Below are 71,516 nucleotides of genomic sequence, written 5' to 3'. Positions count from 1 at the left end.
CTGAATAGACCCTTCCAGCACCTTGAATCTGCTCTTCCTGGGCTCTTCAGCTGCATTGGTGGGATCAAGCCTCCAGGCAGCCCTCACTAAGGCCAGGTCTGTGCATTTGAAGGCTCAGAGGCAGTAACTACTGAGATTTGACAGAGGCTCTGATGACATCATGTATGACCTTCTCCTCCCTGGGATGGAGGATCCCCAGCACAGGGGAACCAGCGCAGTTCGGCAACCTGAGTAATACAGGGGTCTGTCTCTGCAGCGCTCAGTGGCAGGTCCTGCCCCTCCTTGTGCCCTTCAGGGTCCCCCCCTGCTTACCTACCCCAGCCCAGCACTGACCCCCATGGCCCCACACCCCTTCCTTGTCCCCATCTACGCCCGGCTGGGAGGTCGAGGGATGGGACCCAGCCTTTCTCTGCAGAAAATCTCTCCTATTTATTTACGTTTCCCTCCTGCCCACGGAGATCCCACCGATCTCTGAAAACTGTATGAAGTTATTTGCGCAAGAAAACTGACAGTAGCCTCAGGGCTAAACTTTTGATCCGCCAGTTTTCTGCCATCTTCAAAAATTGCACGTCGCAGGCGTGTGCTCTGCTGGGTGCAGGCAGCGGCGATACTGCGGCAGAAGGGACGGCACAGCTTGTTGGGAGCAAGAGGAGTCAGTGGAGGTGGACCTCTATCCTCCTGCATGTTCCGTCTGGCTTGGCAGCAAGGGGATGGCTGGTGTTACCCAGTTCCTGGTGTGCAGATGTCTCTATCGTGGCACAGAGTGGTTCTGCTGTTGAAGCAAGCTGGAGCCTCAGGGGCTTCAGCTGCTTTAATGTTTCTCTCTTGGTCTTGGTCTTGGGTCACAAGAGACGTCCTCTTTCTTCTGTCCCTCAGACAGGGAAGCAGTAGGAACCCGTCATCCAGCCAAGCCCAGGGTGAAGTTTTTCCAGCACTTGCTGGTAATTCTCCAGCTGACTCTCTTCTCTCCAGCGATGGGTATTTTTTAGTGTGCATCATCATCTCATATCCTGAGGCTTTTCTATGCACTTACAGAAATTCAACATGATCACAATGATGCCAACACTGTTGTTTCAACATTTACACCTCTGGGATGAATACTGTAAAAACAATATGACATAATAGACAAAACTGCAGGGATGGATTCAAGCACAGAAGGAAGGAGATGGAGTCAGGACACTGGGTAGCCAAAACTTCCCACCCCAGCTTCTTTAAGATGCACATAGATTATCATGTTGTGAAACTTTGTTCCCTAATTGAATAGGATGAACCGATGTAGATGAAAGCACAGGCACTGCGAGTACGCAGGACTAATGAAGAACATATCCCAGCTGATACTGAGAGATTACATGCTGTATCAGGGGGAAAAAAAGGATATGTGTATATTCTGCTCTGAACCAAACTTTAATGTCTGCTGGCTTCAGTGTATGGCTCCTTGCCGACTGCTGGACCTCAGCCTTCAGCAGGAAGAACAAGCTGCCAAAGGGAAATTCTGCTTCTGGTTAGCAGACATGCAAACTCAGAAACGTGCAGGGAAAAGTTATGCTGGTAGGAATCGAGCATGAGATCAAAAAAGACATGGCAGTGAAGAACACCATCTATCATGTTATATGGACAGGCTGTGGATGGAAGTCTGTGCAGGGGATCCTCTCACCGGTACTGTCCCTCTTGGCGAGCTCCACAGCAGAGCTGGAAAGTCCTGCTGGAATGGCTGTGCGGGATGCTGCTCAAAGACAAGGGAGGAAACGCTGCCTGTCCCGGGGAAATGTCATCCCTGGTTCCTAAAATGGGCAGAACCTGGTTTGGCATCTTGTAGTGGTCCTTGCTCGCCATTCTCAGTTGACACCTTTGAGATGACCGAATTCTGAAGCCATTTCTCAGTCTTTGCTTCTACAAACTTTGGGGGCAGATGGGTCTGGCTGAGAAGTAAATGAGAACAGCAGCTCTTCAGACATGGTGGTGTCCACAGCTGGACATCTGTTTCCACACTTCAGGATACAGTGAGTGACCTGATTATCAGAGACGTTGAGCATCCAAATTCTTCTCAGAGTCATAAAAGGAGATCGACATATTAGACAAAAATGAGTGTTCTCACAGTCTCACTGGAGAATTTTAAAACCGATTCAGCTCTCCACAGCTGTGCAGGAAAATCTGTAAATCAAGAAGTTACTCCAGGCAAGATTTAAAAAGCTCTAATTGCCTGTTGGATTTATGACAAAAGTACCACAAGAGGCAAACTGGTTTCAGTACTTCATTGGCATATTTAGGGAAAAATATATCTTTCTTTCTGTAATAAGTCATTATTACATTAGATTTAGTGTTCAGACTCTCCCCATTAATATTGCAGCATTTTAAATAAAAAAAAGTGTGTATAATTGATAATCAAAAGCCCTTGAAGATCAGAAAAATACAATATTTTGATGCACTGTGTTTAAAAAATCAACTGCAAAATGAGATTACCATTTGGGATTTTTCTGTGAAACACGATGGATGGTAGATAAACAGCCCAGGCCACATCCTGCTCTCACTATCCTGATGTAATTTGGACTGATCCTGTTGAAACACAGTGAGTTTCAAGGGTTGGCCCAATATATCTTTTAAATGTAGGTTTAATATTTTATACAAATCCTACTAGTGCCCATCAGCCTCCATTACCAGTTGTGTCCACATCCACAGGGTATGCTGATTAATCACATAACACTCTTGTTCACTTTTATAGCTCATTTTCAAGTTACCACAACTGTAGGTAAACATAGAGGTGTGGTTATGCAGTCATTGGCAGGCATGATCTCCATGACCTCAGATGTTGACGACGTAAAGATAGCAGGATTTGGCCATCGCCACCGGAGTAACACAGTGCCTGGGGTGGCATAGGGACACCCAGAGGACCTGCCAATGGGAGAATGCAGTGACTGCGCAACAGGTCTTGCACTGCCTCCTCCAAATTTGAGGAAGGTGTGGTACTCTCCGAAACTGTAGGTAGATGAACATCATGACTGGAGATGGGACAGGGAGGGCAGACTGTGTTATCTCCCCAGGTTTCCCAGAAGACACCACAGGGTTGCAAAGGACACCACGTGGGGACGGAGCCTGAGAGAAGGAGTGCTGTGTGCTGTGGGGCTGGGGCTGTGGGGCTGAGATGGTGTGAAGGACGTGGAGATGGACCCATGCCCTGCCAGGTGTCCTCTCCTCCCAGCCTCAGACAAGGAGGGTGAGGCATGGAAGAGGAAAGTGAAGGGAGGGTAAAGCATGGACAAGAAGAGCAGAGTGTGGAAGAGGAGGGTGAAGGGTGGAAAAGGAAGGTGATACATTGAAGAGGAAGGTGAAACATGGAAGAGGAGGCTGCAAGGTGGAAGAGGAAGGTGAAACATGGAAGAGGAGGCTGCAAGGTGGAAGAGGAAGGTGAAATATGGAAGAGGAAGGTGAAAGGGTAGAAGAGGAGGGTGAAAGGTGGCAGGGGCTGCTGAAGCAGCTTTGCTGTCCCATCTACTCCTGAGCATATTATTCTAGCAGCAGGAAACCAGTCTTTATACCACATTGTTGTACAACAAGATTTTTTAAAGGATGTAAGCCCAAACCTGCAGAAAGTTTCGCTCGAAAGGCCGGATTCTCACAGGGCTCAGTAGTGAAGCTTCACCGATGAAAGTATCTAGTGTTGGTTCACAGCTGCTGTAAGATATCAGAGTAATGTAAGAGTAACCAGGGGAATATTGACTTTAAATAGACTGACTTGTTTTGGTTTTAACTGGTATTTGGGATCAAGAATCTTAAAAGGAGGTTTGACTCCAGCTTTTATGATAATACTTTTCCCTGATGATACCACACCTTTCCCCCAGTCACCACTAGAAGTAAAACTAAGAATAAAAGCATTTTTCTAATATTTACACTTTATATTAAAAAATAACTCTCAATAAACACCTTCCAGGATCACTTTTGACATTAAACATTGATTTCTATGTCTGTTATAAACCTTGAAGAATTGCCTTAGGCACTTGTAATAATCTAAGCATTAGATAGGAGCATTTTCACTCTCTAATTATTACCCAGTTTAATACAAGCTGCACTTCAAAAATGTTTGAAAGAAGAAATGATCTTAAAAAAGACTCATCCTCCAACAATTGCGCTGTTGCTCTCGGAGCCAAATGTGGTACATGCCGATACAGGGAATAAAAGTCAGACCACCCAGTAACATGACTTCTTTGAAAAGACATTGCAATATATACAGAAATGTCAGGGTTGTTTTCCTTCTAAACAGGTAAAATCCTTTCCCTATCTCCCTTATTTCCAAAAGGAATAACATCTGGCTTCATTCTTTCCTATTTCCAAAACACACCTCATTGCTGAGCCTGTTTTGGACACAAGGTTAATGTAGCAAAGGGGTTTGTGCAAAACTCCTGTGTCCAAGATTGGTTCCTGCTCGTTTACATTTGAAAGCCATCATTTATTTTTGCATTTTTCTCCCCAGTACATGGCTTTTAGGAAATGAAAGCTGGGAACATTCTCCCATAATTCAACTCAAAGGAAGCCAGCAGGGTATATCAAGGCATAGAACTGAAAATTTCCAGAATAGGCTGAATTTAGGGTCTCCTCTACTTTGTCCAACTGTTTCTATGTTTAAGGTCACTTGCATAACTTGGCCTTGTAATTCTCACTCCAAAAACTATAGACAAAGAGAAAAAAACAACACAGGAAGTTAAATTCTTGAGTTAAGATTAATCTCCTCACATGGAATCATATACACCGGAACCGGTCACCCTGTCTTCTCGGTGGCGTGAAGTTTGCAGTGCTGCTCATTTCCCTGTAAGTATCTGATTTGACTCCAAAAGGGCTTATTCCTCTCCATTGGCCCCGTGGAGGACCAAGGTGACAAGCCCATGTGGAGACACATATTCTGGAGACAGCTACAGCTAAGTGGGGTGAATCTTGCTTTTTGATGTCCACGCAGTTTAATAGAGATGAAACCCAAGAGACGTTACTGAAATGAAATAAATCTGGGCAGAAATGATTGCAACGGCATTTGGGGAATGGAAAAACAACTTATACCCTGAGAGATGCAGGGTCAACAGAAAGCTTGCCGTTCTCTGGGGAAGCCTTTATGACTTTTTTTGCGTAGGAAAAAGTGAATGACGTCTCCATGAGCTGTCACTGCTTGCTCAGGCCCCATCATGAAATGTCTGGAGCTGTACCTGGCCTGTAAGGGCAGCTTCAGGTGCAGGTGGCTTCCTTGTGAGCTGTAGGGGCAGCCACAGAATGGACACATTGGGTCCTGGGTGCCTTCTCAACCCCTTCACTAGGATGAGGGGTGACTGGAGATGGAACTCATCCCTTCACCCAGGACATTTGCAGGGGAGCCTCTCACCCAAGGCATTCCCAGTTGCTGGACCGAAAACAGCATTTCTGAGGAGTCACCTGCTCGAGGTGCTTTTGAGGATGGACTTCACCTCCTACAAGTACCTGCCTCTGCAGATCCCAAAGACCACCTGCTGTATGCAATTACCCCGATTAATCTAATGAAATGCACTATCTCTCCCCACAAATGCTGCCTCATTTGAATGCTTCAATAAGGAATACCAATAACCACTACTGTTACAGTGATGTCTTTGCTACAGTGGGAAGAGTTCAAGCTCTCCTTATGGCAGGGCAGCCCAAGATGTGTGAGACCACAACAATATTACCTACGTTCTCCCAGTACATTGCCATGCACTATGCAAAGGACCTAAATGTGATTTGGGCTCCAGATATCAGCAAAAGGACACAATGGAGCGATGAGAAGACATCTCCCCATGGAAGGCATCAGGTTGAAAAGGGATAAAAGACTTGAGGAATGCTGGAGTTTAAGATGGATATTATAGAAAAATCAGAAATTCATGATGGAGGTGTAAATCTCCAGGTGTAAATCCACGTAGCTTTATGGATGTTCGTGTTTGCATGAGCCAAGGATCTAGTCCCAGGCGTTTGATCAAACGTGGTTTGGTACAGTAGAATAAAGGAATGTTGCAGAAGTGGGAGAAAGCAGCTTCCTTCTCTGAGGGAGAACAGGAATGCAAAATATGTCTAAAATAATACGCTACCTAAATAGTTTTTCAGCCTTTCCCGAAGGAAAAATACACTTCTCTACAAGGAAAATGCCACGTATCTCTACAACCCCAGGAAAAGAATGAGGTCACATCTTTCACTAAAGCTGAGAGAGGGTTATTTTTTCGGTGCAGTGTTTCATCTCCTTCCAGTAACTAGACGTGCCTTGCTGCGGTGGGGTCCTTGGTATTCATCTTCAGCTGGGCTCCCTCCCCCCAAAAAGTTCAATTCTTTCTCAATCTAAAGGGCTAAATTCTGCACCACCAAAGCAACTCCGCTATTAGGGAGTTGCTAATGGGTTTGCCCCTTGCTTCCATCGGTGTGAATTGGGAGGAGTTCTGAAGTTGAGAGGTGAAAGCTGGCCCACTGACTCTGACTGCAGAAGGGTTTCTTGCATGGGAACGAGGGAAAAGAAGCTAACTTTATAAACCAGATTTTGGTCTCTTTACACAAGGACAATTTGTAATAAACCCTGTGGCTAACGTGAAGTTATTGCAGATTTGCACTGGCATGAATGAGGTCAGAAACCAGCCCGGGGTGGCTGGGAGAAGGCGGCACAGAGGTGTTGGAGCAGAGAAATTTGGAGTTTGACTTCCTTCAGCCCCTAAATGATCTCAATGCCGTGACACCTCACCTTTGATGAGTTTTGGGTCAAATTGATAAGTGTCATGGCTCAGGACCGAGGACATCTGACACGGAGAAAGCCACGCAAAGCTTGTCGGAGCGAGCCGGCACTGTGTGCTAATTAGAGCTGTCTGCTCAATGAATTTAGCTTTAGCTGCTCACAGAGTGTCTGCAGCTAGATTGGGATTTCCTCAAATTGATTTGTAATTTGAGGTTACTCAATTAATTTTTCTTTCTTTCTTTTTTTTTTAAATTTTATTTTTGTTCTCTGGCTTAATCGCACAAGTGTTCGACTCCCTGTACCCACACCCTCCTCGCCTCGATGGATGCCAGTGCTCCCTGGCCAGGTGCCCTCTCCAGCATCACAGCCCCGATTTGGCCACCAGTGGGCCAAATCTCCTAAGATTCACCAGCCATTGAGAAGGAAGTTTCAAATAGAGCAGGATAGAGGAAATTCAAACTTTTTTTATTTTCTGGGCCACACAAGCCTTGCCCAAGGCATTATTCATAGAAAAATTAGGCTGCTGCAAGATTCGCTAGCGGGGTGCAGAATTTAAATAGAATTTTCTCTTGTCCCAGTTACACAAAGTCAGCCTGATTCCCCATCCTTTATACTGGTGTAAAGCAGGAGTAATTCCAGCCATGTGCCTGGGATTTACCACCCATCGGAGGGTCCAGGCCCAGCCCTGTGGGCCAGTGAAGAGCCAGGGTATATGCCCCAGGAGACCTGGTGGGTCCGGTCCTCGTTCCATGAGCAACATCTTCCTTCTTCTGTGAAAACCTGCACGACGTAATTGAAATTTATTTTTTTCCAAGTGTTTTTTGTGGTCAAGCTTTGAGCACTGGTGTGTTTGGAGGTGGGGAACGCAGAGGGTATATGCAGACTCGTGATCCTACACGGGCAACGTTTTACAGTGTTCATCTCCCACTGCTGCTGGCATGGAGCAACCAAAGGACCTGCTTGCCTTTCCAGTCTTTCAAGTCTCATGCTGCTTTAAGCTTCACAGGTCGGAGCCATCACTCTGCTGCGCAGTTTTACACTGGACAAATCCTGCTGACCCCAGGGGAGTGGTCCTGTCCCAAAACAAGTGATGTGCTTTCAGGAACTGTTTGGTTTTGGGAATGAAACTGCGGCTCCCATTCAGAGAGATCCACTTTTCCAACGGCTGAGCCCAGCAACACAAAGCACAGCACCTTGCAAGGTGGTGCCAACCCTTTGCTGCTGCTGCTCAGCCTTGGCCACTTGTTCCAGCACTCAGAACCAAGCACCTGCCGATGGGAATATCTGGTGCATCCTGACTTCAATGAACTTCCTTTTCCCTGTAGGATTATTCTCCAAACTATCTAAAATAGCCTGGAAAAGGTAGCAGGCGCTACCTGCCTACAAAGGTAAATCGGTTCGTCATTTATGCGCTTGAAAAATGCCAGCACAAACGCTTCTGTGATATTACGGGATTTTCACAACAAAGGTGTTTGCTCTGGTTCCTGTTCAGTGCCCAAAGCTGCTGCTCGGTGCCTGCAGCTCTTCCTAGCGGGAGCTCAGACCTGGAGCCGGGTTCTCCTCCTCTTGACTTGAGATTTTCAATCAGAGCAATTCCGCTGACTTCAGAGAGCTGCTTCTCATTTCCAAACATATGCTTAGGAATATAATCAGGCTTACAAATCTCTGCTGACGGCAAAGCCGAGTGCCAGCTTCCCTTAACGAGTAATGCAAAATGCTGCTGGCAGGGGGTGAGCCGCCTGCACCCGCCACCCAAAGCTCAGCAAGCCCGAAGCCGAACATGCTCATGGCTTCCTCCTGGGAAATGGACATTTTAGGAGCCGGACTGGAAAATAATGGGGGCTTTGGCACCGTGAGGACACGATGTGCCTGCAGAAAGGTGGTCTTTGCCATTGCATCGGCGCTGTTGTTGCTCTACTGCCCGTGGGATACGGATGGGCATAGGGCAGGAGGGTCTCCGCAAATAACCAAACCCAAGGGAGAAACAGTGTGGGCTTCACCAGCAAACCCTGGAGCACAATTCATGGGAGGTAAGAGTTTCTCCCACTCATCTCCGAGCAGTCCGTTTCAGCCACAGGTGCCAGCAAGGGGCATCCCTGCGCTTGTCCTGGTGCAGAAGGAGGTGGCACAACGAATCCGAGACAGTGGACACGGTAATGAGCTGCTCACACCGCTCAGCATCGCGGCGCTCCAGACACATGTCGCTGCTGATGGTGGTCACCACTCTTGTCAATAAAGAGATTCATCTGCTACCTGACTGCTGCTGGAGCTGGAGAAAACACTGCTCAGTCTTTTGTCAAAGCTGCAGACACGCTGGGCAGAATTTAGCCCGGTGTCTGCATGTCGGGGTCTACACACGAGCAAAATGCACAAGCCACAGTGGTGGTTGGCAGAGACTGGTGTCACTGGAAGGGTGTGTGAGACACCCATGTGGTGATGGTAGATGTCACCAAGGACCTACAACAGACCAAAGCTCTTCTGGACCAGCAGCTGGAGGTCGGGTGGGGCTCCATACAGGTAGTCCAGAGCCAAAGCTCATGTAGATGCCCATATTCAGACATCAGCAATTACAGATCCCTTCACATGTCAATTGTCCCCCTGCCCATGATGATTCCCAGGAGATCACTCTGAACTTTTCTCCCATCAATGCCTGACCAATGTTCCCAGCCACCATGATGGTGCGCAGCTCCGGAAGAACAAGATGGTCCCACCTTGTTCAAAATTCGTTTATAAAACCCCCCATGGAAACCGTAAATCATCAGGGTGGACCTTAGGAGTGATGGACTCGTTCTGCTCTCAAGGAGAAACTCAAACCAGGACCACTCATGAAGGGGATATTCATTCAGTGGAGGCTCGCTGCTGTCTCTGGCTGGACATCAGAGCAGGCTCTGGCTCCAGAGGGAAGTGTGGCCCTGTGACAGACGTCTGCTCCATGCTGGGTGGTGATTTTTGGGGCAGGACACACGCATGTGCAGCTGGGGTGTACGTGGCAGGACATGGCAGGCACCAGGCTGGCACCGGGGTACTCAGGCTCCAGTGGGACATGGCATGGGGTGGCTGAGGAGGGCTGGCTTGTGTCCTGGAAGGGTGGCACTGGGGTGCGCCTGGCACTGGGCTTGCCTGGACCTGTCTGGGTGCAGCACTGCCCAGGGTGAGTGCAGCACTATTTGGGGTGGGTGCAGCACTGCTCAGAGCAGAACAGCACTATCCAAAATCTGTGGCCAGGCCACTAACAGGTGCCAGGGCACAAGGCTGCTGCTCCCCTGGCTGCATTGGCACCATGTCCCCCACCTGCATGAGGCTGGGAACACCAGCAGCACCTCCAAAATGACCAACACCAGCAGCATCAGAGTCTTGGCCAGGCAGCAGGACATCCCACTGCTGTCCAGGGCACCCCAGGCCCACTCTGCCCTACTGTACATCCCCTCTGTCCCCCTCTGCTCCTCTCCTCCAAGGAGGAAAATGGAAGTTGCCTTTTGTCTGGCAGGGGTCAGACAGCGCCAGTTTGTTCGATAAAGCTTTAACGCTTTGTGAACACGCAGAAAAGCTCAACCCGGGGCCCTTTGACAATCTCCATTGTTTTGCAGCTAAAAAAAAAAAAAAAAGAAAACGAAAAAGGAAGAAAGGAAAAAAAAAAGCCTGGTTCAATTTAAAACACCAAGTTCATGGCATTTCAAAGAGAAATGATACACAGCGTATGGATTTGTGTGATACAGAGAGATAAAGCAGAGAATAAAATGCCAGGCAGGAGCATTACAAACGTTGCTCTCGGGGGTGAGCCTGGTATTTTGCCATCTGATTATTTTAAGAGGTTTCTGGCTCTGCAGCAAAATCTCTGGCATTAGCTTCACATACCAACTCTCAGCGTTTGGGGCGAAGTCTGGGAAAGGAGAAGGTGTGAAAAAGATGAAAGAATAAGCGAGACTTTGCCCTAATGCCTAACATGCCTGGGAAATGGCATGTACGTGTGCGTACGGTCCGCTTCATCCACACTGGGGTTCATTGTCTGCAAAATTCATAAGCCACATAATGCACCAGTTGCCAAGCAAAGCCGGGATAGGGGAACCCTCCCAGTAGTTTATTTAAGCAATAAAATAATAATAATAATAATATTAAAAGACTCCTGAAAGAATCATACGAGCTGATGAGGAGGTCAGTTGATTGAATATTTCATTTATTGAATGTGCGATTGCCAAAATAAATAACTCGGGGAGGAAAGCAGTAGTCAGGAAATTGAATGTGGGTTTTTTTTTTTTTGTCTCTGGTGAAGTTTCCCTTGAGTGATTTCCTTTGGAAGCTGCCACTGCCCGTGGAGCGCATCCCGCTCCTCCGGCTCCGGCAGCAGCCCAGGCACTGGCGATGTGCTCCTGCTGGCCAGCCTCCACCAGGAGAACAAAAATGTGTCGTTTCACTGTCCTTATAATGCACGGAGGAAATAGGATTAGGGCCGAAGAGCAACAAGGTAAGTAGGATTAATGGCTGGTTTAAATAAACTGTGCCATTCTTTACAAGGCTTCTCGATATCATTTCCGCCTGGTTGTTGCTGCGTACAAGGCAGCACGTTGCCGTGCCCAAGAGGTGCACGGGCAGATAAGGTTGGGAGGATTGGAAATGTATTCCGCTTTGCGTATTTTTTCCTTTTTTTTTTTTTTTTTTTTTTTAAAGAAGAAACCCGATTTTTGCTGTTGTGAGGTCTTGAAACCCCTGAACCCCTGCAGGAGGAGTGGAAGGATGGAGGGATGGAGGAGCGGGGAGATGGAGGGGTGAAGGGATGGAAAGAGAGGGATGAAGGGATGGAGGGATGGAAGGACGGAGGGATGGAGGGATGGAAGAATGAAGCGATGGAGGGATAGAGGATGGAGGGATGAGGGATGGGGGATCGAGAGGTGGAGAGATGGAGGGGTGGGGGGATGAAGAGATGGAGGGATGGAAAGACAGAGGGATGGAGGGTGGAGAGACAGAGGGATGGAGGAATGGAAGGACGAAGGGATGGAGCTACAGAGGGATGGAGGGACAGAGGGATGGAGGGACAGAGGGTTGGAGGGTGGAGAGACGGAGGGATGGAGGGATGGAGAGACGGAGGGATGGAGGGATGGAGAGACGGAGGGATGGAGGGATGGAGGTTGGCAGCCTTTGTGAACGCTTCTTGCCCCCTGGCGTCCCCTCGCTGCAAGGACAACCGGGGCCGGGGGGTTCGGAGAGACCGGAGAGAGGACTGGGGAGGGGACGGGGGGGGACGGGGGAGGACGACACCGGCCACCTCCATCTCTCATCACCTCTTTCCCCAAAGACCGAACCAACAAAAACCAGACAAACCGTCCCAAGCGATACCCCCGGCAAAACTTGTTTGTCCCCTCTCGAAACACCTTGTAAAATCCTGTCCAGCTCCTGAAAGGGAGGTTCGGTGTGTGTGTGTGTGTGTGTGTGTGTGTAAGCAATAAATTTAAGGAGTTGGTTGCTAGGAAGGGAACGCGGTGGCTTATTTGGCATTTCTATCCCCTTTTGCAGTCTCAGTTTCAGCTGGCAGAGCAGGAGGTATGTGGTCACCTCCATTAAATCTGTTCCTCATTGCAGGCTGACAAGATTTTAAGAAAGGTTCCTGATGACCGATGCAGGCTGGCACCGCAGCTGACTTCTGTAATTAAACGTTACTGAGCAGTGGCAGTAGCTGGGGATAAATGTCAAGGCTCTTTTTTTTTAAAAAAAAAATTATTATTATTATTTCTTCCCCCCTCTCCCCCCTTGATTTTAGGAGGAGAGGCTGGATATGTCACACGGAAATTGCAACTGCCAAAACCATCTACCAGGAGTACGTCACTAAAAATAACTTCCATAAACTTCTCCAGCCAGCCAAGGAAATGACACTTAGCGGCTCAGGATGCTGAGCACCCCCATAAATGCCCCCAAAAGCTGCAATTGCCAACGGCCCCGGCAAATGCCCCGTCCGGCCGCAGCAAGACCTGGGCGCCGGGTGCGTCCTGCGGCCGTTCCGCGGGCTTGCACCGGGAAACGGTGCTCGGGAGGCAAACTGGCGGGGGGGAGAAAGAAAGGGAAAAGCAGGAGCAATGCGAGTGATTTCGTGTGCGGGGGGAGAAGCGGCAGGTGGGAGCTGTGGCGACACGGGGGTCTGTGAACACGGGCGGGGACGGTGGGTGTCCCGGGGTGGGACGGTCCCGCCGGCCCCGCGTCCCGGGCCGCGTCCGGGGCTGCCGCCTCCTGCTTTCCGCCCCAGATCCCTCCGTGCCCTGTCCAGGGAGTGTAAATCCTACCCACCTAACTTGGCTGCTGCTTCTCTGTCTCTCTTTCGTCTTGCTTGATTCCTTTTTCTTTCGGAATTTTCTTTCCCTGTTTCTCGTCCTTCCTTCCTTCCTTCCTTCCTTCCTTCCTTCCTTCCTTCCTTCCTTCCTTCCTTCCTTCCTTCCTTCCTTCCTTCCTTCCTTCCTTCCTTCCTTCCTTCCTTCCTTCCTTCCTTCCTTCCTTCCTTCCTTCCTTCCTTCCTTCCTTCCTTCCTTCCTTCCGTTTCTTTCTCTCTCTTTCTCGATTTTCTCCAGCTCCCTTCCCTTCCCCTTCCCCTTCCCCTTCCCCTTTCCCTTCTCCCGAGCCCCATCCCCATTCCCCCATTCCCCCATTCCCCCTTGCTCAGCCCCGCTTAAGTTCAGCGCCGCCTCCGCAGCGCTCCGCGGGCCTACGCGGGGGCCCGAGTCTCATCCACCCGCGCCTCTCCGCCGGCTCCCAGCCGCAGTCGGGCGCCGGGGCTGGCGGAGCACCGCGGCCCTCTGCGCGGGCGCGGAGCCCCGAGCCGCGGGGCCGCGGGCGGCGGCCGGCCGGGAGCGGCACCGCCCCCCCGGGCCCGCTCCACCGCTCCTCCCGGCCCTCAAACCGTGGGAAAGGCAGGATTTTCCGCCCCCTCCGCGCCGGCGGGCGCAGCGGCGGTCGCCGCGGTGATGCCGGGGACTCGCCACCCTCCTCCAAAAGTTACCCCCGGGCCGGCTGCGCGCACCGCGTCCCCTCCGCGCCTGGGCGAGGAATCGACCCAAACTCTTCTTAATTTATTGTAAAGCGCATTAAACCCATTTCCCTCGGCTGGGCGAGAGCGCGGGTTTAATTCATTGAATATGCATGGACAAAGTTGAACGGCGGTAGCAGCCGGGGGTTCCAAATTGCGAAGTTAAATATTTGTTTTTAATTTTCTGCCTCAAAAATTTGCAGGAAGAGGCCGGATTCCCCGCCGCTCCGGTGTGCTTGCACAAATGGCTCCGTTATTACTGCTTTCCTGCTAAAACAACATTTGCTTCTCGGCCTGACACGTCGTGTTTGGAATCCGGGCGGGCGGGGGAAACCTGCCAGCGAATATGGAAAAGCTGAAATGAGCCCGCCCGGCCGCGGAGCCACCGCGGAGCCACCGCGGAGCCGCCGCGGAGCCGCGCGTCACCCGCGCCCTGCGCTAAATGAACGCGCCGTGGCACTCCGATTAGCTTTTAATTAGATTTTCTGATTAGAGGCATGTTTAAAGGACAAGATTGCGTGTTTATGGAGGGAGATTTCCTCAAGAGTCTGTTTGATTAAACGTATTTACAATAACTCCCGTGTTTAAACATCGACATGTTTTCGGGAAAGGTTTAATGAAAGTATAATTTTAAGACGGGAAAAAGTTGCAGACAACCGGGTGCTCCAGCCTACTCTGGCCTGATTTTATTTTATACATAATTTTATTTTATGTATAGTTTTATATTTTATGTATAGTTTTATATTTTATTTTATTTTATTTTATTTTATTTTATTTTATTTTATTTTATTTTATTTTATTTATTTCACCTTTTAATTTTATTTCACCTTTTTATTTTATTCACCTTTTTATTTTACCTTATTTTATCTCACTTTATTTTACCTTGTTTTTATCTTACTTCCTTTCACCTCATTTTATCTCACTTTATTTCAATCAGACATTCCAACCGATAAACCATAGAACCCGGGGCCCTACAGTCAGACAAAAGGGTCTTTGTCACCCCATCCCCGCGGACTGGAGCGCTCAGGCCCCGCGGAGCGACAACGCGGAGCAGAGGCTGAGGATGCGCACCCGCTCCCCGTCTCCTCGGCCACACCGCGGCCGCCTGCGCGGGGAAGCAGCAAGTGGCGCGGAGCATCGCTCAGCCGCTGCCGCCTCCGCGGGGCGCGGCTCCTCCGCGGGCGGGCGGGGACCGCTGTCTGTCCCCAGGCTGGGGATGCTGCTCTCCCGGGGGGCACAAAGCACTTTGCTCTGCAGCCGTCAGCACGGCTGTTTTATTTTTATTTTTATTTTTATTTTTATTTTTATTTTTATTTTTATTTTTATTTTTATTTTTATTTTTATTTTTATTTTTATTTTTTTATTCGCGTTTTTATTTCTATATCTCTTTCTTTCTATTATTTCTATTTCTATTTCTATTTCTATTTCTATTTCTATTTCTATTTCTACCATTCTTTCCTGGCGCCGCTTTTCGTCAGGGTTTCTTTCGCTCTCCCCCTTGCAGCGCTCCGCCCGCCACCGCGGAAAGACCGCGCCGGGCCGCGCAGCGCTCTCCCCCCCCTCCCCCGCGAAGGGCCAGCGGTGCGGTGCGGGGGGAGCGGGACTCACCGCCCGCCCCGTCGGTGCGGAGCCGGGCAGCGGGGCCTGGGGGGCAGCACTGCCCTGGGGTGCGAACGCTCTTCCTCCTCCTCCTCCTCCTCCTCCTCCTCCTGCCCTCGGGGCAGCAGCCGGGCGGGGGGGGAGGTTCCCAGCCCCCGGGGCCGTCTGCGTCCCACCCTCCCCACAGCCCCCGGCGGTGCCCGGCTGGGGCGGGTGCTGCCAGGGGTGGGAGAGCCAAATCATCCTGATTCCCGCTCCCTGGCACCCCAGCTGTCACATCCCCACCACTTGAATTTTTCCATTTCCCCCTAGATGTACAATTTCAACACAGAGAAGACTTTTTTTTTAAATTTTTTCAAACCAGGATGGCTCCATCCGAAAACACGTTTCCCTTCTTGTCTTGCCCATTAGATATAATTTAACACAAACCACCTGCTATAATTACTGATTATACAAGGGGTCCCCTGTTTTCACAAACTACTAACAGGATTATCTAACAAGTGCTAGATTTCAAATTAACCACAAACATGACGTCGGGATTCATTTCGCCACACTAGAAAGGAGGGAAGGGGTGGATTTGGGGACAGGGTGGTCCTGGGTGCTCTGTGCCCAGCATCACTTCGCCCTTACCGGAGCTGGGCACATCCAGGAAGACACATCATCCCTGCAGCACCTATGAAGGCACTATTATAATTATAAAAATTGAAGAACATATATGGAACCATTCTAAACTGCTGTCTCGGGGGAGTTCAGAGAGGCCTGATCCATCCTGGGGCAGAGCAGCAGCTCAGCCTCCTGCCCGCTGCCTTTGCCTGGCCATGGGAAATGGAGGGCTCTAAAAAAACTCTATTAGAGATGAGTTAATTAATGGTAATTGGAAAAGGGACCTCCCCTACGTAAAATCGCCTTTCTCTACAAAAGAGCGGTTGAAAATAATCTGAGGAAAAAAAACCACAACGAAACCCCACAACATCATAATGAAGTTTTTGAGGTGTTTTTTTTTCGCTGAAGGGAGCGGGGAGGAGGAAAAACCTCCCAGCCCCAGCCCTGGCCTCGCTGCTGCCAAATCCCAGCAGCAGGAGCAGCTCTCCTCGCATGCCGCCTGGGCGAAGCCTCGTGGTCTGCCATGAAACCCGGTTCTCCTGCTGCGTGGAAAATGGCTTTACCTGGGGAAGGGGGACCTGGAGGGGCTCAGCCTCCAGCCCTGGCACCCAGGGATGCTGCTGCGGGGCTGGGGTCCCTGCCCTGCCTGCCAGCACCACCACTCCTCCTTCCCGTCCTTCAGCCACAGCTTCAACTCTTTAGGCCTGGCGGAAAGTAAATCCTTTTAATGAGTCAAATAATTTTGGCCACGAGAAATTTCCCCCCTCTCCTTTGTAATTAGAGCTGGCCGCGTGTCTAAAATGATCTGCTTTCCAGAGGGAAACAATAATTGAATTGTTGGGTGTCTCCCGAGCTTTGCAGGGCTCCGGGAAGGCTGCGAGGGAAGCTGAGCCGTTCTCTTGTTAGCGCCTGCGACGAGAGCGAGACACCCTAGAATTCAATTACCCGGCTCCTCCAGGAACCGTTATAATTATAACGTCAAGTTGTTTTTTAAAATTTCATAATTACGTTTTAGGATCCTTGCGTGGATGTTTGGGAACGCGCCTGCCCGGCCCCGACCCCTGCGTGCGCCCTCCTTTGCTGAAGCCTTTTCCTCGCCTGTGCTTCGGTGGCACCCCCTCTCCCTGCACCCAAGGGTGCCTGGGGTGCCCTCCCTCTCCATCCCTGGAACCCATCCCACGGCTCCTCCCAGCCTTTCTCTGCTCCACGTCACCGGACATCTCTCCCAAGCACTGTGTCACAGCGTCACGGCACAAGAGGGGAGATTTAGATTAGATCTAAGGAAGAAATTTTGTACAATGAGGGTGGTGAGGCACTGGAACAGGTTGCCCAGAGAAGTTGTGGCTGCCTGGTCCCTGGAAGTGTTCAAGGCTGGGTTGGATGAGGCTTTGAGCAACCTGATCTAGTGGAAGGTGTTCCTGTCCATGGCAGGGGGGGTTGGAACTAGATGATCTTTAAGGTCCCTTCCAACCCAAACCATCCTATGATGCTGTGAACAGGCTGGTGACACGTCCCCATGTCAGGTCTCCTGTTCAACCCCCTCGATTTCCCTGCCTGCAAAATCAATTCCCATGCACGCCTATTCTAGAAGAGAATCGAGAAGGAGCAAATCGAAGTCACCAGTTACTGACAATTTTGTCTTCAGCTAGTTAGAAACAGGTCCCTGATGTTGTCCTGCCCTCAGTGGCACCAGAGGGGGAAGATTTGGGGCATGCCGGGCGGTGGCCGTAGGAGTGGAATGCTCAATCTCAGTGCTGCTTGTGCTCAGGTTGGTACCTTCACCTTCAAAAATGCAAACATAAACCAGAAAAACTCTCCCATTCCTTTTGCAGGTGGAAATTAGAAGCTCAGAAGTGCTTGATGAGCTGCTGGTGATGCCTTGCAAGCTGGGGTTGGGAGTGGCACCGTGTTTGGATGGTGGTTGAGCTGCTGTTAGGCTCTCCTTAGAAAAGTGGATCAGACTGTTTGTATCTTACATTCCTGCTGAAATGAGAGAGCTGTGACTCCTTGCTTGCTGCAGAGCCCTTGTTCAGTGCTTCTTCTCTCCCCTGCCCTCACCATGTACCTGTTGCAGACTTCCCCTGGACACATGCCCTGGGAAGTGCCTGCCCAGGAATCACCTGGCCAGGTATTCGTCTGTGCAGAGACCAACGCCGGGCTGATAAGTACCAGGACTGGATGGAGATCTCTCGGCTGTACAGCCCTATTTGACGGTGTTTACTGAAGGAGCTTCTTCTGCAAGATAGGAAAGAGGAGACTGAGAGAAAGAGCAAAATGATAGAAGAGTGAGAAGACCAAATTGAGGGAAGGTAAAAGAATCGTTAGCTCCTTCTCCGAAGAAACGGTGAGCAGAAAAGCTAAGCCTGGTCAGGCACAGCTAGGGCACAGGCATTGCAGCACAACCCGTTTTCCAGGTATGTGCTAAAATTCTGCATTCCACTGTCAGAGGGATCTGCTGCATCCTGATTTGGGTCTCCTTGCTGAAGCTGAATGGAACCTGAGAACATTCCCAAGTTTGATTCAGCCCAGCGTCATGTGCCAAAGCGGGGAGAGAGTCTAACTCAGACTGTGGCACCAACACTTCCTGCAGAGCTCCCTGCCAAGGTGGATGGACCAGGTTTCCCGAGGTGTGCACGCAGGAATTTGCTTTACATGGGCTGTGCCATTTTTTTGTAGAGGGAGAAACTTGACCATGTCTTTAGCTCCCTGTAGCCAGCAAAGAGCCACAATGCACAAGGCTATGCACAACAGGACCAGGCAGTGGAATGCCTGATGTTCTCCTCTCCTACCCTGTGGCTGCTGCCAAGAAGGTTGGACAGCCCCAGGCAGAAGGAGAGTGTATCAAAATTAATCCTGGTAACCACCCATCAGCACCGAGACACAGGTGCCACCAGAATAACCTTGTTTTGATAGTGCATCTTGCCCTCAGCTGCTCAGACCAGCTCCTGCTGAGCTTGGACATAGGTCCTGGGGAGGGTGGTGCACACCATTGGCTTTATGGACCCACATCGCTGTCTGGTTGAGGTGCAGAAGATGAAGAGCGTGTTTCAGTCTTTGCAGGTGAGGGCCCCTAGTAACAGTTGTGGCACTGGGGTGGGAGAGCGGAGAGGAATACGCAATGACTGTGCTGATTTCAGACTGGGAATAGACTCACTCTTCATTCCCTCAGACAAGCAATTAGAGCCGTCTCCCCAAGCAGTTCCCACCCAGCAAGGAGTTCCAAAATATGAAAATTCTTCCTTTTCATATTATTTTCCAGATGTTCAGTCTTCGCTTCCCTTTATTAATGCTTCTTTTGCCAGGGTGACTCATTTAACAATTAGCTTAGGCATAGGGTGTAGCAGCTGTTACAGATATTACCTGTGCCTCTAAGGCAAAGCTTCTTACCTTGGTTTTTTATCCCTCTCTCCTTTCCTTCTAGGCCTTTAATAACACGCAAAAACATCTTTAAATTAATGGGAAGCTCTGATTCCTCAACCAGGTCAACAGATGGCTCATTTGGACCTGCCTTCAATTAAGCAGGTGGAACATGCCCAAGGAGCAGGCAGGCAAATGCAGCTGTTCTTTCCCCAAGTCCCACTGCAGATCTGATGGGACAGACTCCTTCGCAGGCTACTTGTTCCATCAACCTCATAACTTTGCGTTCAAACTTCCCTTACCTGGCTGCATCTTCCAAGAGATTGCTCCTTCTCATGACCATGAGCTGTGGGTGTGACGATGCTGAGATATCTGTGCATTGTTGGCTTCAGGGTCTACTTCCAGTGTTTGACTGTTGGGCAAAATTCTCAGGCCCTGGTGTTTCTCAGCTTAAACATTGATCAGCATCTTTCGTTCACATATTAGTGGATGTTGAGTATGGAGTTTAAAACTTGACCCTAGTGCCATCTCATTTTAGGACGAGAGAAAATAGCCTCAAGCTGCGCCAGGGGAGGTTTAAAGTGGATATTAGGAAATATTTCCTCACTGAAAGGGTTATCAAACATTGGAACAGGCTGGCCAGGGAAGTGGTTGAGTCACCATGCCTGGAGTACTTAAAAGGTCTAGATGTGGTGCTCAGGGACATGGTTTAGTGGTGGACTTGGCAGTGCTAAGTTGACAGTTGGACTCAATGATCTTCAAGGTCTTTTCCAACCTGAATGATTCTGTGATTACAACTGAGATGTCCTACATCCTCTGTGTGGCCTTCAGCTGCTGCTCTTGGAGGCTATACATCTCCTCCGCCAAATTTATCAGCCCCATAGGGATGTCTTGAATACCCTGGGGTGTCTAAAATTATGGCAATGTCTGTGTTTTGCAACTGAGTTCTACCAAGAGAATCACTAGTCCCAAGGCGATATCTTCATATCTGTATTCAGTACAGACTCATTCATACCATGGTAGAACTCTCATCCCAGCAGCGCTGCAAGCTGATTGAGTAAAGATGAAGTAAAAACTTAGCAATGACATCAGGATTTGCCTTGGTGATAACAAGTGCTTTGTTTGTATTAAAAGCAAAAAATTGATAAAGATCTGAGTGAAATCATCAGGACTGGTTGTCCTGTTAGATACCATTACCATCTTCCACTTCCAGCTGATAATTCAGCTGCTTACTACTGTGTAGCTCTTTACCTGATGTTTTTATTCACTCTTACTCAACTTGTTCCAAAATAGCCTTAAGCAAGGTGCTCGTGAAGTGACCTATGGGAGGTTTGGTAGGAGGATCACTCAAGGGCTGACCTCCAGCAATGAACCAGTCACTGCGGCTCCACTATGGCTGTTGCTTCCTTCCGTGAGCAGAACTCCGAACCTGGAGCTGCTTGTGATGCTCAGCACCTCTCCAGTCCCACTGACTTCACCTACGATACACCTCATGTCTCCTGTGTTTGAATCCTTCTGGGATCAGGACTTCACTGATGGCACTGTCTGGGTGTAAAGCAAGGATAAAGCAAGTAAAGTAAGGATAAACGTTTCAAACCAGAGCTTTCAGAGCTCTGCATGGAAACAAATGAGCTCTGCTTGGGTGGACAAGGTCTCTGTTGCACAGAGAGCCCTGGAAGTTTTGATTTTTTGCCCTGTTTACTTTGCTAATGCTGGGTAAGTCAGCAGGGTGTGTATTCCTGGTGGTTCTTCCTCAGCCGAAGCTCTGCATCTCCATTAGCTTCACAGAGATTTCCGGACTATGCTGTTTGATCCTTGCAGAGCAAAATTTGGAGTGGGCTTGGGTGATGCCAGCTGGGATGTGTTGCACATCTTTCCTACACCAGCTTGCTTCACCTCTTCCACCGGCTCAGAAGCAGCAAATTTCCTGGAGAAATCAGAGCATGTTGCTTAGCCCACAGCACAGCTCCGTGCAGTGCCCAGGCTCCTACGCTACGGGGTCCTGGTGCAAGATCTCAGAGCAGAGTCCCACCAGAAGGACCCTCTACCCTTGGTCTCCCAGCTGCACATCAAGAGAGATCTGAGATCACTGATAAGTTTTCTTGTTTTTGGATGACATCAGGTCCACGTTATACCTGGCATTAAATTCAACAGGAGCTTGTTTTATAAAGCAGCGAGAGCATAATAGGTACCGGTATTAAAAACTGAATGATAGCTTGTAGGTTTCAGAGTTAACACTCAGCCCGAGGTAACCCCATCTCCAAAAGCTCCTGTTTGCAATCGTGGCAGGCTCCAATACAACGTGACAGCTAGGCAGCTGCCTCTGCAAAGCTGCTCTTCTGAGCCAGGGCAGAACAGGTGTGAAGACTTTGTGTTTGGTGGGTTTTTTTTGTTTGTTTGTTTTTTTGTTTGTTTTTAAAAACACCCTTTGGTTTGTCTTCTGAAATGCAGTTGTCAGAACAAGGCAGAGGTTCTGCAGAACAACCCAGCTCCCTGCTTGCTTCCCCAAACACTGAGGTTGGGGATGTGGGTCCTTCCAGCCAGCTGACTCAGGAAGTTCAGCTTTTTTCCTTGCATCACATTGTGAAAAGAGGTTCGGAGATAGCCAGGGAAAAAGGGAAAAAAAAAAAATCCTTGGACAAGCTGAGAGTAAGTTCTGAGAATAAAAAGGCCCAGACAGAGCAGCTTGCAGACTACAGATCTGGCACAGGTATCTGCTACCTTTCAAGCCACCTCAACTTTCTTGTGAATCCAGGTTATCTTATTTTAATTTTTGGGCACCTACTCTAGGATACCTTAAAATCGATGAACTTCCTGTGCATTCATCCGCAGGTAAGAGACACAGACAGCCTTCGGCAGGACTTATATAGATGTATGTATTTTAAATTCAAGCTAATTCAGCTTGACACTACCAGAATATGGCCTTCAAAGCTTTCTGAACAGGGCTAAGAGTACTCAGGGTGACCTCTGAGACTTCAGTCAGCTTTTGCTGATACCGTAAGGGTAGCTGCTGTGATGGCACTAACCCAGATCCAACCCTGACTTCAAGAGTCAGCCCATGCGATCTGTGACCAGATTCTGCAATGCAGAGTGGGTGATTTTCTATCTGGTGGGAACCCGGAGAGAACGGGTGGAACAACCTTCACTCTCCTCTGTCCTCGCCAGCAAACTGTGGGCCAGCTGCAAATCGTTCTATGACTGTTACAGTTCTTGCTGTTTGACCTACTCAGCTGCTTTTGACCAGTTAGAAAATAATCAACATCAGCACCAACAATACTCAACATCTATTGCTTTTGGGAAGAGGGAGCTTGGAGCATCCCTGGAGCGGCTACAGGAGTTGATCTCCCCTTCCCAGCCCCAAGCCACGGCAGGCTGGCCCCAGAGATACTCACCCGGCTGCTGCAGGGCCGTGCTGGAGCCATGGACCAGCTACTGAACTGGGAGAAAACAATGTGGCTGTGTTTGATTTCCGTGCGAAAATGCTGATTTGTAACTGGTATTTTAATTCCTAGGAAAGGTAGCAAGTTGAGGTAATCTCTGTAGCACTTGTTTGATATTTAATACAACAGAACCCAAACTACTTAATACACAGACATGACTTACTGTAATAGAGAAAACATCATGTGCAGCTGAAGAAAAACTTTACCGAGTAAAACTCAATAATTAAGCTCTGACCCTTTATGACTTTTGGGGCAGTAATGCATAATTTATAGAAATTATCCCATATGCTTTGAATTTTGCCTTTGAAAGTTAGCCAGAGCAGGCCAGAAGCACCATCATGACCTACAGACTTTCTTACCCCACAGGCAGGCATGAGGACTGTGGTTTTATTGCACGTGTAATTCATCTGTCCCCCTTTGTAGCCCATGAAGGCAGAACCTTATCACTGCCTGACAGGATTTAAATGCAAGGAGAGAAATCCAAACTAGGTATGGGGCAACTCACATGGTAGTTCCTGACCCAGAGAAACCATCATCACCTATAGGTACCTTTCTTGACCTTTTAGCTGAAAGAACCTGTGATCACCCACACCTCTCACAGCTTTCCAAGACAGGGCCCTCAATGACCTCTTTACAGAAGTATGCTTTGTTCAATTAGTCCAGCATGTAATGCTTTGTTCTCATGAATTTTGGAGCTGCTCTGACGTGCAGTAAGGCAACTGAGACTTAATTTCATTATTCATCTCAATATGTTCCTGTTGTATTCAGACAACAGACTATGGGCCCTCCTGTGGCTAATTTAGCACCTGCAAATCCCCATGCTTAAAGCCAAAGGCTGAAAAACCTACTGAGTGAATATGAAGGGCCTATCCACAGGTCAAATATCACACTTGCTGGGAAGACTTTTTTTATTCCTCTAGAAACTTTGTACACACTTTCCTGTCTGTTAACAGCTACCACGGAACATGCACTGAAATTAAGCAAATAGAGGCTATTTAAGCTAAAAGAGATAAGTAGTTCCTAACGAAGCCTTCTTCAGCTAAGCCAACAGGCTCTGCACTGGTATGGATGAAGACTGATCAAAAAGCCGTTCCACTGTTTCCACCACAATCGTAGCAGCTTCTTGAAGTCTGAAATAAATATTTAAGTGCAGTAAAATGGGAGACTTTGTCTAAATTTGCAAGATGCTGTCTTCCCTAAATCAGATGATGCAACACTTTTAGAACTGCTTAGCCTCATCAGCTGTGCTTACTCATTCCTCTTGTTTGCACTCTAAGATGCTTCAGACTTTGGTAGTCATTACTGCAGATAACCTAGCCACAGCAGGAATCTGCATTTTCACTCTGCTCCCTCCATGTTTTGTTTCAAATTGTGAATTCCAGCACCTTGGAAACAATGGGAACAGCATTCTGTACCTGAAATCCCATAACCTAACGTTCATTGATGCTGTTTTCTTGACACAACAGCACGACTGTTTTTCTTCAACTGTGTAACACAGGCTGAAAGCCTCTCTAAAAGCTAATCTCTCCAAGTTCAGTTTAGGGCTTTTTTTTTTTTTTAATTACTGAGTATGCATGACTAGATATTTGTTACGCAACTGTAGCAATTGTCCTTTACAAGAAAAATTCCTGCATAATGTGAATACAGAGAATCCAAGGCAAACATGACTCGATCTTCAAACTTTAATAGTAAAAAAAGTGTAAAACCAAACACACTGCTGAAAACTTATCAGTAAGAATGAGAATTTAAGTGTTCAAATTCAGAATAGTGCAAATTTTCTTCACTCTCCTCCTGCCTCTTCCAAGCTTAAATCACTTTGGTTAAGATACTCAGAAGTATTGGCAAAAAATGAACTTTTGACTTACATTTTTGGCTGCGTTACTTTTAACACATACAGATTTAGTTTCAGTCATCTCAAACAGATCTTAAAATACTTCCCTATCAAATATTTGTAGACAGATCACTGTCACCTTTACTTACAGCTGGTTTTATAACTTTTTGAAATTGGTCTCAAGATGGTTACAAGACTGTCTCTCCAGCAGGTAGCATACTTCTTAAAACAGCTGACCTGAATTGAGAACCTAATTTCTTCAAGCAGTCCTATAAACGTCACTATTTAGGTTTTAAACATATGAGGAAGGATCTTATACCAAGGAAATGACTCTTGATTTACACCAAAGCAAGATTAGAATTGGGGTTCACTCTGTAATATAGAATTTGTGCTAAACTTTTCCTGCTACAAAAAAGCACAAGCAGCAGTTACAGCATTCCCTTAGAAGAGTGAAAACAGTCATAACACTGCTGCCTTGCCTCAACATCTTTTTTTAATGGGTCAGTCTTTAACTGATGCCTCTAACGCTATCTGAAGCTGTGTAAGATTGGAAATGAACACAAAAAAATTTGCATAATACAAAAAGGCAAATCCATAAAAGTTTACAAGTACACCGTAACCACAAAATTGGAGTATTTCTAGAAATTTGGGTTCAATGAAAGATACAACAAAACTAGCTTTACTAGTTAAATAAATTATTGCTCCATTTGACTCCATGCAGCATTGAAATGAACTCAGAACCCTTTTCTCTTTAATCTCTCATTAGAAATGATTGATACTGAAGAGAACATGAGGCTCAGATTTACTGTACATTGCACTTCAACTTTAAGACCTAATACTTGCTATTTAGGTCTCCTGTGGTCTAAGCTATCAAATGAATACGTTGTGCTCACCAGAACTAAGTATTAAGGAACACCAAATGTTTAATGTAGTGACATAAGCACTTTTTTTTTTAAGAAGGCAATCACAGATTGCAAGTTCTATAGGGTTGTGAAAACACAAGTAGTGATCTCTTTCAGACACTGAACTGAGAAAACAAGCTGTTGACTATTCTTCACATACAGTTGAAATCACATTTTAGGCCTGCTTCTGTTGCCAGTTGTTACAGCCAAAACTCTGACTCAAACAGAAGCAAGATCAAGGACACCTCTAGGAGGAAACTGCAGATCTAAGGAGTTGGGGCACATACTCAATGGCCAAGCAATGGCCTGCAATGCACGTGACACCAGGCATTTCAGATACCTATGACTTCCTTCAGTGAGATACTGAAGTGCACATCTCATTAAGCAGGAGTACTCACATACACTTAAATTCCTTACTGAATTGGAGCCAGAACTTGATTCTTACAAATCTGACTGTAGGCTTTAGAAGTAACAAAATTTCCAGTCAGAATTGTCTGATAAAGTTCATGATAGAACAAGATTGTCTCCAGTGTTCGCCTATCGTACTGAAGTAACCTAGAAATTCCAAACTGACTTCCAATCTTTTGTCCCTCCAACCCTCTCCACTGTCAAAGACAAACTTAACGCAGCATTACAAGTAAGGGCACAATTCCTTCATAAGACTCCTAAAAGCATTAGTGCAATGCCTTTAATCTGTTTCGATCACTCTTATTTTTAAATAACCCTATTTTTTAAAGATTTGGATAAATACTATTCCTATTAAACCATACTTCATCATTGTTAAGCACCATCGATCTACTTCCTTTGGGCACTGATACAAGAGCTCGTAATTAAATTTCAGTTTCAAGGCTTTAAAATGCGGCAGCTGCTTCAGTAACTTACATTGGAATCTAATACTTGGAAAACTGCCACTTAGCCTGAACAGTTGTACGCGACTTGGTGTTAAACTCTTCCAGAGAACAGCCGTACGCAAATGCTTATGCGGTAAATCAGGGTGAGATTTCAAGATAAGCAGTTAATTTCACTTGGCTATTCTAAGAGTGGATTAATATTTTTTTTTCCACAAGTCATTTGTGCAGTGAGCCCACAGAGAGATTATTTTTTCTAAATAATCTTCAATTTAAAACAGGAACATATCTTCACAAGGTTGCTTTCACACTGGCACTGTGCTCTCTTCTTCAAAGACTTAGTCATTGTGTGGTTTCTCTGGAATACCCTATGGATAAAAAACAAACACGTGCTATATTTTAATGCCATCTGATAAGTGACTACATCATGCAATATTTTCAATGATTAAACAGTCAACTAACTTCAGTAAGGCTGACAATGACCTGGCAGACATGGCTTCTTATAAAAGCCCAAGGATGTGCTCCATAACTGTGGACAAAACAATCACTATGGATCTGTGCTGCCCCAATTAGTGCATCTGCTAAATTCATCTACCAATCACACTGCTTTCATAAGACTTTGTTAGCTTTCCTCCCCCTTTCTCAGTTTATTTCTCAGCTGAAGGTACACAGTGATTCACTTAATGGGCATTAATCCAGTTTTCTTTTTTTTAAACAGCCACCTTTCAAACTGTCCTCAAGCATAAGTTACTTTATTTTCCAGTCAAAGCCTGGTATCAGACTTACTAACTTCCTTCTAAGTCCCTTTTCTAGTATGAAACCCTACACAGTACGTCAGTGTAAGTCATTTAATCAACTTTTCTTTAAAACAAAGCTTGTCATATGTTCTTCTCATTCTAGAGCCAGATGCAAACGTATTTTTCAGTATTTACTGAATGCGTTCACGGTTCTGCAGCCTCAAGCAGTAGCAAGCAATAGATATTTGTGAGGTCTAAGTTCTGAATACCACCCTAGTTTGCCAGATGTTGAGAATGATGGTTACAACTCAAAATGAAGTATTGCCATCAATTTAACCCAGCTGATGAGCACTGACTGAGCAACTGTAGGTGTCATAATGAGCAGCGAGAGCTGATGGCACCAGCAACACCTCCACCTTTTCAAGCTATTAAAGAAAATGCTGGATTTCATCCTCAAGCTGATAGCAAAAAAGTCAAAACCCAAACAAAACCCAAACCCCTTTGCTAGCAGCAGGTTTGCTGAAACGTAACACTGCACTTGGTTACTGCATATAAGCTCACTTGAAATCCAGTGACTGAAAAGCAGCAAGCATTTCCCAGCTAACGTTTTTCAGGATGGGAAGGAATGTCTCAGGGACACTTCTCATTCTACTTCTTCTAATTTATTTTCTAACTGCAAAAAACTAGACAGGGGTTGAGGAAGAAGCAAAACAACTTTACTGTACTAGATTACTTTCCACAGGTGCTGCCTTCCACTCTACACATGCCCAGAAAACATCTACTGTTTGATCTGCAACTGTCACATGCAGCCGAACAGCTCAGGGACTACAAGAGAATATAGCTTAAAAACTATTTTATTTACAACTGGTTTATTCAAGCTTGGTGTAAAAAATGCTGTATTCCATCTTCTTGCCACATTCCCAATGGCTGACAAAACGGATGCTTTTGGGTAGTCTCTAAAGAGGAAGCACTTAGTAGAGTGAATGCTATCATTCTGTTTTAGAAGTGGAATTCTTTGGATTTCCAGAACTGAATACTTCACAGACTCACAGAAATGTTCCTATAAAACTGTTAGGCTTCTCAAAGTTTTCCTAGACTAAGTAATGGTAATGTAAAACACAAAATACTTCTAGATAACCTGAATAGAATGCTTTGCCTTGCCAACTTCTCTCTTTTTTTTTGGAAGGAAGATGACAAGATTTACAGGAAAGTTGTAGGCAGGAGCCAGTCTGATTTTAACTACATTCAGGTGAGATGCCAGGTGAAAAGAAGTCAAAGGGAAAAAAGTCCTATGTGCCTAAATTTATTTTAGCTCTTTTTTCTTTAAGGCTCCCTTTCTTTGCTTTCTAACAACTAGCAACTGGAAGTGCTGTGTATGCCAATATGAAATACAGAACTGGAGCACATAACTAACTATAATTTTATTCTGAGACTCTGCTTGCAATAGCAAAGCCTAAATAAAACTATATATTAATATATGTTTTTCACTTGATGTGAGCGGCAAATTTAAAAAGAGACATTATAGCCTTTCTTCTCCCCATACATGTAGCCCTAAGAAAAAACATGCAGATAGTGTGCACCACTGGGATTTGAAAGGGGAGCAGTGAGTTTGTATTTTTAAGAACCTCAGAGCAAACCAAAATTGCATGTGAAGTTAACACTGTGACCAGAGTCCCAGGAAATCTGTAACTTGGTGTCAAGTCAGCACGAGGTCAAGCACAGGAGTAGACTTGCCTCATGCACTTTTGGGGTTTTTTTCAAACAGCTGTTTCTACAAGAGGTGACTGTTAATTTAGTGTAACTGAGAATCAATACTAAAGAAATCGATCTTCAATGTTAGCCAGTGGTGCTCAAGCAACATGGCTCTCTTTCGCCAGCTTGTCTGCAAGCCTGTCCATCTGCAGCATCAGATCCAGACTATCCACATCACAAGTACATTAGCACGGCCAGGCAGAAGAGACAGAAAGCCTGTTCCAGGCCAGACGGCTACCTTTAGACTCACCTTTTTACTCATTTGTGGTTCAGTCCCAGAAAGCATCTTTTCCCCTTTCTAAACAGTTCAGAGACTAATATTTCAGAAAGTCCCAAGTCTACAAATGCCCTTCCTTCAGTAAAAATTAAAGACACCTAAATGACAGCAGCCTTAGAGAAGTGAAATACTTGAAGGATGTTTTCTAGGATAAAGGGCTTACATAGCAAAGAAGACAGAAGTTAAATCAATACAGTATTAATTATTACTATCCATCAGTGTCAGAACACTTTTCACAACCAAGCCTTAGGCTGATGTGCACGTATAGAGCCAGGTTTACTCTTAAGTATGCTAAAAGGAAATAATCACTTAAGAACCTACAATATGAAATAGTCATTTATACTATATTATCCCATATACAGTGTGACAATAGAACTACACCTTAAGTGACCAGAAAGAGCATATTTGATTCTAAAGTGGTGGAATTTAATGCTATACAGGGACACTTCCTTTCATTTACATAACAAAAATGCTTTGCAGCATAAATAATTAGAGACAGCCCATCTGTGTGTAAGTTTTCCAGCTACCCTAGATGTTAATTCAAAGTACTGATGGAGCAAGAGCGATTAAGATTCTCACCAGAAGCAGTGTTCTGATTCCAGTCTTTATTTAGGCTGTTGCTGGCAAAAGTTAAATCCAGAGGACACTCAAACACTTAGTAAGACAACTTCCACTCTACTGGCAACACAGGTCGTACGCTTACCTTTCAGCTCTTGGGAAGATATCTATTTATCTCTGCCAATGTGAGTCATACCCTTAAAGGCATAGTTTGTTCCTGGACTAACAACAATGGAAGGTATTTGGATTGTTAAAGGAAATGCTAATTATACAGTAATTACCATAGCCAGTTGGCGTCCTATGTTTCCTACGGTCACACCTCCTGAGAAAAATATACACGGAAGCCAAGAACGGATGTAAAGAAAATCTGGGGATGTATACCTAGTAAACAAAACAAAATAAGTTAGAGACCAGTTATTATCATCACCTGACATACTGTTAACAAGATGCTATAGAATTCTCTCCCTGAGCCCAAACAAAAAACCAGTAACGCAGGAGAAAAAAACAAGGAGACGAAGTTAAGTCTCTTAACTCAATAAGCTTCTAAAACCCAATGTCCTAGCCAGCAAAGTTTAGAAATTCTCTCTCTCCTGTGAGGCAGTAAATGATATACTAAGACAGCAGAAGTTCAGTTTGCTGAGCAGTTACCTTTTCAACATGCATCCCAATTTGTCTGCTCCCCACTCTCCACCCCCAGTTCTCAATCTGAACATTTGGAACAACTGGACAATTAGCTGCCTTAGACAAACAAAGTGTCATATTATTATAAAAACATATAAAATATGTTAATAACTAGCTTCCAGTGCATGTGCACCCCTGTTTTTAGTTAAGACAAGAGAGCTGAAATAGTATTTCGAAAGCGTAACTTACTGATAAACACCATTATATACAAGAAACTGAGTTATCAGAGTTGCTACAAATGCTATCGTAATTCCAAGTCCGAGACCACTTCTTGAACGATCAAATGTCCACCAAAGACCCAGTGATAAGGCTGCTAGAGTCAGTGACAGCTGGACGTTGTTTGCAAAGTCTAGTTTCTGAAAAACGATGTTAAGGACAATCTTTTTAAGTCTGCAGACATCCTGCTGCTGAAATCAAACTAGGAAGAACACAAACTGAAAGTGAGCGTGATTCTGTGTCTCTAAATACAACACAAAGGATTTGGTTTTCAGACCTGCCGAGCAATCAGCTCTTGCTGACTTTGACTGGAGCATGAGTGCAAAGGCAACATCAATTTTTGTCACACTGAACATCTAGAGAATAAACTATATTGCAATATATTTAACTTCAATGAATTTTTGTCTAAGTAACCTAGTTATCCTTGCTGATTTAGGTTTTCTGCTCAAACTATCATTACTCAACACAAAGAATACTCTCACTGAACAGTTCAGTGTAGCTCACTACTTAACTGTGTTAACTATTAGGTGTAGACAACATACAGATGAAAATAACACAACTTACACTGCTACGCTTGCAGTTAAACCAGATATACTACGATGTCTGCCCCTCTCCCCTCCCAGATCCTTCCTAACTACTTTTAAGTGAACAGTTATCTATCCTAAAGTAACTACTGCAGTGTACTGCAGGCCTTACAGAGGTTCATGTCTCTGCCAGTAGCACCATCCTTACCTGGGTAATTCTCCCAGACCTGAACAGAAGAGACCGTTTCATGACAACAGACTATGCACATTGAGCAACAACATGAACTGGTTCAAGGATACAGCACTTGCATGGTTAATGCCAACGAAAACTGCTATACATCGCATTACGCTGGCCCACTCTCTCTTGAATTTGTGTGGCTCCCCAAGGTGGCTGTCAATGCAGGGATACAGCAGGCCAACGACAGCTGCAAGAGAAGGAAGTTGTACTTGTACCAACTGTTACACTACGATTACTTCAGTATTACTAAATGTTAGTTCAGCAAATCAGTGCTTGACAAAGTGAAGTGCTTATCACGCTACTGTAAACCTGATGAAGAGAAGACAGTTATAACCCTCCCTTTAGAAAAGAAAAAAACCCACTCCAACAGGCAATATTACTTGAACCTTTAAAGCAGAGATATATATGGCAATGTTAAAGTATCTGATTTCAAGCTCCTTTTCTCCCACAAGCATATATCATTTGACATGCTGAGCAGATGCTTGTTTTGTACCAATAAATAACAAAGCATAACAAAAAGCTTAGTCACAGTGAGAAATGGAATATGGGTTTATTGCTCACATGCAGGGCAGTTTTATGAGCTTGACTCATTAGCTGTGAATCAGGCCATGAATTAAACATTTGCCTGGACTCAAAAGTTTCTTGGCAGAGCTACTTTCTCTCCTTCTGCTGGGCTGTAAATCAGCCTATGCTGCCATAAAAATCAGATTAATTTTGATATGAAATAGAAGCAGAGCTGAACTTAGAGAAGTACCTGCCATCAGTCATATTCATGTCAGGGAAAAATAACTACTTATACTGTTAACCAGACAAGGTTTTTATCTTCAATAGCGTTTTTCTGAGCTTTCTAAGTCTGCAAATCGGTTGCAGAAGAAAACATAAGCTACTGTTAGCTCAGCTGCCAGCACAAACACTAGATGAGTTTCATTCTTCTAAGCCTTACAACTCCACCTGTTGTCACCAACTCCAGGGTGGACATACCACTCTAACTGTAACATGTATGTTTGTTTCCTTTCCTACCCCTTTTTTTTTTTTTTCCTCATTAAACTCCTAAGAGGAACGATTTCTACATTAAGAAGGCTACAAGACATGCCATCCTAAGATAGACATACCATCTGATGCTGAAACAGCTTCGTTATTGTGACGCCAGTTACCAGGACTTTTATTTTACAGTAACAGCTAAACGCCAAAGTTGAATCCAACTGTGACAGGACTACGAGAACTCTCAGTGGACCACATCCTGTAGCCATCTCTTTTGACTACGCAGTTTATCATTCTCACTCCCTTACCGTGAGGTGCAAACAGCACGACGGTATCACCGCATTAAAAAAAAAAGATGGAAGAGTAGTTTTAAGGCACTTCCAATGCGAACTAGAAAAGCTCACGGTGGGTTTATTTCGGAAGGCGTGACACGGGAAAGAGCTGGTCATTAACACTAACGCGCCCGGTACGCGCCCGCGGTCTCACGGGCTGCTCGCGCTGCCCCGCCGCACGTGACTTCCTTGTTTCCGGCCCAGCCCGTGGCCAGTTCGCGCCGGCAGCCAATGGCGAGCGCCGCCCGCCACTCACCAGTTCACCGGCAGCCAATGGCCGGCGAGGGGCGGGGACGCGCGGCCCCACCGCGCCCGCTCGTGCCCCGCCGGTGCGCGGGAATCCCGCGCTGCGCGCGCTGCCACTGGGCAAACGCGGCTGCCGGTGCGCGGGGGGCGCGCGCTTCCGCGCTCGCCTCCACGCCCGCCTCCACGCCGGAGCCGCCCACTGGTGCTTTCAGGCCGCGCGGCGCCGCGGGAAAAAATACACTTTACCCACATTCGGAGTTCACCAGCTCAAAAACAAAAAAAGCCTTCGGACACGCAGGAGGCGCGTGAGTGGCTACTGCACGTGGGTAAAGCTGGAGTGGGCACGCGTCCCTCCATGCATGCTCACGTCACTCGCTGCCGGTGACAGAAGCGCTCAGCTCCCTCACACACAGGTCACAGACTCGGTCCCACTGCCTCTCCTCCCTGTGGGAGGATGGGGAAAAAAATAAAAATCACTCGTGGAGGTCAGTAACTCACCTGCTGCTGTCCCACAGCACGGGGGCACCCACCAGGCAGAGGAGAAGAGAGTGGAAATCACTTCGTCAGGGAACAGAGTCACATTTCTCTGGATCTGCAGCAAGTTCAGCACCAGCGCCATGAAAGCGCCGACGAGGAAGAGGACGAGGCTCCTCTGCACCAGGTGTTGACTCAAGTTCAAGGTGCTGCTGCTACTGGAAGTGCTGCTGGCACTGGAGGTGCTGGGGCCACGCGCTCCATGACCCACCAACGTCAGCGAGGGGCTGGAGACGGAGGAGCTCAGCATCTCACCCACCTTGGCAGCCAGCCCAGCAGCCGTGTCCCGCGGCTGGCTTTTATGCCTTCCCCTGGCAGCACAGGAACAGCTCCAGGTGCAGTTCTCCAACCTGGGCATTGGCTTCGCCGGAGCCCCTGAAACACAAGCGCAGGGACAGGCCGTCAGAACCCCCAACGACACGTCAGGTCCGCTCCTTACACACCACTGACACGCACCACCGCCTCCTCCAGCACCAGCCAGGCTCCAGGGGCGCTGGGCAAAGGGCTCAGTGCCCGACGAGCCGGGTGGGCGGCGGGAGCCCTGCAGGAGCCAGGTGACCTGAGCAGCCTCAGGGCCACGAGGCTGCGCTGCCTCGGCCCGGCAGCGGCGGAGTCCCCGACCCCGGTGACCGGAGACGCTCGCCCCCGCGGGAGGACACGGACAGGGACTCCCCGCCCCACCTGCAGCTCCCGTCAGACCCACGCAGTGCCTTCCGCTCCGGGCCGGGGCTCGTTTCCCGGCCCTCTTATCCCCGCCGAGGCCGGGGCCTCCCCGCTCTCTCACCTCAGGGGGCCGCGCCCGCCGCCTCGGCCCGTGCGGGAGGGCAAACGGCTGCAGCTTTGCCACCTCCCTCCCGGCTCGCCGCCGCCGGCCCGCGCCCCGGGTAAGGTTTATAAGCCGCCGGCCGCAGGTGTCACGTTACCCGCCGCCGACCTACCCGCGGCCGGAGGCAGCGACGGGCCCCCCGCTCCGCTGCGCTACCCCTCCCCTCGGGCCGGGCCGCGCCGCGCGGGGCGGGGCCGGGAGCGAGCGCGGCGCGCGGCAGGCGCCGCGCCCGCGGCCAGTCGGGTGAGGCGGCGCAGCCAATCCCGGCCGGGCGGCTGATATGACGTGCGGGACACACCACCCGCCTTCCCCCCGCCCGCGCGGCGGCGGACGGCGGCGGGACCGCGCGGCGCCGCCGGCCGGCCGGCCCCCCTTCCCCCACCCCCCCCTCGCCCCGGACCCGCGGGGCGGGAGCGCGCGGAGGGCGCGCGGCGCGAGGGTGGCGCGAAGGGGCGTTCCCGCGCCAGCGGTTGTGACCGCCCGCGGAGAGCCCGGGGCCGAGCGGCACCCGCCAGCCCACCCCGATATTGATGGTGGTGGTGGGATTATCGGTGGTGGCGGTGGAGATACCGGTGGTAGTGGTGTTGGTGGTGGAGACATCTGTGGTGGAGTCGGTGGTGGTGGTGGCCTTAACAGCCCAGCCCTCATGTGCTCGCCCAGCCGGCCATGGTGGGTTGTCCCCTTGGGAGATGGCAGTTAGTCATGGGGAAGGTTGAAGGCGTCTGCTGTGGTGTCTCCTGAAGATTCAGGGATTGGTGGTCCCGGCTGTTGTAATTCTAGCACGATGGTGTAAGGAGATCCCGCCAAACCTAGGATTGCATAAGAAGAACGCGCCAAACCCAGATGGTGCTTCAGTGGCCAGCCATGGAGTGCCGGGCAGATCCCAGACTCTGATGACTGTTGCCTTTGGTGCTGACAACCCGAGCAGCTACTCTGTCAGCACTGGCAGACCCTGGGTCGTGGTGCACCCGGTCTAGTGCAGCACCATTAAAATACAGCGAAATGCAAGTTCACCCTCTGGATTCTGCAAGGGTCTGGAAATTGTTGACCTAGCAGAGACAGTTAGGTGTGTGTGCTGTACTTCGTGTTAGACTTCAGCACCAAACGTTGTCTACAGAGCAGGTCTCAACTGCTAGGCTTCTTTATTAGGATGCTAGTTCTCCAGGACACACTGGAGGCTAATGTGTTGATAGCAGGAATAACTGGGTTTCTTGTTCGTTTAGCTGGCTTCACTGGAGCTAGCAGGTCATCTTTTTCGTGTGAGATGTGCCCTCCTTACAGTCGGAAGGAGCGTAGGACCCAATGGCCTCCCAAGTGATGACACAGGATTTAAGAGTAGTTGCTAGCCATGCCTCTGATGGACAGAATGATGGTCCAAGAACTTGGACCATCGGTGCTCAATGATGGTTCAGTGATGGTTCTGGTTGTCTTTCGTTGATGTGTTAAAAGTGTCAAAAAATGTGAACTCAGTTCAAGATACGGAAAGAGGCAGTTTCTCTGTATATAGTAAAGAGTAAAATTCATCTGGGGTATGGCTGTCGCTTATGATCTTTGCTCAGTTCTGGCTGGGATGCGAAGAGTTAGGATAGCCGAGCCTGCTGAGCAATATGCCTGTGGATGAGGTACTGGACTGTCTTGGCGATGGACAAATTGTAGTGCCACTGTTGGAAGTGACAGAAGAGCCCAGGATTTTTCTCTTAACACCGAGGAATAAGTCAGCCCTGCCTCACAGACTTTGCTGCTGGGCTGCCGTATCTGTGTACGAGGAACTGTAAATTTCCAGTTTCTGTTGCTGTTTTATCCCAATAGTGTACCGAAGCAGCTTTTGGTTTTAGTCTCGTGCTAAAATAGTTTGGATTCTTCTGGCAGATTTTTTAAGATACAATTTATTTCCCTTTCTTTATTTTTTTTTTTCTGACCCAGCGGACCTGCTCTATAAGTTCGAGTTAACTATTTTCAGAGAACACAGTCGTAATATATTGTCAGCATTTTATGGGTTCCTCTGCAGGAACATTTGATTTGTTCCAGGAAATCACATGCAGACATAACACTTCCCTTCCTGGCAACATGTGTACGAGTTTTGAATTGACACAGGCAATTTGTCTGTATCCCTGAACAACTAAGCATTACCTTCGGCAGCTCTAAACAAGGGCTAGAACTCATTCCCTGGGAAATATTCTGTTTTGTTGAATCGCTTTGAGATTTATCAACAGGACTGTGGATCTGAGATAAAATGACCCATCTTTGAAAGAAATCTCTTTCTGGAGTTGACCTATGGGAAACAAATGTAATTCATCCTTGCTTATGCTACAGCTCTACTTTATTTGAAAAGATATCTTTCTGTATAAATTTTTTTTTCCATGAGTCTTACCCATACTCTCAGTGTCTGAGCAGAGTTCATGTTCTCTTGTGCTGTGTCTGCTAGTTTTCTTTCCTGAAAGAACCTCTAAGCGGTTTTTTATCCTGTGTTTTTCCTTTCCTCGTGGGTATGTCTCCTTTGTTACTTCCTGCAGAATCTTTTTATACTTTTTTTTTTCCATATTCATAATGTCATGCAGTGGTGCCCTTCTTTCTTCCAGGCTTTTTTCAGACAGCAGAGACCAACTTCTGAGATCCCAAAGCTTGCTGCAGCTTTGCTAAAACCAGCAGAAGCAATACGAACGTGCACTAGTGGAGAAATTTGCCCGAAGCTTGTTCCTCCTGAAGTTAGTCACTTAGAATAAGGGTTAAATGCCCCTTTATGTTAGTTTACAGTCATAACTCCTTACGTTTCCTTTTAGAATCCTAAAAGGGGTTAAGCCTCTGCATGCTTTGATTAATGCCTGAAATTTTATGCTTAGCAGTTATTTCTGGAAAGAAGTGCTCATGTGTCTTTGTAAGATTAATGACATCGTTATTTTTATCTCATTCTTTAGCAAAGACAGCATAATCTGGAAGTACTCAGCATCGCTACTTATTACATAAATAAATAATGTCACCTGTTCTTTCATGCTTTCTGTATTAAACTCTGTGATATTCGGGAATCTGACCACGTATTTGTCTCACGATGACTGTTTCATGGGCCTCTTAGGCAGGAAACTTAGGATACTGGGACATTTTATTTTTCTCCCTACTTAAACTAGATCAAAAAATGAGCTGGTTGCTGATACAATCTCAGAAGGCAGTGGTAGAGAATCATAGAGCAAGACCTGTATTATGCCTAAAGCTGCTCTTCCTCTGCTTCACTGGAGGCTTTTTGGAATTTATTCACCTTCAAGACTTTCTCCTATTGATACAGAGAATAGAAACCTTCCCAGTCATAAGCTAAGCCTCAGTCTCCTGTGTCTCCGTAAAAGGATTGAGTGACAGGCATTGTTTGATTCCTGATGCCAACCTTATGTACAACAGTTCAAAAAATCTTTTGACATCAGGAGCAGTTTATCCGACCCAGTTCTTGGCTTTAGCGGCATCTCCAGTGCAGTTGTATGAATTCTCAGGAATCTGCAGCGCAGCCAGCAGATCGCATGGTGCCCTCTTGGAGGGTCAGCATACCTTGGTGATAAATGGCGTATGCTGAGTTCTGTAGGACAGTTTTGTGAAATGGCCCCAGTTCCAGTGCAGGAGCTCATGAAAAGCCAGAAGGAGAAGGAGGGGGAGTGATTACATGGTACAATGAGCAGTACGCGAAACGTACGGACTGAACAAGACAAACCCTATCCGGAACACTTCAGGCATGTAAAACAAAAGGGTAAAACAAAATGTGTTGGTGGTTAGCATGTAATAATGTGAGTCATCCACAGTGAGCAGCAAAACTCGACTGCTTTTACATAATCTGAGGGTGAGAAACTATAGTTGGAGTCTGAGCATGGAAATTGAACCCTAAGATATCCTAAGGAAGGTCTATCTTTGTGTAGTGAATAGTATCATAGTGGGATATGATGAATGTTAATTGAAGTTTTTTTGTTTAGTTGCCAACATTTCTGTAGCTGATTTTTTACTGGAACAAAACAGAAAGAACAATTATATGTAGGCAGCAGTCTTCAAGTGTCTATAAATTCGTGTAACAACTATCACGTAATTAGCTACCAACATCCCACATGCAGCTGTGGGTACTGACTCACTGTCAATGAACCTCTGTCCTGACACAAAGACAGTGTCTTTGTCTTGGTTTCAACTTCATTCATCGTCATCGTTCTGTACGTTTATGTAGCAGCGAATTCAGTGAGTTCATACTTGATATTCAAGACAGTGATTCGATCTAAACTTCATTATGAAAAAATACTATTTGCTGGTTATATTGTTGTTGAAAAAATTACTTCTTTGTTAATATTAGTAGGTTTGTGAGGCTGGTATGAGCAGTTTCACCAAGGCAATCTGTTCTATCCAGGTGTGGTTAAAAATTGTTGGAATTCTGGTCTTGCTGTAATTAATTTATGAATTTTTTTATACTACCTCAATATCTTTAAAGATACCAATTAGAAGTAGTGTTTACATCCTTTTTTTTTTTTTTTTTTCACATTAGCTGTGATGTAAAAAGCAAGGCACTGTAAGGAGCGAGTTTCCTTGAAAGTAAAATTACTGGCTATAATAGCTTTGTGAATTAGTAGCTAGTCCATTGTCACATAAGGGGATGTCCAGTTTTTTACAATAGTAGGTCCAAGTCATGATAGTCTAAAGAATAGGTGAAATAAACAGATGTATCCTGATAAAAAAACCCAGAAGGAACATTGTCTTTTATATGCATTTATTTCTTGATGGAAACATTACTCGCATGAAGAAAACTAAGTACATTTCTATCTCCCATCCTTATGCAACATCAGGTTTTTTAAAAGGCTCCTCCAAGGTGTATGTGCGAGCACGTCCATGGTTGATCGTAAGCTCAAATGTTTTTCGGTTGTTTGGCAACTTGGAACACGGTCATTCCCATATATGATAAAAAGGAAATTTCCTCAAGGACTGCAACGTGAACTAAGTTTCCCCTACAGCCCTCTTCTCATGGTACACAGTTCCAGCACTTTTCATCCTCTCACAATGGCAACCTTCCCTCTTACTCGTGTCATATGTGCCTCATGAAGATGCTTCTGGAATTCATATGCTGGCTTGTAGGGTTAACCGTGAAGCCACTGCAAAGGAGTTACTCCCCCACTACATGCTTAAAACTTTAGTTTTCATCATGCTACAGTGGAGATGTGTAGTGACAGTCTCCTGTAGCTATTCAGCTTGGAACGAGTGGTTACGCAGGAGAGAAAGGAACTTCAGGGCATCCTCTTTTTCCAAACTCTGCTCACTCTGTCAGGTAGAAGGAAAGCCTAGGAAAGTTAGCTGCAGCCTCGATGTCTGATGAGACAGCCAAGGTCTAAATCAGATGAGCTCTGCTCTGCCCCTTCCTTCCCTGTCCTTACTGCAGTAATAACTACAAATAGCAGAGCTGTGGCTACCAGGAATAGACTCAGTATCACACACTCTGGTTATATCCATACATCTTCATGCCCCTCAAACTGTGGAGCACAAGATTGAGAGCTGTAGAGCTGTTGTTAGCGAATGGAAACACTCTTCTTTCAGAGCTTTTCGTATAGGATGGTTCTGCCCAATTCCTATTTATTTATTTTTTAAAATCTTTACGATATCCATAGCTCATCTTTCAGGACTGTGTTATGACTGCATGAAAAGGTCAGAGGAGGTGCCTGAATACTGCCAGTGCCTCTTCCAGGCTGCCATCTTGAGAGTGTGAGTATGTAGAGCTAGTCTCACCGTGAAGTGCAAGTGATTAACTGTGATTTTTTTCTCCCATCATGCTGCAGAGTCATATATTCAGAGAAGAGTCTTGGTTTTGAACAGGACATTAGGAAAAGCTTTCCAGGGTAAAGCTCACAATGCAACCAGGAAGACCAATGCAGAGGAGAAACATCATCAGAGAGAGAACTTGCATATGCACTAGTGCATGGTGTGATATGGAGGTGTGGCTTCCATGTTGCATCATGATTAGTACTGTAAACATTGCCACTTTTCAGGCAAAATCTTGTGATTCCCATGTCAGTGATTACATCAGTACTCTTAAATGCAGTTTGCTATACCTAGGTGGTGAGAATTGCTGTTAAGCGTGTTTTCAGATTGCTAAGCTGAACTTTTAAGTTAAGAAGTGCGGCATATGGGAAGCCTACAACTTTGCCTGGAGCGACACTTTAGAAACTGCTGAAGCTAGGTTATGCTGAAAAATGTATTTACTTAAAGCCAAACTCTTGAGCTTTTACTCAGAAAAGGACACACTTTACTTGTAATAACGAGATCAGGCCACCTTTGCGTGCAAACTCAAAGGACATGATTATGTGCTAAACTGTACTAGTTATGTGCTAATGTAACTTGCTGTCATTGTACTGCAGGATCGGACCTTACACAGCACCTTCAGCTATGCCACAGTGAATTTTACTATTTTTAGAGATATTGGTAACAGATCAGTCTTAAACCAAATACTAGGTTAGGATTCTACAAATTTCATCTTGTTAATGATCTGAGCTGCACACTGACAGCTTCAGTTACTTATTCCGGCTTATTTTGCGATGTTGCTTATGCAAAGTTTGCAGTTGCTTATGCAAAGGAGTTCAAAACCCACAGGAGAACAACGTGCAGGGTTTAGGAACATGCGCCGCACCCACTTGGTCCGCTCAGATGAACGCACGAAATGGAGGTGCTGAAGTTAGTAGCTGTTGCTTTTGCTTGTCCTTGCAGAGAGGAGGGGGAAACAGTACATGCAGAGGGCTGCTGAGATCCCAGGGTGTCTGCACTGTCCGTGGGAGGTGCCCGTTTCTCTCCTGAGTGCAGCGAAAGCATCTGCTTTCTTTATTCAGAAGTAAGCGCAGTAGGATGGATTCAAGCTTTGAGATCACAGGGCAACTATATGTTTCTACCCTGCCGTGATAACGCAACGGTTTATAGGTCCAGAACTCAGCCAGGTTTCACTGTTTGGTCGGGTTTGTTTGTGCATTGCCTCACAAGGTCGGGTGTTCGTGACGTGTAAAGGTGAGATCGGTGCCTTCGCATCTATTGCAGAGGCTCAGAGACTGTGATTGCAAAAAGACCTTATGGCAAACAGGCATTAACCTCTTGGGTGTTACTAGTTTCTTGTGTCCCACATCCGTCAAGTGAGAAACAAATATAAGGAGTAAAGAATGATACCAGCATCAGAGGAAACAGAAGAAACAAATACAAAATGCCTCAAGATATAATGGCTTTGTGTCCCATCTGAGAAGCTAAAATATCTCTGCATTCCGTCTGAGCGGCTATCGATCTTCTCACCAGCCAACCTTGGCATCTGTTCAACTGAATATGTATTTAATTTTCCCACATTCACTGGAGGAAACTCAGCTGGAAAAATCAGACAGGCATCTATCCCCTGCTCCTGTATCAGCAACACAAAGATTTGTGGCTATCAAAGAGAACTTGCTCCTAATTTTTAACATTTAACAATCTGCTGGTTTTGCTGCTTTGTGGTTAGCTGATTGCCTGTGTTTGCATGTCGAAATCTTTGTTCTTGCGCTGTGTTGTTTCTCTGGAATGCTATGAGCAGTTGTTTTTGTTTGTTCATACTCGGGTGGAGCTAACTGTCTAATTGGGTAAATATTTGCAATGTTATACTTGCATGCACAGAAGACAAAGAGGGCTGGATTCCTCTTGACATAAATGGCCTTTTACACCAGTCTGGCAATCTGAAGGCTTAAATAAAATAGATAACTACAAGGCCACTTCTTGTGGTCAGACTGTATAAAGTGGATTTAGTATAAATAACAGTCATGTCTGTATTTGTTTCTAATTAAAGATGGACTATATTTTCCAGTTGAGAGGTCTTGTGATTACAGCCATGAAGGGGGAAGCTGACTTCATGTTCAGAAGTGCTTGACTTCCACTGGGACTTAGCCCTGTTCAAAAACAAGGCACTTACTTATTTACCAGCCGGTCTTTGGATATCAAGGATGAGCTTTCCACAGATATAGGGATTTCCTAAGTGAATAGATCCAAATGCCTGAAGCTGTTTTGACAACTGCAAGCCTGTGGTGCTCATGGAAGGTGTGTTTGTGTATATAATAAATACCTTATATAAACCTTACCAGGTGACTATTGCATGTGTTATCATTAGCTAAGCTACAAAGTGCACTATAAAGATCTACACATATACAAACAGTTTGTAATGAAGACTTAAGACTGAAGGGACTGTTAATAGGTAATTGAGCCTTTCTTCATGTGAAGGTTAATAAAAATGATTGTGACATAAGGAAAAGTGAAACTGAACTCCACATTGAGGTGTTGTGTAGACCTGACCCTGGTTCAGCTTCTGTGTAGCTGTAGCTATGAAAGCCTGAAGCTTATAGTGAACTGAGTTGTCCTGCCTAGTCTTGAAAGAATTGCGTAGTCTTCTAGTGCCATTGCTTCACACATGCCTTAAGGGCACAAGTGTCTGTTTGTAGGTCTAAGAAAAAACTTTAATATATGAGGGTTTTATTTTATTAACAATTATTTGTCTTGTGTGAAATTCTCACTATTTTCCTCAAGATTCTTGTCTGCAAAAATAAATAGGAGTAATTTAGTTCCAACTCCACAGGGCCAACCAGTGATGCCCTTACACTGGCTGGTATCTTATTTTATTATTAGTTCCACTGGATTCATTGATGCTAATTGTGGTGCAAAGTGTCCCTCAGACTGAGTAAAACTTCCCAATCTATTTTAAGCCTTTTATTACCACAGCGTAGCCATCCACTCCTCCACTCCTTCTTGCCCTTTACTGCAGGTCCCAGATTTTTGTCTGCTTTCACAATGGGTGTGTTGAAGCTCAGATTGTCTCAGAGCAAGCATTCACTGACCGAGTAGTCAGCCCTATCTCTACTCCTGCGTGGTTATTCCTGCTGCCAATCCCTGCACTGTGCTCTCGGATCTCTCTGTGTAATCATTCTGTGAAGCAGAATGGGCACGTGAGCCAGATAACACAGATTGCCTTGCTGTTTTAGGCTGTATCCCTCCTCTCATCTAATCCACTTCTCATCCATCCCTACAAACGGCGTGGTGAGTGGGAATAGGCAGCTTCAGAGGGACAGAGCTGCTGAGGTCAGTCGTACCACTGCCAGTTTTCCATTCCTTGCTTGGAAAGTGTGTCTCACTTCAGTTCACCACCAAGCCATTCCACAAGGGCTGTGCTGAAAAGTTTCCTATGAGCTCATGCCTGTCAACTGATGGCAAACCGACCCTAAGTTTTCTTGTTGTTAGGGTCTTTTGTAAGTAGATTCTTGTGAGCTCATGTCGAGTATTTCCCTCAGTCATGTGTAACTGGAAGTTATAATAAAGCACGTATGATTCTGTGCTTTTCCTTGCTACCTTCATTCTGACAACACATTGAACTTTATTTGCTTAGTGACCTTTATCCAGTTGTAAAATCGTGTTAAAATTGTTCAGTGGCTTTAAAGGTAAAGGATCAGTAGGAAAGTGAATACTGGACAAGGCAGCAAGGCTGAATAAATCTTTTTTCGTTAAGAAAGCAGGCTAAAAATGATACCACTTCCCTTCCCCCACTTGATATTGGTTAACATACTAAATATATATAGACGGTCTTCCTTGTGATTTTGACATTAGTATTACCAATCCTATTTCTCTGTACTGTTTTCCTGCCTCTTGTGTAAACAATCTGAAGTAATAGTACAGTGGCACCTAATCCTCATCTTCTGGCAGCCACCTGTGGAAATTAGTTCCTCCTTCAAGGCTTGCCGTTTCTCTGGGGCTGTGTTTAGTAGAGCTGGTGATAGGTTTGTGATTAGCCTAGGACATTTCTCACTCTCCATCTGACCTTTATCCCACCATCACCATGTTTTCTGAATACTTCCATCTGGTTTTGCCTGAAGATTTGGATAAAGCATTCTAACCTGGATTATATATGTATTTCATTGACTTCACAGTAAACGCTTCTCTGAGTTCAGCAAGCAGAATTTGTCCTGTTGTTTGGTCTTAGGATATTACTGAAGACTCATTTAAGTAGCAGAGAAGCTTTTATGAGCTTGAGGAAGCAATGTGTCCTTTTATGCTTCTGCTCACCTACCTGGATCTGCTAAAGCCCAGTCCTGTCCATTCTCCACAAGAGAAATTTTGTCACGAATATCTGGTATTTGAATTGGCAGCCAGTCAGAAATGCCTAACTGCCCAGTGACTCCCCACAAGCAAAAGTTAAATTTGTACTTGAAATTTTTATGCAGATGTTTAAAGTCCACAACGTAATTTGCTGAAGGAGGTCATTAACATTTTGCCTTGTGTTAGGAAATGCCCTGTACCAATAGATTTCACAGAGAAGAGCAAAAACCTGGGTTTGTTCCAGAAGATTCATTCATGAAAAAATCTGTTGAATGGAAAAGGAAATTTACTTTTTTTTTAAGGTTTACTGTATCTAGTATGAGTGTTTTAGTCTAGACTAACTGCACGTTTTACAGATAACTATTAATTCAACTGATGTTTAAGATAACAGTATAATAAATACTGTGAGAATTATTGGCATGTCTTTAATGTTCCTGTCTGCCTAACATATCTGGATTCTCTGTAGAAATAAAGCCTGCTGCTATTTCATGTTGAAGATGAAATATGTCCATTAGTATATTTCTCAGGGGAATAGGGAGAACATGGCCTGGGAGAAGGTGTTTCAGGAAACACTCCTTGTGAGGAGCAAACTTGCAGAGTAGCTTGTTTTTAACTCTTCCCAAGCAGTGGAGTGTGTCATTGCTTTTGCAATAAACCGTTCTTCAGGAACAGATACAGACCAGTTGAAAAACAATTAAAATCATAATTTTATGTCATACTGTCCATCAAACAATTTTACTCCGTCTTTTCGAAAGGCTGCTCTTCAGCGTGGAAAAAAGACTGGCAGAAGTGCAAGGAGAACAGAGAATATTTGTGACCACTAGAAGCACAGTTGGCCTTTTGCCCTAGAGAAATGGCTTGATAAGAAGATCTTCTGTCTAAACCAAGCATTAGTAAAGTAATTTGGACCTAGGCTGGAGATAACGATGTTTAGCAAAACTGCTGCAAAGGCTTTTTTACTGCCCAGAGTAATGAATGCTCTGGGAGGCTGTTGTGCTCCAACCCGTAGCTGCATAGTTGATCAATCCTGCCTTTTGGGAAAAATTGAATTTGTACTGAGGTGTGACATTTTTAGTTCAGGTATTTTACAAAGATTTGTTCCGAATAGCTAAAATCCTGTTTGACTTGTCTCTTGCAGTTCCTTTACGGTTTATTGCGTAGTACAACAGGAAGGCAAATAAAGCTTTATCCTTCTCTGGACAGCTATTAGGAACAGATCCACTGACTCAACTGCTCAAGAGGACAAACCCCCAAATTTGGTTCTTTATTCCAAACTAATGCACATAAAACTTCTCTCCTTCCTAGGCCCATAGTCCCATGGAGTAGGTATCAACACATAACTAAAGAACAAGAAAAAATACAGCAAACCTTAAGACCTATCACTGGAATAGCTACTGTATCAGTGTTGCTAGTGACCTCTTCTGCTGGTAACCCCAATTTTTTTCTTTTTTTTTCCCCTAAACTGCCTGAGCCATAGCTGTTTCAAACTGATTTCCTATTTTCTTTCCTCATTTAGTCCATCTGATAATTGTACCAGGCATTATTTCGTCTCCTGAGAAGACTGAAAGGAGGAGGACCCAACGCTGGTTTAAATTCGCTTTTCTCTGCTCACCCATTAATCTGTGTCAAGTTATGCTGGATAGATATGCTGTTCCGAGAGACAGCTCAGGCTTCTTTATCTGTCTTAGTAGCACTGCTTTGCTTTTCAAATCAGCAAACAAGAAGCCATGCCTTAAATAAACGACTTCATTATCTTTTGTTTTGGATGTTTTTTTTCTTAAAAAAAATATAACAATTGTGTATCACTGATAATAATTAAAACTGGTATTTTTCCTTGTAGATCATAAATTGAATGGGCAGTTTGTAGTCATTTGTCTACCATTTCAATGTGGAAATCAATTCTCAGTTATCTACGCATGGCTTGTCTGGATTGCGGATTAACCAGACTGAGGATGCACTGACCTCAGTTTATTTACTACATGGAAAGTTGACTTTGGACCAGTAGGCTGTATTGATCCAAGCAGAGTGTTGCATGAACATCTGTCAAACCCATGGCTCCCTCCAGTTCAGCAGCAGATTATCTGCGTCACGGCTGTGTGAAGGCCTTTCCAATAGCTTCTGCAGGCTCCGGCAGCGGTGCGTGGCATCGACTGTCATGATCGGGCTCCTAAAGGAGCACTGGAGAGAGGAAAGTAGAGATGTCAGCAGGTCAAGAGAGATGATTCTCCCCCTTTACTCTGCTCTTGTGAGACCCCACCTCGAATACTGCGTCCAGTTCTGGTGTCCCCACCATAAGAGAGACATAGATTTGTTGCAGCGTGTTCAGAGGAGGGCCACAAAGATGACCCAGGGGCTGGAGCACCTCTGCTACGAGGACAGGCTGTGGGAGCTGGGATTGTTCAGCCTTGAAAAGAGAAGACTCTGGGGGACCTAATAGCTGCCTTCCAATACCTGAAGGGAACCTACAGGAAGGCTGGGGAGGGACTTTTTACAAGAGTGTCCACTGATAGGACAAGGGGAAATGGGTTTAAGTTGAAGGAGAACAGATTTAGATTAGATCTTAGGAAGAAATTCTTCAGTATGAGGGTGGTAAAATTTTGGAATAAATTGCCCAGAGAAGTTGTGGATGCCCCCTCCCTGGAGGTGTTCAAGGCCAAATTGGACAGAGCCTTGAGTAGCCTGATTTAGTTGAGAGGTGTCCCTGCCCATGCCAGGGAGGTCGGATTAGATGATCTCTAAGGTCTCTTCCAGCCTATGCCATTCTATAATTCTATGATTCTATGATTGATTCTATGATTCTCACTCTCACCTTGTATCAAGCTGGGCTTATTTATGCTCTGAGACCTATGGTGACATCTACAAAACCCCTCAACTGTCTAAAGCTGAGAAAACAATCTTTGCTCCTTAAACTAGCAGCACAGGAGAGATTTCCAACTTTAAATAAGCTAGTTAGTTCCTAGTTAGTTTAATTTAGTACTAAATTGGAGTAGACTGAATACACAATGCTTGTAGGCAAGGCTGTTGTTTCCAAAAACTGGTCACTGCTACAGCAAGCTCTAGTTCCGTGTGCTTCCTTGCTGGTGGCCCTGGCAACACAGTTTTGCTTTTCACCTTCAGCAGCAAACATGGACTGCTTGCCCATGATTTGTATTTACTTTAAATTAATAGAGTGTGGTGAATTTAGACCTTAGTGCAAGTCATCAGTTCAATTTTAAATGTTTGGGTGTTTAAATAATAGACTCCATATTAAAATGATTTCAACCAAAAAGATCCAGTTTGTTTTGTTTAATTGAAAAAAATTATAGACTTGTATCTACCTTGTTATCTTTATTTTTATTATTCCAAAGAGATTGTGAATAGAGGTGCTATCTCACCCTTAACTGTGCTCCTGCAGTCTTATCATTAGTCAAACTAGTAATTTGTGTTGCTGTTGAAAGCAAGCGAGAAGTAGTTAACTCGTGTATTGTGTCCATGTCTTTGCGTCTCTTTCATTTTCAGGAAGTATTGGCACTAGCACTTTTTTTTTTAACTTCAGAGTCTTCAAAGCTCCTGAGCTTCTCCAGGAAAGCCCACACCCTCAGCACTGTAGAGGAGTGCTTGGTGCCTTGCTGAACGAAGTCGCAGGAGTTCAGTCCTGTACACATTGAAGTTGTTTGCCATATTCACATTGACTTCAATGTGGCGATTTGAATCCCGGGGCAGCAAGATTATTTCTCCCTCTGAATTACTGGTCCTGTTTTTTAGGCTATTTCCCCATTCCACACACATCCAAAAGTTATTTGTCCAAGTGTGCTTTTGGCAGCCTGTATTCCTAGATGACCTATTTTTGCGAGAATCGAATGCTTGTGACTGCAGGAGGTTTTTATTGGTCCTTGCTGGGCTGGTGTGTTGACACCATTGCAGTGAGAGCGCTCACGGTCAATGACATTGCAAGTCTTGGCTGAGCAAACTCATTTCCCACCGACTCAGCAGAAGCTCCTCTATCAACCACTTACTAGCAGCCCGAACTCAAGAGGACGGGCTCATTCTGGTGTGTTTTCTATTGACAGAACCACCTCCAAGGCAAACTAGTGACTGTGGCCAGTGTAGCGATGGAAGAGAGGAGTTGCTGTGCAGAGCACACTAGTGAAGGAACAAGGATATCCTCCTTTTGTATTTTATTAACCTGGTACTGAATCACATCTAACTCATGGTTTCCTCTGTAGTTTCATTTTACTCAGCTAGAAATTTTAAGGGTGTGACGGATCAGCAGAGGTCAGGTGAGACTGCGTGGAAGGGGAGGAGTTGCTCTCATTTAGATTTTTTTTTTCCAAAACAAAATTGTTCACACCTCTAATAGCTAGACTCAGCTGTATTTTCAGGTAATCTTAATAACAGGTTGCTAGAGTGCTTAGCTCATTCAGTCCATTCGGTAATTAAAGCCAGCGCTGAAGTCATAAAACTGAGTGTGGGGTGAGGTCTTAATGAACGTAGTAATTTGACTCTAAGTACAGCTCTGTACAACTTCCTTGTGTAGGGCTTCCTCTTGGATGGAACACACCATTGTCAGATACAGCAAGTATATGTGGCAGCTGAGGACAAAAAATGAGCCTTTAAGATCATAGAATCATAGAATGGTTAGAGTTGGAAGGGACCTCAAAGATCATCTAGTTCCAACTCCCCTGCCATGGGCAGGGAAACCCTCAACTACACCAGGTTGCCCAAAGCCTCATCTAACCTGGCCTTGAACACTTCCAGGGATGGGGCATCTACAACTTCTCTGGGCAACCTGTTCCACTGCCTCACCACCCTCTGAGTGAAAAATTTCTTCCTTGTATCTGATTGAAATCTCCCCTCTTTCAGTTTAAAGCCATTGCCCCTTGTCCTATCACAACAGGCCCTTGCAAAAAGTCCCTCTCCAGCTTTCCTGTAGGCCCCCTTTAAGTACTGGAAGGCTGCAATAAGATCGTTTAAGATCAATAAGATTGTTTAAGATCAATAAGCTTGTTTCAGCCATGCAGGTTGAGGAAAACAGAAGTAGGTATACTCAAGCTGGATTAGTTATTTTTCAAAGTCTCAAAGCACCAAGAAGTTTATGTTTTTATTCAATATCAAGGCTAATACCTCCAGCAATATCCACATGCTGAGGCAATGTTTTTAATGACTCACAGAGAAAGCAGCTGTCTACTGAATCACCAATACCCAAACCTGAAGAACCTAAATGTTTGGGTTTTTTTTTAAATATGAATATAATTAAGCATAGTCTTATTCTTTTCATTAGGCATGAAATAACCACAGATGATGAGGCTCCACTTACATAACAGTAAAAAAGTTACTTGTTTTAGTTTTCTACCACAGAGTCTGAAATCTGCAACCTTCAACATTATGTTACTTAAATGGATTGAGAAAGGGATAAAACAAATAAGTAGAAGAAATATGTTTACAAAATAACTATACTATGTATGAAGACAACATTTCTGCTCGTAAAGTTCCTAAACCAGAAGACTCTAGAAGTTGGGAAAATATTCTGGAGGGCAAACCACGCATGCTTGTGCTGTTCTTAACCCACTGGCCATTGTCAGATACTGGACTAGCCAGACCTTTGATTTGATCTAAGATGGCTGTCTTCTGCACTCAGCATGTTGCCCGTCTTCTTTGAACACCACAAGCAGTTGCATCACATTAGGAGAACAGGCAGTGGGTGTCCCAGACTGTCCTCAAAAATATTTAATAACAAAATTGCCAGGTAAACATTGTATGAGGATATGAGCTAATGCAAAGAGAACAGAGGGTGGAAATTCAAGGAAAGGCAAAAAAGATTATGAATAGAAAGTATGTATTTCCCAAGATCTAGCATGTAGTGAGAAACTTCTCTGGGGATGAATGCCATTTAATTTCAGAAGAAGACCGAGGAGGAGGCTGGAAAATGCTCTCACATTTTCATCTGTTGACCTCCTAGCCTTTTCTTTACGACATCTGTTATAAGAATTGCTTTGCAAATAATTTGGTTGTTTTTTTTTTTTAGTTACAGCAGAAATCATTCTGCTCAGATGCTGACTTGTTTGTTTTCCAAGCAGAGATGTACCAGAACATCAGGAGAGTCATAGGGATTACCCAATATTTTCCTGCTTAATTGTTGGCAGCAACTGCTGGCAAAGGGGAAACACCTTTTTTGGCTACGTAGGTTACTTTCATCATATCTACCAGTTTGAAAGTAGCTACGGAGGTGTAGAACAGCTGTAGAGATCCAGAAAGAAGGACCCTGAGGCCTTCAGCTTAAGCTCCAGTTCTACACTTCCGCCTATGTTAATCTGGAGTAGATCCCATTACGTTGATCTAATTTTAAACAAATTTAGCTGAAATATAAGTATCGGAGGTACTTCAGGGTTGTGCTGTATTCTCTGCTATACTAAAGGGATATTGCTATGTCAGTTTTGGTGGAATCAGAACACTTTTCAGCAGCTGAAGATAGGAAAATAGGAGCTGGATCCAGAGCTTTTCACCTCCAAATTATAAAACTCTCCAAGAAAGATGTTCCATTGACTCGCCAATGATAAATGTTACCCACATGGAAGCGGTAGCTTCTACCATCACAGTGGCATCAAGCTGACTTACCTCTCCTTCCAGTTGGTGATTCCTTCCAGAAGATGACTAAAACAGCAGTTCAGGCAAGCTTTCCCTCTATTTGGCGTGCGTGTTACATGGCTAGAGAACTGCAGTCACTCTGCAGGTGCTCAGTTTAGTTACAGACACACAAAAAATAGGGAAGAGCTGAACTCTGCTGAAATGCTAATTCAAAACTGGCCTCCTGTTAGTCTTTTTGCTGGAGTGACTATGTGGCTTGGAAGAGCCAAGAAAAGCCACATGCTTCACAGTTACGACTGATTGCAAACCAGCTGGAAATAAACAGTGGAAAGGGAAGCGCTTTGCTGTGACGTCTGTCTTCAATTGCAGGCGAAGCTAACTTGATGGCTCTGGTGCTATCGTTCTGGCTTATCTTTGATTAATGCATGAGGAACCTCAGGAGCCCGGGAACACTGTTTTATACCTGTTTCATAACTGCCTGGAGTTCCTTGTTAAGTAGTCTGTCTGTGAGCAGATACAAAGCTGTTCTGCTTCTCTTACTTAAAGTTTCAGAGAAGAAAGAATTTAACATTTTCCTGTACTTGGCTATAGCAGTGACAGAGACGTACGTCACACCCTACCTGTTAATTGGGCATTGTCACAGGGTGCCAGAAATAAAAATGTCCACTGATAACCATAGCAGCTTCTCTTATAAACACCCTGTGTGACTCTCCTTCCCTCTCCTTCTCCTCTCCCAGCAGACTTCACCAGCAGGCTGGGACCTGTGCCTGGGAGACGGCGCTGCCTTTTGAATGCTGCAGCATAAGATGTTGTTACGGGTCTGCTTGTGATCCTCCTCCCCTCCTGAGGCTCAGGAGTTTCTCCTCTGGCACTGCTCTCTCCTCTTTGGAAAGCCTCTGCCTCCACCACCTGCCTTGGAGTCGGGGACTCCTTTCCACTCCCATTCTCACTCCCACTCCCAGCTGGTGCAGCCACTGACCCCACAGACCCTCTGCTCTGAAGTAGCACTTTTCTGGGGAGACTGAGGTGCTCTGCTCATTGGGACAAGCAGGTGAGACAGAGCCTGGCTGCTTTCCAGCCCTCCTCCTCTCCATGGCCACAGCAGTGGAGCTTCACGGGCAGTGACTGCCAGCCAGGATGGAGTGAGAGAGACAGGGTGGTTCAGTGCAGCCTGGGGGTGCAAGGTGGTGCAGGAAAGGTGCAAGGCTGGTATCATAGAATCATAGAATGGCTTGAGTTGGAAGGGACCTTAAAGATCATCTAGTTCTAACCCCCCTGCCATGGGCAGGGACACCCTCCACTACACCAGCTTGCCCAAAGCCTCATCCAACCTGGCCTTGAACACTTCCAGGGACGGGGCATCCACAGCTTCTCTGGGCGACATATTCCAATGCCTCACTACCCTCAGAGTGAAGAATTTCTTCCTTATATCCAATCTAAATCTCCCCTCTTTCAGTTTAAAGCCATTGCCCTTGTCCTATCGCTACATGCCCTGATAAAGAGTTCCTCCCCATCTTTCTGTAGGCCCCCTTTAAGTACTGGAAGGCTGCTATAAGGTGTCCCTGGAGCTTTCTCTTCTCTGGGTTGAACAATCCCAAAATACACTTTAAGTGAGAGAAACAGAGCCGTGAGTGACTCTGAACCGTTCTCCACCCCACACAACGTTTCAAGGGCAGCTGTGTCCTGGGCTGGGCGGTGAGCACATGGGGCTCTAACCCGAGGTGCTGGAGCTGGAGCTGCTGGAGCTTCTGCCTTGAACTGCCAGTGCAGGTGGCAATGTGCAGGTGGGAGAAGGGATGTCAGTGTTTATTCTTTTTCTCAGTGGTGAAAACCAGAGGGTTGGGCTGATTGCTTCACCTCTTCAGCGTGCTGGAAGGCACTGCTGCCCTGACACAGCTCCACCTTTCACTCTTGTGGCTGCAAACCCTATAGTCACTCAATTCTACATAAGTTATTCTACCAGCTAAAAATGTATAAAATTTCAGTTACTTTTTGTCACCTCATTTTCCATTCCAATATATTTTCAAGAATGGCTAAAAATTTATCTTCTGCTTCTATTTTGTTATGCTGTTGCTGGTATTAATTGTTAACTAAGTTTCTTGTAGGGAATGTAATGAAAATATTGTATGACAGTAATACGTTTCTGGTGCGATTTGTGGTTACTGGTGGAAATATTTGATGATCTTTCTGTATATATATAGTAATTGCTTCTTCTGTATCACAATAATAGGTTACAATACAAGTACACTGTTGTTCTTCTTTCTGTGAGAGATGGGCACATGAGTGGAACAGAATCAGAAAAGCAGAATGTCCCTCATATCTTTTCAATATTTTTCTACTCACTTGAGATTCTACAGTCTTTTGAATAACACTAGACTTTTGTAATCAAAGTGATTGTGCAGTCTTAAGATAAACAATTAATACAATAGCTAAAGTTCATTTTCATAACAAAACTAGGCATTAAGGAGTTATTCCTAAGGCTTTCCCTAAAGGTAACGACTCTGAGGAATGCAATACGTTGCAGATAAATCCTCATAATATAAAGCAATATATTCTCAGTTTCACAGAGATGAGCAGCACTCACTTTTCTCTAATAAACTTCTACTGGAACCTGGCTGCTGCTGAAAAAGCCTGTCTCTTTGAACAAAGGAGTCCCTGTCTTGCGAGAGCTCATTACCCATATGATAATGCTATTCATTTCTCTTGCACAATTCAGCGGAGGGGCAGCGGGCTGCTTGCAAACATCTAATTAGGACTCACGTCATCCCTAAGCAGTAAGTATTATTTTACCCATTTTACAGTTATGGAAGTTGGGCAGAGGGACAACAGCCGGTGGCCCAGAGTCACTTGTCCTGTCCCTTCCCCAGCTAGGAACAGACCCGGGGTGTCTTTACTCTCAGCTCTTTGTTCCAAGCTGTAAGCCACGACCTCTTGCAGAAACTAATTAAAAACAAAGAAAATGCTTTGACAGGCTTTCAAAAGTGTTATTGGTTCAGCAGATTTCTGCTGGGATCAGAGTCAAGTTTCTAGCGCAGCTGTAATTGTCTGCGTTGCTTAAGCTTTTTTTCCAGCAGTCAGAAGACAAAAGACATGCCTGTGTTCCCGATACATCGCTGAGTTCACCACAGCTGTGTGCACTGGTGTTTTCGTTGGCACCCTGACTCCGTTCATCGTGGGCATTTAAAAGCACAAACCCCGGAGTCGGTGACGCAGCTTCTTTCGGGCGCATGGATGCAGGCAGAAGTTGCCGCTGCCTGCATGTACTGTACTACATATGCAGATGGGGAACTGGTGTAGTTTCAATTACTTGTTGATTTGTTTGCTCTGAGATTATTTTATTTCTTGCAATCTACTTTTAAGTACATAGAAAGCCCTTAGAAGAAGCATCCGAGGCAATTTGTTAGAATTCATTGCAGCTCAGCTGTCAAAACAACATGAGTGTCCTTGCATTTGGGCTGATGCTAAATCCTAAATCTTTAATGTTTGAACTGATGTTAAATCCTAAACCTTTAGCTTATGCATTTGGTTAATGGGTGGAAAGAGTTAATGTGCAGGGCAAGCTCCCTCACCACCTTTAGAAAAAGCAAGTTATGCAAAAGTTGATGAGGAAAATCACTGAGAAAGTGGGTCTTTTGAAAGGGAATGTGACATTTTCAGCAAAATTTCACTAAACAACTTCTCCTCTTGGCATCATGTATGGGTGCAAGTGATCCCGTATCTGGCCCTATGGCAGCAGGGTTTGCACCGAGAGGCAGGCAGGTGCTAGCTCTGCCTCTGCTCAACCTATGTGAAAAACATGTTAGAAAGATGTCAAGAGGAGGGATATCAGTTAGATTAGGTGCTACAACGTCAAATTACTTGGTGAGATGTTTGCTAGAGCAACCCCATTTAATTCTCATTTTAGTGTAGTGATAACTTGTGCCCTGGCGCAGCCCTGTGCCCTGCTCCAGGAGAGTTGTGCTCCCAATGCTGCAGCACATTCGACATTGCCCAGAAGCTGTTACTTGCATGAATTTTACTTCTTCTCTAATAAAACCATCACTGTTTACTCATTCTAAGTCAGATTCAGAGTGAAGGTTTTTAGAGAGCACTTTTTCAATTTGGGGAATAGCTGAAGACTGAGTGGGGCTTGTTTTCTTGGCACATACATTTAAAAAAATCCAGCAGCAAACAGTTAACAGGCAGAGAGCAAGTTAAACTATCACCTCACAGATAACCTGATGGCCAGAGAGCTCGTACCTACTAATCTTTCACCCTTTCAGCTTTCGATAAGAGCAACATGCCAACCGTGAGGCTTTCACACCACGCCGGCTGCTGCTCGGAACCGCTGCCACGCTACGTGCGGAGCGTGATGCTCTGCAGAGCCGCCTCACCCCCGAAACTGCCGGCACGTCGAGCGACGTGTTGCTGTCGGTATCTCACTTGTGCAATGTGGCAGTGTCTAATACTCTGAGGCGACTGGATCAATAAACAATGCCGCCGGCTATTGGCGTCGATGAAGCTCCTCTCCGCGTATACGCCCTGTTTGGATGCTGCCTGTGATTTAGCATCTTGGCAGCTGCGGCAGGTCCGGCCGCTTTCAGTCAGTTGGCTCTGTGCCCTGTCTTCCAGCATATCAGTAAATCAGGGAGCTTTCCACTGGTTTCTCGGGAGCTGACTGTTTGATGCCTGGCTTAACTCCTTAGAGAAGGACTTGAGGGATGTTCTGTACCTTGTGGGAGCAGCTTCTCCATTCGTAATGTCACCCCACACTACCTCTGTTTGGCATAGTGATGGCTTTCTTCAACAAAGTTCTCACCTTCTTTCACCTCTTCCAAAGGTTTTTTCCTCTACTCAGCTGCCTAAAGTAGACAGTGATACTCTTTGCTTCAGCCTATTTATAAAGAGGCTAAGCTTGGACTCATTAGCCTAATAGGTTTCATAGCCAATGTTTTGTCTCCTACAGCTTTTACCCCTGCTTGGTTTTTCCAGGAAAAGCTAATAAAAAGTATTGGTTTAATAAAAGACACTATGTCTTCATACAAGCCTTGGTTCCTCTGATCGTCATAGCCTCATGGCAGTGTGAAAGTTGCCAAGATTGGGATTTTAACCATATTTTTATATAACCTTGCTCAAGCAGGATTCGTAACAAAGTACTCATATTGCTGGTGCTAGTGGGGGTTCCCTTCCATGAGGCTAGTGAGATTTCAGAAAATCCTCCATGTAGCTGTAGCCTGTGGGAGCAACAGAACCCTCATTGAACAGACGGGTTGAAGCTTTGGTGATGATCTTCAGCACCTGAAGGGGGCCTGCAAGAAAGCTGTAGAGGGGCTTTTTACAAGGGTATATGGTGATAAGACAAGGGGCAATGGCTTTAAACTGGAAGAGGAGAGATTTAGATTGGATCTAAGGAAGAAATTCTTCACTCTGAGGGTGGTGAGGCACTGGAACAGGTTGCCCAGAGAAGCTGTGGCTGCCCCATCCCTGGAAGTGTTCAAGGCCAGGTTGGATAAGGCTTTGGGCGACGTGATCTAGTGGAAGGTGTCCCTGTCAGTGGCAGGGGGCTTGGAACTAGATGATCTTTAAGGTCCCTTCCAACCCAAACCATTCTGGGATTCTAGGATTCTAGGATTCTGTGTTATATGTGATGTGAGTGACTGCTTGTGCCAGTGTCGTCCCAAAGCTCTGCTGATGGCTTTCCGTCCTGCTCTCCAGCACTGCTATTCATCCAGCACAGAGCCCTCTGCTAGTTATTCTTTTGCTGTGATATATCATTTTATGGCTTTAAGCCGCTCCTTTGCTCTTCTCTTCAAAACACTGGTGTTTTGACTTCAAACTCAGGAAAATTCTGCCGCAGTTTAGATCAGCAGATGTGGGGAAGGACGGTGTGTCTGGATTCCCATGTGAGTCTGGCCTTGCCCTGCCTCGTGCTGTGCAGCATCGGTTGGAGCTGGGCAAGGAAGCAGCCCTGGGCTCCCAAGTTAGGACCAAAAATGCTTTGTTTCCATCCCGCCCTGTTATGAACACCTGTGTAGGTCAATGAGCAAGGATGAATCATGCTGTGTGCCCTGTATGTATTGAAACCATGTTCTTTGTATCAAGGCCCATGCTGTTTCCTGGTGAGAGCTACCAGGGGCTGGGGCTCAGGCAGAGATGGTTTCCAGCTAAGTGCATAAAACTTACTTGAACCACAGCGCAGCTTGAATCTGGTACTGGTTTTATGCATTCACCCTGGTCAAGGGAGAAGATAGATGGTTGCTTGGTGGAGGTGTACGTGCAGAACTGAGTTAGTCCAGGTTTCAGTCTCAGATTTCTCATAACTTCTTTTTTTCTCACCCAGAGCAAGTCACTTGAAATCCTGGTTCCCTGGCTGTACTTAACCCACATCTCCTGACTTCTGCTCGGAGAAGACCTGAGCACTGCTCTTGGTCTGAACTGATTCACTGCCTGCTCCCAGTGATGCTGGTGCACATTAGCAGTGAACTGGGACCCTAAACCAGGTATCATTCTGGTTGTCTTTGTGTCTTATCAATGAGATATGTGTAAACAAACACCCTGATTTGAGGGCGTTTTTGTAAGAATAAATACCTGGCTGATACAAAGTACTCGATAGTACGATGAGGCCTCACAGGGATTGCTCATTCCCTTTATCTCTGGGATATGGAGTTTAGTTAACTCGTTTATTGATTTTCTTTCCTGGATGTAGTGGCAGCTTTATCACTAAAACACTGGCTTGCTCAGTAATGCAAGAAAACAAAAAAGAATAAAATCCTCAGTTCTGCCATTATCCTCCAAACAAGTCTGAAACCCAAAAGCGAGGATAAAATCTCAGCTAACATTTGCCGTCGCCAGTAGAGACCTGGCTCCGAGCCACCCACCTTAGGGTCCCTTTTGAGCACAGCTGTGCAGAGTTTGGTTTTACTTTGGAGGAAGCTGAACTGTGCCATGGCATCTCCTCCCTGTATCGCTGAGCTCCTCCGGTTGAAAGGAATATGGGGTAAGTGCCTCTGGGGTTGGTGGCTGCCCTTTGCCAGGTGGGTCCCCCATGGATGTGCTTGCAGCCTGAAGGACCCAAAGGTGTGTCGTCACAGTTCTCCAGCAATAGTTCCTTCAAAAGGAGAAAACAACCTAAATACGGTCGTATGTCTCTGAGCAGGGGAAATAGAGACAGGGAAATAATGGGACGAGCGTGGGTGGTTCCGCCCAGCATGTGGTTAGTCAATGTGATGAGCCAGCCTGGGACATGCGTTGGCCATCATGTGTGCGTGGGGGCCAAGGGGAGTCCCCGTGCCTTGCCCAGGCTGGGGGACAGGTGTGGGAGCAGGGCAGGCTTCAGATATTTTCCCCTATAAGTCCCATGACAGGTGGCAGCTGGAAAGTGGGATCTGCTCCCGAACACCATCAGCATTCTTCTTAAGAGCCTTTTTTTCCCTGTTAATTGCTTTGTATCCAGTTCTGATTAGGCAGTAATGATTCCTGGGTCTAATGATAGGAAGTACTCATTAGCACATGAGCAAAGGAGCAGTTCCCCAGAGCATGGACGTTTACCAAAAGGGAATACATGAGACATGCGAGTTTCCAAAACAGGAAGCTGAAATTTTAGGATATAATACAGCAACATATTCTCCATTACTATAATCTGCCACAGTCTTCAGGAGGACACAAAGGGAATCGAGTCTGCATAATGCAAACTCACATAATTATAACAGTATCAACCTGACTTTAGCCACTTTGTTTGGAAACAATCACCCCCAAATAAATATTGGCCTTTGACTGTAGAAAAGAAATACTCGTGGGAGAAGCTTTCATTTAGATAGCAAACTCGAGGCATAAATTAAAAAAGAAAAGCAACTCACTCTGAAAGTAGCTACCCCTGGTCTAATACAGTGAACATCAGTGAGCTCTGCCCCATGACTGGGGCTGCTGGGTGCTGCAACTAGTTAATGAGCATCGTGTTATAGCAGTGTCGTCTGTGTGGATGAGATGAGGCCGCTCATTTACTTATGGAGAAGAAGGCAGTCTGTATCTTGTGTCGCTGGTTTTCCAGTGTACCTAAGCAGGAAGACCTAAGTGGTTTAAAACCACTGAAATTTATAGTCAAAAAAAAAAAGCGAAGGAGGCAGCTGTGCCAGTGAGAGACAGAGAACAGAGTGCTGTGCTGAATCCCCACCGAGGTCCCTGGGGCATGTGGACATATTTCTAGCTGTGACATTTATTTCCAGAGCAGAACTGCCTGGATCGATCCTGACACGAGGCACAGAAAGCGCTCCCAACTTGTTCTGAAAATGCCAAAGCAGCAAGTCACTCCTGTAGAGACCTCCTTCCTCTGTACCTTGTGACCCTGACACGTGGACCAGGCGACAGACGACCTTGCAGTGTGCTCTGAGATCAATGCCTTTGAAGAGTCCAAAATCAGGATATTTTACAAAAAATAAGGCAGTCGACCTATGCCTGACCTCTACAACTACGTGTGCTTGCAGCTCAAGCTTCACAAGCACTTCTTCTAGTTGAAGTAGCAGCGGGATCATTTCTGGGACCAGAGGCAATTATTCCGCTCTGCAGTTTGAAGACGATGTTGACTTTTACCACAAATACGCAGAAATTATTAGTTCCAGCGTTTCACAACAGTGGGGTCCCAGGAAAGCATTGTCTCAGTCAGACTAATGCGGACCTAAGTTCTAAGAGGAGAAGATATTCGATTGTGTAAGAGTAGAGAAAAGGAGGAAAATCAAGGTATTGTCTGCCGTTGTTATCTGTGGGAGGCCCAGCTGAATTTCTGCAGATGGTAGATAGCTTTGCCAGCCCTCGGAACCCAGTGGCTTTTCTTCATATTTGTTTTGTCTTTAGGGAAACGTGCAGCATTTAGCAATTAGATGTGGAGCCAACCATGCAACAAGGTCAAGGAAAGCTTTTCTTTTATTACAGTTCTTTTTCCCCTAGTTTTAGAGAATATGCTCATGTGCCTTGTATTGTGGCAGCAGTGGAAAAAAAAGTCTGTGACTGCAAAGTCCACAGTTTAAAATGCAGAAAAGGCATTTACTGGGAACCCAGAGAAATAGGGGCTACTCAGGGAGCCCAGGCAGCAGAGATACACCTGAGAGAGATGTTGCTATTGCTTTATGAATGCTTACTAACTTCACCTAGCAAATTAAGAGTGTTTTAGTTAGGCCTTTCTCCTGCATGGAATCTTATGTTGTGCAGCTCAAGCAGTTGTTTTTTTTGTTCTACATTGTGGCTTTCTTTTGTATCATCTAACTTGGTGCATGTCACTCTCTCATTCTTCTTTCCTTTGCACAGTTGCCGCAAAACTTTTCAGCATAAATGCCACAATAATGATAAAAAAAGCCCCCTCCATGTCCCTGGTGTCAAGGAGGATGCAAGAATTAAATATACGTCCAGCGTACTGTAATACAAATTGATTTGAACCTAGCTGAAAACCAATAAGTAATAAGGATTTGCTGACTTTCCTACCTCTTTGTATGACAGCAGTAGAAGATGGTATCAAAACTCACATACTGAAACACTCCGTTAAAAACAGTACTCAGAGCAAAAGTAACTGGTGGTGGTTAAAGGTACATCCAGGATGCCACAGATTCAGGTCTGGGCTGGGGACCAGCCAGTGCAGAGCAGTTACGTGGATGTCGATGAGAGTCATCTTGGTGGAAGATGATGCAAACTGGTCTGTGGTTCTCAGAAACTCATTGTGAATGTGGAAGAAGAGGATGAGCTCACATCTGTCTCCAGCACACATGCCCGGCATCTGGGATGCCAAGTGGAGCCATGGGGTATGCAGCAGAGGATTCAGATGTTTTCACTGGCAGGGCACACCAAAGTCAAGATCTGAGGCCAGGAATCAAATTCTACTGGGAAAGACTGAAGGAAGTGCGAGCAGGCCTTTTGTGGAGCTCATGTAGTCAGTAAGCTCCCATCAGACTGGGGAAATATTCCTCTTGTACTGTGTGGTGAGTTTTGCAATCTGATTTTGCTGAGAAGCTCACTTTGGTAGGTCAAGGGTAGACTCTTCGAGGAGCCTCATGCTGATATTGAGTAACATCCAGTCTAACACTACTGAAGTCCACATCTGGATCCATTTTTATTTCCTGCAGAGGAAAAAAGTTTCTTTATCACACAGTGAGATCCCAGCTGCAGTAGATGTCTGTTCAGCAACAGCAGCATGGCTTGAAGCAGAGGCTGAGATGTGAACCTGTTGCTCAACAGCCTGGGCTGCAGCACCAAGGACGCTATTGCATCTTCCACAGCCAGGAGGAAATGGCCTGCCTCTTGTAGGCAGGATCAGTACCTTGAGTTGATTAGTTAATTAGTAGCTCATTATCTCAACTCAGTCCAGCTGGCTAATAATGATTGGTTGCCATAATTCCCCCTTTTTGTTTTACAATTTTTGTTTTCACAAAGGCTTTATGGTGAGCAGAGACCCAGTCCATTCATCCAACTCCAGCACGCTTCCCTCCCACAAATACTATGTCGGGGCTTGCAGCTTTACCTTCTTCTCCAAAGGACTCTCACTTGGGCTCCCGGCTCCAGCTCTTTTGGCTTGGGCTCTCAGCTCCGGTGAGGGAGTCGGGGCTTCCCAGGGTCTTGTGGATGTATCACATCAGGGTCACCAGTTGTTGCTCACCAGCCTGGGCTGCAGCACCAAGAACACTATTGCATCTTCCACAGCCAGGAGGAAATGGCCTGCCTCTTGTAGGCAGGATCGGTACCTTGAGTTGATTAGTTAATTAGTAGTTCATTATCTCAACTCAGTCCAGCTGGCTAATAATGATTGGTTGCCATATGAACCCAGCAGGATTTCAGACCACAAAGCCATGGTATTGCAGAAGATGACAGAAGAGGTGGCAAAGCCCTTTTGTTCATCACTTCAGGCCATGCAGCAAGATGGGCTGGCTCCTGTTATTTTCCGCTTTAGCTTTGACAGCATCACTGCAGAGCTTCGGTTGAAACTTCGGCAAAAACTCAGTGAGAACCACAGCCAATCCCATGCCAACTCCATGCCTTAGGTCCCATGGCTGAAGTGGCTGGGAGCTCTGCTGCAGTACAGCCTGGACCTGATCTGGATGGCGAAGGAGAAGGGCTGCAGGGTGCATCAACTGCACACACATGCAATTCAATATAAACCACCAAAAGTCTGGTGACAAGAATCACTCTTTTCCCCTTTTCCATGTACTTTCTTACCTTGCTTTGCCTCTACTACACCTGCCTAAGCACGAGGTCCCATCTAAAGGCTTCTTGAAATTGCAGGAGAGACTCTCCATGACCCACAAAGGTGCTGAATTGGGCCACGTTCGCTCTATACAGCTCCTGGTCAACAAGTCAATGAGAGCTGTGTTTATGAAAGCCGGGCCTTCTCCACCCACTTCTCATGGAAAGCAAGGGTGACAGCACGAGTCATGCGGGATAAAGGCCTTAGATAAAGCTGTGTTAATCTTGGTTTTACAACTGCTTTGTGGTTTTGCTCCTCCTTCTGCAAGCCAAGGTTCATAAAAGCCTGATGAGGCCAACAGGAGTCTCTTCAGTCCATTATCCTGGACATGAAGAACCATGATCTTGCGTCTGACCCTGAATCATCTCATTGCCTGAAAGACTGAGCTACGTGGCCAGAAAAACGCTTGACTCCTCTCAGTCCAGCTATTGTGTATCATCCTATGACAGCCTGCACGTAGGGTGCTGTCCTTTTTATCTTCTTGGTCCCTGCAGCACGCTGCTCCTGCAGCCTGGGCTTTGTGCGGTGCAGGATGGTGCTGCGTCCCAGCACGCTCTTGCTGTGCTGCTGAGACATTTGCAGAAGTTCTGCTGTATCTTCTGGATTTTCTTGTTTTAGGTCACCCTCCCTGGAAGGTTTATATATGGCTTTGTGGCAGCCAGGCTCCCACAGTGCAGAGGGACACAGTGGTTGGAAGGTGGAATGGAAGGGAAGAGCACTGTGTCCACTTGGGCAAGAGCTACAAACAATACCCTTCAAAAAAGGGATTTCACCCTCAGTTCAGTGACCAAACCCTTTAGTGCACTGGCCATCAATGCAATAAAACACATGCTGGAAGATCTGAGCTATACACTACGGGCTGTGTCTCCTGGTTAGAGCCTTCTGCCTTATTTTTATTCTGTCCCATCGATGGTTCTTCGTGGTGGTGGTGGACTGAAGCGTACCTTTGGATAAACAAATTGGTACATGCAAATTAGCATTCAGGAACTGAAATTGCCAATTCTTTCCTAACTTGTACAAAAATAGCCAATTTATGTTTGAAATCTGAAAAAATATCTGATTTCAGATAATTTGTCTGGCATGGTTCACACTGGACCCAGTGTAGCTACATTAGAAATAACCTTAGCGTTTTTCTAACCTACAGAGACTTAATTCACTGGAGTCCTGGGGAAAAAAGTCTCTGTGCTAAAATACCTTTGGAGCATATTCTCTTTTAAGGCAAAGGTAGCATGGACTAGTATTGATAAGAACATTCTGCTCCGACGAAGGTCAGAAGAAAGATTTTATGCCAGCAGCTTTGATCTGCTCAGGAAGATGAGGAAGCTGGTAGGAGCCTTTCCAGCAGGCTCGTGCCATTTCAGTTCAGCTGTGATTAAACTGGCAGCTTGTTTTGAGCTGGCAGCTGCCTGTCCTGCCATTGAGTCACTCTACAGAACCAACTGAAGCCCAGGAGCTTCTTCCCCACGGATGCTGCCTGCCCAGGAGCAGGGCAGTCCTGCTCCCCAGGAGAGGTGTGATGGTGTGATGCTGAGCTGGTCAGAAGTTGTCATTTTCTAGAAAGTGCTAATTATTAGACAGAATTTCACTGAAACACACCGGTTTGAGAAGTTTTTGTTTTGTATGGTCCTCGTGGTTCCTCAAGGACGAAGCCTTGCACCACATCTGAAGTATTTAATTTTTACCTTTCCAGAGTGGAGTGTTCTGCTTTTCTATACCATTTCATTTCTTAACATTTTAAAGTAATATAAAACAAAATATCAAATCAAATCAGAATTTTTTACTGTGTCAAAATTCAGCATTTTGAATAACACGCATGGTTTTTTTTGAGCTTGCAGGAAATACCAAAATTGCTTGCTTCTTTACATTTTCCAAAATGGAAAAAAGTCCACATCATGAAATTTGACATGAAAAACAGATAAGAAGAGTCTCTATGTACTTTAAAGGGAGTAACTCAGTTTAAAATGGTATTTTTTTCTATCTTTTTTTTTTTCTTTCTTCTCTTTGCTTTAATTATCAGTGAAAATACACTTGCAGGATCAGGACCTATTTAAATCAGATAAAATCTGCCATCTCCTTGACACCGTATTATCTTTTCAGCTTCCCTTCTCGACTTTGGGCAAAAAGGAAAACAGCTTAGTGCTCTTCACTCCAGTGTTCTCAATTTTGCCATTTGGGATCCATCACTTTTGAGACTGGCTGTAAGTCAGCCTCTGAGCCTGGAATGTCATGCAAGGGCTCTTTTTTTGTGTGTGTGTGTATGCATCTGCTTTAGCAAGTATTTGAGTGGAGCTTGAAAGTAAATAGGAAATATTGCTGATTTGTAGCAGCAGGTAGAGTTGATGAACTTCAGCCACATTAGTGGGGTCATGGCTGGGCTTTTGATTTACCAAATAGTAGCAAAGGACTAAGTTTGGATGGTATACATTTTGCCCTCTTTCATGGGAGCAGGTTTTTGTACCCTCTGAACTGCCATGGAGACGCTCTATTAGGCTGTTGTTTTGAGTGTGGCCAAAGCAAAAATCCCAGGCATGTGGGCTGTTGCTCGGCTGAGCCTCCTCGCCTTGGCACTCACTTGGAGCCTGTTGCCGCTCCCGAGGATGATGGAACGGCTCCCACTGGGAGCTGGATCAAGTTTTGAGCTGCTCCTCACTGCTTGTTTATTTGTCCTATTCTCCAGGCTTGGCAGGTGGCATTTTTGCTCCGTGATTCATTCTCCGGCACATGCATTTATCTGGGCTGACATTTTAATCATGCAAATAAGGATCTCCTTAATGAAGAAAAAAATTAATTTCACAACTGTTGCTACAAACACAGTGACAGTCCTGCTAATGTCATTACATTTATAATACCATCAGTGGCTTTTCCGTAATTACTATAAACTGGTGCACTTAACGGCAGAATAAAGGTTACACAAAGAACTGTATGACTCCTCTTGTTCACTCGCTTTTTTATCAAGAGTGTTTGGCACTCTTCATCTGTCCTTTTGAAATCTTTTGGTCATCGCTTCTTCATTGCTTGTACTGCAGATGGCTTTGTCTTTGTTGGAGGAGCAGACAAAATAAGTGGCAAGGAGACAACTCCTCCGTGACCTTTTGTGCCTTCTTGTCTTTCACATAGCACTCTGCAGAGAAAACACAGTGGCTCATTCTCTGTCGGTAAATAGATGCCTTCCCAAGTTTCTGTTATTTGCAGGATTTGTCTTTTAAAAAATCTGCACCCAAAGAGCAGTGGGATGTGAGCTATGAGCAGCCACCGAGCTGGTTTCTGCCTCTGGACCGTTATGGATTTGGTAGGCACTAAGGAGTTAAAATACCTGGGCAGGACCAGACGTTGTACCACACATTACTCCACAACTCACTTCATTTTTCAGTTCTCCTCCAACGCAGTGTATCAGAGACAAGCTTAAAAAACTAGTTATATAGCCAAAAAACAATCAGAAGAAAGGGCTTCCTAAGGGGGAAGGGTCCTAAACCACTCTGAAATCAGCCCAAAACAAGTGACTCGTGAAACTGGGGAGTCAGGATGCTGTGACACTATCATGCAGCGGCAGCCTGGGATGAAAAATAGCCGCTTCAGACCCCGTGCCCTCTCTCTCCTCTTTTAGTTCGAGATGCTGTGAGTGAGGAGCCCATGGCCCAGGTAAAGATGATCTTAAACCCCCAGAGTGAAGAGGGTTGGAAACAAGGTAATATGAACCATTCTCAGGTTGTGTTTTCTCTGTGGAAAGGTGTTTTAGGGATGGGTTTTAACCTTCTTGTTATCAAGGGAGGGTTTAAAGGTGTTGGAAAACATCTCTCAAAACAGAGCTCTTGCTCTTAAGTTCAGAGCCATGTCCCACCAGGCACTTGAGGTTGGTCCTTAAAAACACTTCATGTGTCAATAATGTCAGCCTCAGTCTTTCATTTTTACCCAAATTGGATGAGTTTCCCTGGTGGCAGAAATGCAGGAAAAGCAAAGCTTAGCTGCAGAGGGCAAAGCTCCCAGGAAGAGCAGGTTTACTGCCAGACCTTGGAGATTTCTCAGGAGTAAATGAGGAGGAGAACAGTAAATGAAGGGAGAAAAAGCACAAAAGCAGGGAAAAGACTAGAAGATATTGGCAGGGGAGGTTCAGCTTGTTGGTGGGCACTGTAGAAGCTCTTCCCAGGTCACTTTGGCCCTCAATTGCCACTATACCTGCACGTGATATATTTAATTGACCTATCTGAGTTGGAAAAGTTATGATGTAGATGCAGTATTGGAGCTGCACCGAACAGGTAAAACCTGTATCTGCACCAGCAGCACTCACTGTGCATGGTGCAGGCTCTGTAAAAGCTCAGTGCAATTATAAAAATCAGTGCTTGCCCATGCTGGGCATGCTCCAGTTGCTTTTTCTTTGCAAACCAGCTCTGTCCCTGGAGACCAGAATGAGAGTCTGTGTGCTGCACTGATCCACCAGAAACTGGGACCGTTCTGATGGGAGGGGAGACTGGGAGAAGGACCTGGGGCTGAAGGGTTGCTGGGGCATGGGGAAGGCAGATGGGCTGGCAAAGACCATTAGATAGTGAGACTGAGATGTGGGAAACGCGGTTGGGCACTGGGAGCAGATGCTGGGATGGCCAGCCTGGCGAGGAGAAGCTGGAACAGGGAGAACATGTCGTGGCCATACCTGTGCCACGTTGCTCAGCACTTTCACCCCTTGAGCGGCTGCCGGATTCATGGCCCATCATTCCTGAACTGCCCACAGCTGCCTCTGCAGCCTGATGTGTTCAGGTTGGTCCACGTGTTTCCATACATTGTTAATCTTACTTTTAGCAGATGCTCTTTTTGTGAAAGGGAAAAATGTGAAAGACCTTGTCGTTCAGCACAGACGTTCATTTCCACTCACTCCTTCCCCTTAGAAGATGTGCAAGCCTGCAGGTCGAAAAGACTTGTTCAGTGATGCCTTTCTGTGCTCCAAAGGCTCAGAATCACAGGGCAGGGCATTGGTGCACACATATTGACGTGCTGCCTGTGGTCGGGGTGCGAAGCACTTGTTAATAGTGCTCAGGATATTTTCTTTCACGTATTCACCCTACAGACCCTTGTGTCTCAGCAGGTGATCGCATCCCCTCTGTGTGAAAAAATGGTTTAGTGTCTTTGCTTCAACTTCGAAGAGCCTATGGAACATGCAGTTGCAGTGAAGGACCCTTTGAAATGTTACTACACCCTTCTGGTTCTTCTTCCATCTGACGCTGGAGCACACCTTCAACTAGAGCTGTGAAATGGGGTCCCAGCACCAGGGTTTGTAATGTGCTTCTGTACTTTCCCAACTGGCCCTCACAGCCCCTGTGGCTTCTTGTCTTGTTGTGCTGACCCCCATTGTTAAAATGTCATGGATCTCACCTTTGGAGACTGAGATGAAAAAGAGAGGATGAGTGCTATGGCTTGCACCACAATTTTTATTTGCCTTTGGTTTTCCAGCCTTTCGGAGTTACATTTTAAAAGATTGTTCCCTGCAGGGACAAAGAGTTGAAGCTCATTTTTGCAGTGGTAGCTGACATTTGTCCATAACTGCATGACCCCGGGAGCTGGAACGAATACCAGGGAAATCACATTATGAGAATTGTCTCTTTACCAGTTGGACACGGGAATAAAATATATCCTGGTCATCCCAGTTAAATCTTCCTTCTTTCCCTGATGCTCCTGTGCTGGTATCACGGCCGCAGCCTGGTCTGTAGGTCGTCCTTGCCTGCCGTGCATGGTGTGATGTCAGCGCTCAATGCTTGCAGAATGCCAAGTTCTGGTGAAGAATTAATTCTCTGCAGGGTGAGATGTTGGACATGGTTCGCTGCTGGTGTGCCAGGGCTGGCCGGTGTGTGCCCTGGCAGGCTACTGTCGCCTGTTTCTGTGTCCCCTCCTCTTGGCCAGGGACTCTCCTCAAACCCTTTGGGCTTCTCCAGGAATGTTGAAGATTTCTCCCCTGCAGCTGCAGAATGGGACATATTCTCTGCTGGGATCCATTGGTTGTCTTTCACCTATCAATTTCTGGGACAGGAGAGGGGTCCTGGCGCTGAAGGACTCATCTTTGGCCTTCTCAGCACGCATTTGTGTTTTCTGAGGAATGAAGCAGTTTTGTGCACCTGAAATCTGGGGCTGGGGAGAAGACATGTCAATGCTGCTGAATGGCCCTGGAGGGATGTGATGCTCCTGGTCCCCGCTGGCTTCTGCTGCTGTCGCCTGGCAAAGGGCAGTGCTGTGCTGCTGCGCCCACCAGGATGGGATGCCTTGTTTTCTACTGTGTCAGTTGTTGGGAGTTTATTGCCATGTTGTGAATTGATTTTTGGAAACTTTTGGGGACGGTGTGTAGGAAACATAACTGCGTAGCGTGCAGACCCGTCAGCAGGATCAGCATCTCCAGTGGGAGCTGGGCAGTCTGGGTGCCAAGGGTGTCCTGTGCTTGCAGAGCCCGTGGACCAGCCTTGGAGGGGCACTGGGAAGTGGAAAGTTTTAGGTTTCCACTCTGAGTGCTGTGAACAACTCAGACAAAACTTCCAGGGATGTCAGTAGGAATCTGCCTGAACAAGGGCTGCGTAGTGCTGGAAACAGGATGGGTTTGGCACAGTGAGCTTATATGAGACTTGAATTAAAATCTTATGAGAACATGTTTTTGATTAGTTGATCTTATTCTTCTGATAGTCATTTTTCCAAATGTCTACTCATTTTCCAAGTATATAATTTTCCAGTTATGATAGACACATGAACAATGTCTGGTGTGCACAGTTCATTCTGCATTTACATCAGGAAGAAAACTGTAGATTTCAGAGGAAAAGTGTTTCTGAGCCTCTATTTGCAGTAGTCTGATTAAAAATAAATATACTTCCATAGGGCACATTAAAAACATACAGAAAAAATGTTATAGAATTTCATAGAATTTCATAGAATTTCTAGGTTGGAAAAGACCTTAGACATCATCCAGTCCAACTGTCCCTAATCCCCCATTAAACCACGTTCCTAAGCAGTTCATCCACCCTTTTCTTAAACACATCCAGGGATGGGGACTCAACCACCTCCCTGGACAGCCTATTCCAGTGGCTGACAACCCTTTCAGAGAAAAAATTCTTTCTAACATCCAACCTGAATCTCCCCTGACTAAGCTTATACCCATTTCCTCTTGTTCTGTCACCCATCACTAATGCAAAGAGCCCTTCCCCCACCTCCCCACCATCCCTTCTCAAGTATTTGTAGGCTGTAATCAGGTCTTCCCTCAGCCTCCTCTTCTCCAGGCTAAACAGCCCCAACTCCCTTAGCTGCTCCTCATAACTTTTATTTTCCATCCCCTTCACCAGTTTAGTTGCCCTTCTTTGGACTCGCTCCAGCAGCTCAATATCTCTCTTAAAATGAGGGGCCCAAAACTGGACACAATATTCCAGGTGTGGCCTCACCAGTGCCAGGCAGGATCACTTCCCTGTTCCTGCTGGTTACACTATTCTTGATACATGCCAGTATCCCATTGGCCTTTTTGGCCACCTGGGCACACTGCTGGCTCGTATCAAGCCAGTAGTCAACCAACACCCCCGGGTCCTTCTCTGCCAGGCAGCTCTCCAGCCATGTTATGGCCAAAGCTTGAGCTGATGGTCTCTAGTCCAAGCACCTCAAATCTTGTGAGCCCCTGTGCGGACTCCTCACAGGCAGAGCTACTTGTGCCCCAAGCAGAGGTATATGATGTGTCTCATAGAATCAGCAATGGAAAATTTGGCCTCAGAAAGCAAAATCAGTATGTGAGTGGTCATGCTAATGGCTGCTGCAGTCTCCTGTCCCCCTTCCCTCCCTCCACTGCCTCCTCCTAGAAGGACATGAAAATTGTTAGTTGGGGCATCACCTGCTGAGGATAAAAGTGACATTTCTGAGACACATCACATGGGAGAAGCAGAGATGTTTTGATGGGTCTTAGGCAAGGCTGATGGCAATTTAAAGAAGACATTTTTATACGTGCCGAGATGTCATAGCTCCTGGCTGACAGGCAGAAAAACTGCTGGTGGAAAAGCAGCGTTGTCTCAGAGTTCTTTTGCAATAGCAGCTGTGGAAGCAGGATCTGATCTTTAATTAACTCAGCCATCAGAATGGGGACCACAAATACTTACTTGTAAGAGTTTTGGTTTTTTGTTTTTTTTTTTTCACTGCCACTTAAGATAAATATTAAGGATCAATCTGAAACCCGGGGGATGGATCTTCAGTCCATTGCCATTCCTTCCCTTGAGCTTTAAATCAAGATATTTATTGTTAAATAAATATTTAAAATTTTTAACACTTTATGTAATTCTATATTATAGTGCATATGATTAAAATACATTAAAAATAATATATATTTTCTAGGTAGAGAGAATCCTATGCTGTGTTAAACCAAAAGAGAGAGTACAGCTAAGCCAGTACTGGTGCCTGGGTCAGGAACTACTTAGACTTTTCATTCCACATCTTCTCTTCCCAATCTTTCTTCCCTGCTCCAGTTTTCTTCTGCAGAGTGGGAATGCAGCAAGTGAAAGCTCTATATGGTCTTTGAAATTCAGAACAGACTTTGGAACAGGACAAGGGTCCCGCGGTCCAAGGGTGCAGTGCTTCTGTGGGCGCTTGGCAGCTCATTTTCTTTAATTCAGAAATAGTTATGTGAGACTGCAGTAGCAAAGAGCCAACACTAGATAGCATTTCATGTTTGTTTTGAGGAAGAAAAGCCTTTTGTTCTTGTGTTCAAGTAGATTCTGAAAAAATTCTAAGCACATACTTTAGATGTGATTAGTTGTTAATATTTTCTGGTGATCTGTGCAATGTCTCCTATAAATTCAAAACAACAGGCAACAAAACTATCATCTTTTTTCCTATTGTTTTCTTGACATCATTGTATCAGTGTAGAATTTATCTGCGTTTCTAAAGTGCCTAATGCTATTTTGCCTCTAGCTGCTGAGGTAAGAGGCTTATATTTGATCTTTGCGTAGGCCATGTTCCTGATCCTATTAACATCAATGTGAAATCTCCACCAGGCTGGGATCCAGCCTGTCGTATGCTTGTAAGGACTGTATGGGGAAATAACATCACAAGCAGCAACATGAGCAGCAAAGGTGAATTTCTTGTGATGTACAGAACAACAAAAAAGCTGCAGATGGGATTTTGCACAGACATTAAGACACACATACCTTGGTGTCTACATGTGGGTATGTATGAGGAAAATGCTGAGTTGCCATTAAAGATGATGTGGATCCAGGGCTCAATTCGATTCCACATGTAGACATCTATTGCCATCCAATATATTCTAGGATATCAGAGACATTCACATGTACCTATGTGGGAGCCATGAGCTTCTGGAGTTTCTGGAGTCCAAATGGGACCGGGCAATTGAATCAAGTCTCTGGTCTCCTCCAACTGGACACTTTACTCACCTTGACACCTACAATGAAGACTCTTTGGCTTAGGTGTCCTAATCTTCAAGATGAATCCCTGATGGGATTCACCTAATCTGCACAATAGTTCACTT

General features: G+C 45.7%; 1 protein-coding gene across 3 annotated transcripts; it reads right to left on the bottom strand.

Annotated features, from left to right (window-relative positions):
* Window positions 1–25,320: 25,320 nt before the first annotated feature.
* Window positions 25,321–33,720, bottom strand: INSIG1 (insulin induced gene 1). Of its 3 annotated transcripts, XM_086614563.1 has the most exons (6): window positions 33,618–33,720; window positions 33,327–33,560; window positions 31,332–31,456; window positions 30,481–30,647; window positions 29,892–29,991; window positions 25,321–26,654 (listed from the first exon to the last, which is right to left on the bottom strand). In XM_086614563.1, the coding sequence occupies exons 1-6, from the start codon at window positions 33,718–33,720 to the stop codon at window positions 26,625–26,627; spliced, it is 759 nt and encodes a 252-aa protein (XP_086470689.1). In that variant the 3' UTR covers window positions 25,321–26,624. The 3 variants fall into 3 exon arrangements, with proteins under 3 accessions (XP_086470689.1, XP_086470687.1, XP_086470688.1); XM_086614561.1 differs by having other exon boundaries at window positions 31,299–31,456; window positions 33,327–33,720; XM_086614562.1 differs by having other exon boundaries at window positions 33,327–33,720.
* Window positions 33,721–71,516: the final 37,796 nt, after the last annotated feature.

This window comes from Tauraco erythrolophus, chromosome 7 (assembly GCF_009769465.1).
Source record: "Tauraco erythrolophus isolate bTauEry1 chromosome 7, bTauEry1.pri, whole genome shotgun sequence".
Lineage (NCBI taxonomy): Eukaryota > Metazoa > Chordata > Aves > Musophagiformes > Musophagidae > Tauraco > Tauraco erythrolophus.
Note: the sequence above shows the minus strand (reverse complement) of the source record. Positions and strands in the feature narration are given on the sequence as shown.

What these genes read in the sequence shown, in the direction of transcription:
- INSIG1 (XM_086614561.1), bottom strand. Translation starts at nt 33,720, where the DNA reads ATGCCCAGGTTGGAGAACTGCACCTGGAGCTGTTCCTGTGCTGCCAGG. An exon ending in AGTTCATGTTGTTGCTCAAT is followed by an intron (nt 30,648 to 31,298) that starts GTGCATAGTCTG and finishes ATCGTTTTTCAG; the next exon opens with AAACTAGACTTTGCAAACAA. An exon ending in TAGGACGCCAACTGGCTATG is followed by an intron (nt 26,655 to 29,891) that starts GTAATTACTGTA and finishes TTTTATCCATAG; the next exon opens with GGTATTCCAGAGAAACCACA.